Source organism: Nilaparvata lugens, chromosome 7, assembly GCF_014356525.2.
Source record: "Nilaparvata lugens isolate BPH chromosome 7, ASM1435652v1, whole genome shotgun sequence".
In the NCBI taxonomy this organism is placed as follows: Eukaryota; Metazoa; Arthropoda; class Insecta; order Hemiptera; family Delphacidae; genus Nilaparvata; species Nilaparvata lugens.
The window spans coordinates 18,910,590-18,971,537 of NC_052510.1; the positions used below are offsets into that span (position 1 = coordinate 18,910,590).

Below are 60,948 nucleotides of genomic sequence, written 5' to 3' on the forward strand. Positions count from 1 at the left end.
TGCCCTTCACTCAATTATTGAATTTCGATTCCTTCTAAATTTCTGTCTAAAAATTTCACGTTCTATACAAATAGAATGAGAATAAAGAGGTTTGTGTTTATTATTACTGAATTTGTGTTTAAGTGAGCTAGTGAGGATATTTTGCCTCCTGCAAGCGACCCTGTGAGGTAGAGAGAGAGAAAGAGAGTGAGAGTTTGTGAGTTTAGAGGCTGGGGCTCCACATCCATGACCTACCTCTCACTATTAAAGACCAGTGCTGCTCGTTTTTTATCACTCAAATTCCCCCTAATTTCATTCGCTCTGTCTCCATTCAACTGACTCACTCAGTGACATGCCTTAAACTGAAATTTATAGGGCTAGTACAGCTGGCATGGAATATGATAAAACATACGCTGGTCCCAATCAGAAGCTGTCTTCACTTCAAGGTTTTCGCTCTTTTTCTATTGAGCAGATTAAACCTTTTGAAGGGTCTAATCCCCTATTCAGCTGTTAACTCTTCCTGGTCATTGTTGATCTTTTTGAATAACTATTGAAAAGGAAATAATATAGGCTACTCTTATTACAAGATTAGCTAGTCTTGGAAGAAATCCAGTTCATTCATTGTTCGAACTAGATTGAAATGCATTCTTCATATTGAATCATTTAGCCTACTCCTTTCAAATAGTTCTAGTTTGTCATTCTTTGTGCGAAATTCGCTGTACTTGGAAAAGTAACACTTGATACAAATATACAACTGGATTAGGACGGATTTTTACCAAATCAATGTGTTATTTACTTTCTAATATCGAAATTTTCAGGGCTACTTGATTTGTTAGTTGAAAAATAATACCATAGTACCCTTTTTAACCTTTTGGTATTTTGTATTGAGTTTGAAGATTTTTGAAAGAAGGTACTATGGTAACATTTTTCAACTGTTACTTATTCATTCACTTCATTGAATTTCATTATACAGGAATTATACGAATATTGGGAAAGGAACAACAGGCACAACCAGAAACTTTTCCCCTTCTGGACTCTCATCTCCATTGAGGAAGCCAACGTATCAGTACAATTAAAAAAAAAATTAAAAAAGCACATATATCCGCTTCTACTGGATTGATACCTGTCCTTCAAGTGTCCAAATCGTCTTAAATAACTTATTATTTTACAAGTTTTTAGAGATTGAGAGCAAGTTTGAGTTTGACTTTTGATTGTGAGTTTGATTTTTGATTTTGAGTGCAATATTCTATTGATTCTAATTCAGGCTCTGAACCCACAAAAAATTTAAATATCCAGTTATCAGCAAATATATGAAATATATTCGAATGAACTTGGGAGAAAAACAGTTTTCAGCAGAGCTGATGTTCTCTCCCGATCATATTTTGTATTTTATGTTTCAATAAATAGAATTTCAATTTTCCTTACACGAAGAACCAGTAATTTTTATACTCTATTATAATGAGAAAAAGCTTTATCTGAGATACTGTACTAGTATTACATATATTATCTACCTATCAAGAAACAAAAATAAAAAATCCAAGTACCCTTTTAAAAAATTCTCACTCATAACATGCTTCAATGTCAATGTCATTTATTTATTCCATTGATATCATTAATTTATATCATTGATGTCATTTTCATGTGAGTCACTCAAGACAGCAAGACAATATGTGAGGAGTCACATGAAAATTAGATTAATGTTGAAACATGTGAGTAAAAATTACTAAAAAGGGTACTTGGATTTTTTACTTTTTATTTCTTGATAGTTAAGAGTAGCCCAAGAGGTTAATCAATCATCTACCCAATACAACCATTTTAGTATGCAAAACATAATTGTTCTATTGTTAGCCGTAGGTCTGTGCGAAAATCATGAGAAAACGAGTAGAAACGGAAACATCTGAGTAAAAAGTTTTTAGTCCAGATGTTTTTACCAAGGGTACTCGGAGGGCGTCTCAAGTTACTGATACATAGGCCTACGACAAGCATGAAATTGACAGTTTGATCGATACAAGCAATACAATACAATGCAATCTAATTGACAGAAAGTATCCTAAACTACAAAATACAGTATTCTAAACTACAGAATACTCAGTATTCTGGAACTGAGGTGAATAAACTAAACAAAAGTAGTCAAGTAAACTGAGTCTACAAAGTTTCTGTCAATTAGAGAACGTCTTTCGGCGAACAATACAGCAGAATTATCCGGAAACAAATATAAAGAAGGTGTAATTAGGGAAGTGAACCTCAACCATACAGAAAACTCCCAAAACACATTTTTGTAAAGGTAAGAAAAGAGTAATGAATGCTTCTTTTTTAAAGTCAAATTCGTGAATAGGGTGTATTAGATAACAAAACTGCGATGAATTCTCCATTATTAGAAGAAAAATTTGATAAAAGTGTGAATTTATTAGTGAGTGGTGGTGACACCCAGAGCTCACGGATGCAAGCTGCGCGGATGTCACCTCATATCGGATATTCAAAGTGTCAACAGTAGGTCTATACAGGTGAGCAGAATATGGGTCTCTGGTCTGATACCACCCACGTGGTCTGTGGTGTCTCATAGCTGCCTCAGGACAACACAACATCAGAATGAAGAAGCAGAAGGTGAAGGAGAGGAGAAGAGGAAGAAGGAGATAAGGAGGACCCCCGCTTTGTAAGTAATCCAGACGGTTAGCACGTGTTACTTCAAACTGATCCTAGCTCATACTAGCTGAAGCTACTTGTTTGTTTATTATCAACGTACTACCCTTTTGTACGTCATTGTCTTGTATCTCTCTCTTCTTTTCATACTGTTTCCCTTCCTCTACCACTTTATTTTCCGTTTTTCTCTGTCACTCGTCCTCTCTCACTCCGTTCGAGCTCTATACAAGAGTATATTTTAGTAACTGAAAAATCATTTCATAATTATTATTTCTTGTTCAATAACTCATCACGTCATACTTTGTGAAATTAATTGAATAGTTTCAATAGTAAGCTATGTTTTTAATTGAACTAGTATCCAAACTTAATTTGGTCTATCTTTTTCCTTTCTCTCATTCTCCGTTTCTGTCCGTGTCATTCAATCTTTCTTCGTTTCCCTCTTGTTCTCTTTCTCTTACTCCCCAATTTCCTTCTCCAACTGTGGACCTTCTCTCCCACTTGTCTCCTTTAGTTTTTCTTCAACCATGTCTCAAAACCTTTGCTTTCTCAATCACCTCCTCTTTCCAATCTCTCACTCGTTTTCATACTGTACTCTTACTTGACTCTCCATCTCTCACTTACTCTTTATTCCTTCTCATTTTCTCTTCATTTTCATCTAGTCCTCTCTCTTTCACTTTTTTCTACAACCCGAATACTACGAATTTAATATACCGCTGCCTTCAAAGACTCAAGCCGGTTATACATGTTTCTAGTGATGTTCATTCATTCATTTATTGTTGATATAAAGTAGTCCCACGTTTCATGGTTGCTTATTATTGTACAAATTGCCATCTGCGTTTCCAATTGAGAAAAAAAGAAAGGGGGAGGAAGAGGAGGAGAAAAATGAAAAGAGTCACCCTGCAGGGAGTAAGCATAGCTACTTCAAATTTATAGTTGTATGATGTGTGTTGAATATGACGGATGTTCATTTCAATTCAAACTATATTACACAACATAAGATGCAATTTCTTTCTATTAAAATATTTCATCTGTTTAGAACCCGTCTATTCAAATGTTTCAAGAGTACTTCATAATGAAGTACTTGTTGCTTAACCTTGATATTATCAAAGTATTGCCACTAGAAAACAGTAAGAACTTTTTCTGCTTTTGCCCTTCAATTTAATGGAATTGGTTGATCCCCTATTACATTGTACCATATATTATTCAACTTATCCAACCGTTCTCCCACTTTGCACTGGAAAACATGTGTATTGTATAACGCATCGACAACACGAATAACGTGATTGTATGAATGCATAGAATATCCCAACCCTTTTGAAACCTGAGTGCAAGTGCAATCCCTTTAGTGAAGGATATTATGTTCTATCAATTGCATTGTTATGAATTACCATCTGTATTGCATTGCTTTAGTTGCAAGACAAATTAAAGACACAAAGCTATGTGGGCCTACTCGTATAATTTATCGTTACAGTGTATTTTTCTGTAAGAGTGACAGTAAATTGAATAAAATCCAACTGAAAACACATGTGAACGAAATATTGGTGAACAGATCCAATTATATTGAATTTAATTCTTCAGAGACAACCGAATTACTTTGAATACAAGCAATTTTAGTAAATTCTAAACTCATACCTTTTCTATTTCTGAGTTCTTTCAACCTATTTTGGGCTAGAAAAAAAGTTTAGGCTGGACGCAGCATCTGTAGTAACGCTGAAAATAGTCAAAGAATCCCTCAATTTTCTAAAATAATCCAAACGACACACATACTTCCTCATACAATAATGCAAAGTGCCTATTTCGTCTTTTACAAGGACGCACGAGATGTTTTCTGTGCCCATTCATCTTCTGCTTTCATCAAATTCCCTTTAGAATACACATTTTTTAAATAAAAAGACAGTTTGAAGATCTATTTCCCGCAGTTCCTGTTTTTCCGCCATGTTTTTATTTCATTTCCTGAACGGATCTTTCATGTTTTCGCTCATCTGCTTCCGAGATATTCCCCCAATGCAAACTACTATTCACCTTTTTTTCTGGAGCCCGATAGTTTTTTAAAGTAGTTTTTTAGTTTCTTGTTCTGCTTTAGCCGGATGACCTGGGGACCTAGTACCACACTTTCAACGTCATTCAGTGTAAAAATACCTCAAACATAGTTTTCAGTTCGCCAGACCTACTTCCGTTTTCTTATTTATTTATTACTCTGAGCTGAATCTTCCCCCAGTAAGGAAAAAAACGAAACTGCATTTTTAGTTTGGCCTACTGTTTTAGGGTGGAGAAAACGAAAAATACTTTTTAGTCTGAAGTTTTAGGGTGGATAAGACATTCGTATGTCTTCACCCTACTGCTTTGGAATGGAGCTGTTGAATGAATGTGCATAATTATAATTTATTAGAATGAGAAAATGTATGTAGGCTACATAGTTATGTACTACCACAAATAAGTTGAACACTGGTACACTGAACAACTGATTTGTGTGGGGGGCGGGGGGGGGGGTTTCTTTGGAGATATATTGAGCAATTTTTTTAAATCTTTGAGATTTTCAAGGTGTTTCAATTTTTTTAAGAATTCCATCAATTATTTCAATTCTGCAACATATTAGTGGGAAATCGATGGATAGGCATAAACTAAATTGAATTTATCAATTTCATTGTTTTAATCCTCAAAGTAAACTCCCCCATTTGATCCCCATGGATTCTCCTCCAAACTGTTGCTCCTAACAGTGCAGCTATGTTGTCATACTCTATAAATAGAAATCATCAGATGAATCTATTGAATTCATGGTCCAAGTTCCCAAAATATATTCCCCTATTCGACCCCTCCACACAAACTGTTGCTCCCAACACTGTTGCTTCAAAGCACAGGCATTCATTCATACACAAATATGAGTGGTGGCACGATCATTGTTCTCAACAATCAAAACAACTGTTGAATCGAACAGCCACAATCAGAAGCAAGCCGCGAAAGAGCGGCAATGTTGGAGACTGAGTGATTCCTGCCAGGTGCTGCGATTGACAGATGCTACTCAAACTAGAAGTGTGTGAGGGGGATTCAGCTGCCCCTTCAACTCCACCGGATTTTGGTTCCTTCGACTAGTATGGCCCATATGAAAACATCCGTAATAAATTAATATAATGCGTTTAGAAAATGAATACTTCATTAATTATGATGTTAACTTATATGATATTTTTCGTTTGGATTGCGAAATCAAATACAATTTTTCATATAGTAGCTCGGCTAGTATTGTTGGAAACTTGTGCGCTAGCCAACATTTATTTTATTTATTATTTATGAACTTTAGGACGCAATCCAAGTGTAAATAACGGGCATTCGCCCAAAACTGCTCAGAACCTTAATTAAAAATGAACATTCATTAACACTAATTTCCTGGAAAGAAAAACTTTCTTCTTCGTCTATTAAGATTTCTATCATAAAAAATTTACTAAATCATTCGAAAGCCTTAATGACATAAGAAAACAGAGTCTGAAAAATATAAATTATAAAATGTCATAAACTCAATATGAACATAATCTTAAAAATTTCATTCCAATTTAAATGCTATCTTCCTGACTTTCAGCAATACTCTACGATAATATATCTCCAGAAACAATAACTCAAATGTAACGTAACTGAAAACTTTCTATACTTCTGTAGAAAAAAAATTTATAATTATCTTCCATCACTAATAAAATCAAAAGGATTATTCTCAATCAATATTATTAACTTGAAAAATAACAGGCTTAATTAATTCAATACTCTTATGGAAGTTTCAATCAATTTATAACACTTAAATTATTCCCTAAATTATATTTTAACCTTATTCTACGTACCTTAGCGGTTATTTGAAGAAACAATTATTCGTACATGAAGAAGAAACACAATTAAACCTTTCAGGACATGGCACTACTAGAAAATTTAAACTTTAATAAAAAATCAAACTAGCTCCTACATTAACTAATGAAATAAACTTGTAAACTTGCCCAAAAAGGGCGAAACATAATGACTACATCTTTACTCTCGTAGTGCTCCTAGCAAAGTGTCCTCCGAAACGTAATCTGGTCTTGCGCGGCTGGGGGAATCGCCCCACTACTGTATTTAGAAACAGGTCTCCTATTGGGCAAAGGGAATCAATTTGACCAATCGTCGCGTGGCTTCTAGAGCCTTTGGACCGAATAGTAACTGCAAAATCGGTAGTTTGTTATAATTTCAATGCTTGCTGTTTTCCAACTTATCGCATTTTATGTCGCGACAAGAAGGCTAAGTTTTAGAGATAATTCCATAATCTACATTCCTCGACGACTCGGAGCCACAATTTTTAAATATCTATCATGGGAAACTCGAAGTCATGGCCGTTCATAATAGAGAGAGAAAATAATTTATTTCGCTAACTCACTTACAATAATGGCTCTAGTCTATTGCGTATTAAATTTACTATTATAACTTGGGAAAAGGCCTGAATTAAAGACAGTGCCCGGCACACTCCCCTTCCTTCCGGTGTGAAACACGCAAAAAGAAATCTAATCAGGATATGTTACCATAGAGGCATTCTGTATGATTTGGAGAGTCGAATTTCTGGATTGATAGTAGGATCCAATTTGAAGCGGGCCCTCTTCAAAAGAAATCTCTTTAATCATTCCGAAATTCAGCAAAATGTATAACTAATTGAGATTTGTGGCAAGAGTCTTTAAAACTGTGGCAAGAGTCAGGACAAAACAATATGGACGTGTCCACCTTTCAAGTAGGTACTAAAGACGGACCGAGTATAATAATCTTGAATACTTCAATCACTTTATTGAGTCCCTGGTTATTTTCTTGGCAAACTCTAACAAGGGAAAACGTTTAAAAGACATCATAGTTTTAATTGGTTCTATGTTACTCTGCTGTTGTAAAATATGAAGTACGTTTGATCATAATAGTAAAGGATGAAACTTTTTCACTCAGCTGAATGTATTGAAATCTAACTATCATTACTATAGAGTTGAGAGTGCAACATATTTTTAACAATATAAAGCAATTCAATAGACAATACTATTCTACATAGACTGCGATTCAAAGATAATAATGGTTGAAACAGCATCATTGGATCAACGCGAGAGCTATATGACACAAGCGCGATTTTGCATTCCACAATCATGAGAAAAACACTTTTCATTATAATATTCCAGTAGGAAACCTCTACCACAGAACGCTAGTCAAAACAAAACTATGATCGAGTGCCAGGCTATTATTTATCGCAAACTCAAAGTACGTGACATTTTCTCTAAACAATGGAAGAATAATTCTCAAGGCATGATTCGATAATATGAAAATTCAACTGGAACAATAAATTATCTTAGCATTGGACTGCTACTGCTTGACTTCTGATCATCAACATTATTGAATTTACCAATACACTAACACATTAATAGACTACTATTACACTGTTACTGATTCTCAAGTTCACTGACATTTTCAACCTTACTGGAGCCTCACATAATTATTTCTCAACAATAAATTTCATATCCAACTAGTTTCAATTACTCTACTAGATCTCAAAATATCTCAACTTATTCACATGGAAAACTTGATTGCAATTTTACTATTCATCATTAAAAAATGTATCATTTCATTAAAGATTTTCCTATTTTTTTTTATTTATTAATTCTTTTTGACTACTTATCTCTAAAGGGTCCTACTACTGTTAATTACCTCAATTTAATTTTCCCAACAAAAATTCTATTTCCTTTTTGACACGAATTTTCCTACATATTTCTACTTTCATATCCCCAATTAACCTTTTAATCAACCTTTCAACTCTCAACTACAGAATAATTTAAACTCATGCTTAACTCAAGAGATTTTCCCTTTTCATTTCAAATTCAACTAGAAGAATTTCACTGTTAATTTTTTTTTAATTTAACCCGTTCATTAGTGTTCCAATATTTATTTCTACTTTCACTGATAACCATTTTAACATTACCTAGGTACTCGAAAAGTTTCTCTGTTATTTTATTTGTATACCTTAACTAATCACTTTAAATATTCATTGTCTAAAACCTTCAATTTTCGTTACCCTACCAAATTTCTAAGCAACTTTAAACTCAATAATACAACATTTTTTTTTTACCAATTATTACTTGTGTTTTTGCGGCTGACTTTCCTACCAAACATTAACGAACCTTTTGACTGGGCTTCCCTAAACTGCATTACGCTGATTGTTTTCCTTACAATCACTACGAAGACTCACTAAATATTCTAGATTTCGGTTTACGTTATTCTACTGACGAGCCCCATAACTCTCGAATGAACCAGACCGTTTACTAGATACAAAAAATCTTAGCTCACACCATCTTCGGTGCCTTTCGCTAAAATTATACAATTCCACCGTACAAATTTGCAAGGTTAGTCACAGCTAGATTCCTTGATTTGTTACATGGACAGCTTTCGGGCAGTGCTCCGTTCTCTCTGGACACGGGCCTACACTCGCGCCGATTACCTAAATTCAACAACAACACACACAGGCAGGACATCCCCTTGTCCTCCTCTAAATCTTGAGTCTCAACTAAACAAAAAAAATTCCCCACAGCCTACAGGAAACGTTACCAACACAACGGATCTTTACACTATCACTACGCATGCCTACCGCAAAAATCACACCTAAAAAAAAATATTTCCAATAATAAAACTGATTCACCTTTTCGAGAATAAACATTACTGATAAAGGGACTTAACAACCTCATCTCAATCAACTTATTTTTATACAAATTCCCAAGGATTTGATCATCGTTTCAACTTCATCTACAATATCTAATTATTTAGTTTAAACATCTCAAGGCCAAAACTACTCATCAACTTTTCAAAACTACATATCAACAATAACTAATAAAACAGTTTCCTATTTATTCTCTGATTACCTTCGATCTACCTAAACTTATCAAAAAAAAATTTCCTATTTTCCTCAAACATTCTACCATAATAATTTCCGAATTTTCCTAATTTACTTGGGTTGACCTTTAAAATCTCAATATTCCCTTTCACTACTACTATACTATGATGTTCAACTACCAGACGTGAGACCAGAATACGTACGTTGACATTACAATAATTTCTATCATCATTCACGGAATTACAGAATGCAAAAAATTTATTCAGCACTTAGAGTTTCTCACATATCCTAGTTTCTTCTACTCATTTTTATTCTAACTTTAAACCTTTAATTTCTTAATGATCAATTTCAATATTAGGTTTTAGAATACTTTCAACTTAAGCATCAATGATACTTGACTTTATCTTTAAGCACTTCAAAAGATTTTCATTTTAATGGTTTAACATAACTGAATAACTTTCCTGTTTCATCTACAATTATTTAAACTTCAGAAAAATTGGAGTAGCAACAATAAATTATTCATTCAACTCCAAACCTAAAATATTGACTGTTAACACGTTCACAGAATGAATTATTAAGTATAGACTCAGAAAAATTGATCTAGTATTATTAGAGTAAGTTATGAAAAATTTAATTTTTTAGAAAATTTGAATTCCAGAGATTTAAATATCTCTAGACAGCAGAGTGGCGCAGTTGTGTGCCTAATAAGATAATTTTGAATAAAATTTAGAATTTAGAAATAGGCCGCACATCTAGAAAATACCTGAGTCTATACCTAATTCATGCAGGTGAACGGGCTAGAGTCAAGAAAACTTCAATTAATCTTGCCATGCCTGATTTAATAGGTTTATACTATAGAATAACACTACAATTTGAAATAATAGAAAAATACAAACAGTTTCAATAAACATTGGCAGCTAAAATCGAACAACAGAAACAACAATATCATGTTACTTTGTTGACATTCTTCATCTGATTCGGGGGCGCATTACTATCCCCGTTTAGATAGCAATACGTCACAAAACCAAACAAGATCAGTCATAAAATAACCAATCAATTTCAACATGAAATTACTCAAGAAAGAAAAAAAAACCGTTGAACCCAAATTTCGTCGATAGTAACCCATATAACCCATTTCATAATAATTTTGAATCCCCACTTTTTATTGACATTCTCGAATGAACCTTTGTTTCACTACACTGCACTTTCGTTGGTTTGTACGTTGCTTTATCGTCGGGGTTACAGTACCTTGTTTTTGGCGGTGAGCTTTTACCGGTTGAATTTGGCTTGACGGCGACGTCCTCTTACGTCCCTAGACCTGTCGTCTGAACGGGTGTCTTGAAGCGGTTTTACATAAAGTTGCGGAACCAAAGGGGTGGTAGTACAAGAAGTTGGTTTGGGGACACACATGAACCGCTGTAAATAAATGTATTACAGCATTAATTTCTAACTCTTCCTACAATTCATCAAAAGCTAAAACAGGAGTTTATTCTGTTATTTAATTTAGATTTTATCTTGACGTACTGATTTCCTTCTCAAAATTTAACAGATTTAAAACAAATTTACTTGCCAGAGTGTCATTAATCTACAATGTAACCTTTATGAAAACATCCGTAATAAATTAATATAATGCGTTTAGAAAATGAATACTTCATTAATTATGATGTTAACTTATATGATATTTTTCGTTTGGATTGCGAAATCAAATACAATTTTTCATATAGTAGCTCGGCTAGTATGTTGGAAACTTGTGCGCTAGCCAACATTTATTTTATTTATTATTTATGAACTTTAGGACGCAATCCAAGTGTAAATAACGGGCATTCGCCCAAAACTGCTCAGAACCTTAATTAAAAATGAACATTCATTAACATTAATTTCCTGGAAAAGAAAAACTTTCTTCTTCGTCTATTAAGATTTCTATCATAAAAAATTTACTAAATCATTCGAAAGCCTTAATGACATAAGAAAACAGAGTCTGAAAAATATAAATTATAAAATGTCATAAACTCAATATGAACATAATCTTAAAAATTTCATTCCAATTTAAATGCTATCTTCCTGACTTTCAGCAATACTCTACGATAATATATCTCCAGAAACAAGTTTAGGCTGGACGCAGCATCTGTAGTAACGCTGAAAATAGTCAAAGAATCCCTCAATTTTCTAAAATAATCCAAACGACACACATACTTCCTCATACAATAATGCAAAGTGCCTATTTCGTCTTTTACAAGGACGCACGAGATGTTTTCTGTGCCCATTCATCTTCTGCTTTCATCAAATTCCCTTTAGAATACACATTTTTTAAATAAAAAGACAGTTTGAAGATCTATTTCCCGCAGTTCCTGTTTTTCCGTCATGTTTTTATTTCATTTCCTGAACGGATCTTTCATGTTTTCGCTCATCTGCTTCCGAGATATTCCCCCAATGCAAACTACTATTCACCTTTTTTTCTGGAGCCCGATAGTTTTTTAAAGTAGTTTTTTAGTTTCTTGTTCTGCTTTAGCCGGATGACCTGGGGACCTAGTACCACACTTTCAACGTCATTCAGTGTAAAAATACCTCAAACATAGTTTTCAGTTCGCCAGACCTACTTCCGTTTTCTTATTTATTTATTACTCCGAGCTGAATCTTCCCCCAGTAAGGAAAAAAACGAAACTGCATTTTTAGTTTGGCCTACTGTTTTAGGGTGGAGAAAACGAAAAATACTTTTTAGTCTGAAGTTTTAGGGTGGATAAAACATTCGTATGTCTTCACCCTACTGCTTTGGAATGGAGCTGTTGAATGAATGTGCATAATTATAATTTATTAGAATGAGAAAATGTATGTAGGCTACATAGTTATGTACTACCACAAATAAGTTGAACACTGGTACACTGAACAACTGATTTGTGTGGGGGGCGGGGGGGGGGTTTCTTTGGAGATATATTGAGCAATTTTTTAAATCTTTGAGATTTTCAAGGTGTTTCAATTTTTTTAAGAATTCCATCAATTATTTCAATTCTGCAACATATTAGTGGGAAATCGATGGATAGGCATAAACTAAATTGAATTTATCAATTTCATTGTTTTAATCCTCAAAGTAAACTCCCCCATTTGATCCCCATGGATTCTCCTCCAAACTGTTGCTCCTAACAGTGCAGCTATGTTGTCATACTCTATAAATAGAAATCATCAGATGAATCTATTGAATTCATGGTCCAAGTTCCCAAAATATATTCCCCTATTCGACCCCTCCACACAAACTGTTGCTTCAAAGCACAGGCATTCATTCATACACAAATATGAGTGGTGGCACGATCATTGTTCTCACAATCAAAACAACTGTTGAATCGAACAGCCACAATCAGAAGCAAGCCGCGAAAGAGCGGCAATGTTGGAGACTGAGTGATTCCTGCCAGGTGCTGCGATTGACAGATGCTACTCAAACTAGAAGTGTGTGAGGGGGATTCAGCTGCCCCTTCAACTCCACCGGATTTTGGTTCCTTCGACTAGTATGGCCCATCTAGGTACAATATCTGGCATTACCTGATGCATGTACAGCTGTTCCCTTTAGAGATAGTAGGTGTACTATCTTTGTGTGCATCCTCTTTTCCCCTTAATATATCAGTGATGTTTTTCCTTTCCAAACATATCACAATTGAGCTTCTATGTGTTTTCAGTTCTAGATCAAATATTTGGCCACTTTTAATCATCGACCGTAATAGCCAGCTGTTGGTGGTTTGCAGATGGAAGGTGACTAACTACTTGTTGAACTTGGCAATTTTTCGACAAAAATATGATATGGAGCTATGTTTCTGGTATTTTTCATCCGCTTCAACTGTTCTATAATAGATTAGTATAATATAATATATTATACTAATTAATTAATCAATTAATTAATAGCATTAATCTATTAGTTATAATAGAACAGTTGAAGCGGATGAAAAATACCAGAATCATAGCTCCATATCATATTTTTGTCGAAAAATTGCCAAGTTCAACAAGTAGTTAGTCACCTTCCATCTGCAAACCACCAACAGCTGGCTATTACGGTTAATAATGAAGCCGAAGTATGTTAATCCAAATTACATGCGTCATTACCAACTTACAAGCGTAGGCTACTTTATACAATAAAATACAATATTTTCTAACACTGACTATTATCAGATTCTCCGATGTGAACGTGGGTGGAATACCTTCTAACTATACTACCAAAAATATACAAGATAATAGCCTAGAGATATTCTTCACTCGTGCTCGTTAGCTAATGAAGACACCAAAATAGAAAATTGGAAATATCTCTTTGACATCTACACTGACAAATCATAGACATTCGAACAATAGCCTACAGAGCCTATCGCTCTCAAAATTGTGTGTGCTCAATCCGAACATCAACACTCCTCGAGAAGACACTAGAAGTTACTGCCATGTGTTTTCAAAAATAAATCAATGACATCAGACAATGTCATCCACGTTCCAAGTTCAAAGGTCTTATTTGGAAGTGCTGCATGAAAAAATATATAATTTCTTCCACTTGTTGATTCAGTTTGGCTGGAATAGCCTCAACGTCTCACTTGAAATACCCTTTAAAGGGTGCAAGAAATGGAGTATCTTTGTAGATTTATGAGTTCATCAAATTTCTTTTACGTGATAGCTCATTTCTTTTCGGTAAACGTAAACATGTGCCGAGCATATCGCGTATGTTTTCATATTAAAACTCTGCAGGATTGAACACGCTCTTGAGGAACGACACATATGTACGAATGTTTTACACATGGAGTGGGTCAAAATCGACTTTTTGGTATAAAGTAATAGATCTGCTCTCCTACGTTGAACTTTTTTCAAGTTATCTTCCAATGATTTATGGAATCACTGGATAGAGAAGACGTGACTATTTGTACTGCATTTCAGCTTGAATGTATAGCTGAAATTCTTTTCACATGTTATATGATAGTTATTAAGATGTACGTAATCGAATGTGAAATGTTATTGGATTTCCCATTTGAATGAATCATTCTTAGTGCATTCTACGCATCATAGGACGCGAAACACAGGTAGACGCATCATATCAATTTTTTTTCATACAGAATCAAAATCTATTGAGGGAAGAAAATATTAGAATTCGATAAAAACGATCATTTAAAAAAAAACTTCTAGACTACTGCTTATTCACATTATTCTCATCCTATTATTTAACTCTTAAGATAGTTTTAAGAGATTAAATCCTTCCACCCCTTGTTTATTGAAAGCTTCTCAGATAAGATTGAGTATTCAAAAATCAACCACTCAACGTTGAATTTGATTAATTCAAGTAGTAGCCAAATCCTCACAATATGAATCGTGAAATCCTTATGATGCAATATCTAATACATTTCCGATTGATCTGCAAAATTTTGAGGGAGAATCTTAGAGGTTGAAGCCATTTAGAAACCGTTCAAGCCATTATTCTAGTTTATACAACAGGATCTTCCTTACATAGAATATTGAAATTGAATAAAAATCTATCTGTGTCTTTTATATTAATTGCTAAGTAGATGAAATCTTTGAAAATTCGATGAAAACTTTTCACATTTATTTTTTTTTTCACAATGAATGAAGGAATTCAGAATCTTATTAGTGCTCAGGATAGAAGATGGAAGAGATCGGCAGAACCGTTGCCAATCTTTCTCATTCAGCCCAATTTTCTATCATATCAAGAAGTAAGTGGACTCATTGGAATGCAAAATAGCTGCCAATTTCAAACATAGTTCATTCAACACAATTTTCTTTCAACGAGTTCTTACAAAGCTCTGAAATGCTAAACCTCATCCGTCCTTTCTCACTCCCATAACAAAACCAAGTAGGCAGAATCTTTGAAATGCAAAACTATTTCAAGATACCTTCTCAAATCCGGCGAGCTTTTTCAGCACTATCTCCTACAACAAACAACTAGGTAGAATCTTTGAAATGTAAAACAATCTGAACAAAATCTTCACGAACTAGATCACTATTTCCGAACGGAAGATGTCTTCTAGCAGGCCTACAAACGATTTCCGACCCTTGAAGGAAGATTTCCGGCGTTCGATGCTCATTGATAACATACGACAAAACCATCTGTTGCTGAGTTGGAGTGGATGCCATGAGATAGGCGCCGCCGTGTGGAGATTTCCGAGGACGGATTAGTGGGTGTGGGAGGATGAGGATGAAAGAAAGAGAATGAAAGAAGGAGGATGGAGGAGTTTGGGACACGTGCTACTACGTTCCGGCCAGGTGCTTGCAAGTATTAAGAGAGAGAGAAAGAGAGAGAGAGAGAGAGAGAAAATAGTTGGAAAAATATAGTACCAAGTTTAGTGTAGGGATAAGAAGCAACAGATGACCGGGATATAGTCCAAGGTGCGTACCAGCTGTTCCGGAACTAGCTACTAGTTCACTAATCAGCCCGACCTACCCCAAGGTGCGACATTGTTGCAGCGAAATTTAAAGGTCCATCAAAGGGTTAGAATGGTGCGGGTGTAAGCAACCACCTTTCCAAAACATGCACCAGATTGGAGTCAAGGTGTCTGCCCTGCTCAGCCTGCTCTGCTCCCCATACGGCGTTCTGCTGCCAAAGGGTTTGTGAACACCGGCTGTTCCATTTAACAGCTGGTCGTAGAGCTTTTCATTTGTTGGAAACACCATATTTTCTATCAAAAATCAGGTAAAATTCAATGAAAAGAGTGGAAGGTGGTGCTTTGATTGTTGTTTACCTGTTGATTTAGTGGAGGTTGTTTGTTGCATTCGAGAGTCCGATGCATCAGGTAGGTATTGAAAACATTGGTGCCTTGAGATTGATGAGTGTTTGCTGTCAACTATTACTGCTCGATTAGCACCACGTGGTACTTATAGTTATAGTAATTGAATTATCATTAATAACATTAATATTCATTAGCGTGTTTTGCTAAGAGAGTCAATAAAATCATTTTTAATAAGACCTACCCTTACTCCAGGTTGCCCGATCATAACTATGATCAAGAGATAAAACTAATACAACGAAAACCAATAAGTAAAGGTGCATTTTCGTTTGTGCGTAAATTTCCGCAGTCGACAACGGCAAGCATTGCCGTTGACATTCATATTGTCCAAATTTCAAGTGTGCTAAAACAGCTGATCAAATAACTTTTTATTATTTGTCTTTATTATTAAAGGATTAAACATTTCTAATAATATCAACATATTGCCATTTAAAAGTTCAACCTGCTCCATTAAAACATAATTGAACATAATCTTTCAGGATATGTAGACAGATTGAAATCTACCCAATCTGAGATTCTCTCCCTGTCGTGGTCGACGACGGCATTATTACGCACAAACGAAAACCCAGCTTTAACGGTCGTCAATGCGATAACCTCATTAATCATCTTTCAATCACGGTTAAATTTAATTGACAAAGATGCAATTATCACGCTTACCTGAAATAATTTAGAACTGTATTTTGAATCTTCATATTTCTCTTGTAATTTCATTGAATAACATAAGAGCAGCCGAATTGAGACAGACCCTAGTTTTTCGAGTTTGAGAAATTAAAAAAACTAGGGTATATCTTAATCTGACATCTCTTAAGTTATTCAAGGAAACTGTGAGAGTAATGTAAAGATCCAAAAAACCGTACAGTTCCAAATTATTGGAACTAATAAATGTTTTATTATAATCTAATAAAAATAGTTATTTGTATATCTAGAGTGAAAAGTACGACTTTTTCTTCGTGTGGGAAAAAGTTTGAGCCCGAGGCGAAGCCGAGGGCAACAATAATTTTCCTGAGGGAGAAAAAGTATTTTTCGCTCGTGATGTACACAACATTTTTCCTTACGGTATCTACATTTTTTTATAAAAACTGCAAATAAAATCATTTTAATAACTTACGTATTGGTGACAATGTTTCCTAACAACATAACCTAAAATCTAAAACCTAAAAACCGGTCGGCTGATTGGCACTGCCGATTGCGCTATCTATCGGCAAAAGTTGTAACAATTATATCAGCTGAGCAGCTACCAAAAATGGCTGACTCCAGATCACGCGTTTCAGATTTGAATTGCAGATCAAAAATATTTGTTGGCTGGTATTTTGAATAGAATAGAATATTTTTAAAATTGTTTAAATTTTTATTGTCTACTAATATTAAGAATATAATATCATACAAACATATATTTCATGAGTTGATCAAATTTCTTGTTTTGGTATTGAATTCAGTTGACTCAATGACAGACACCTCTATTACGCTTTCTCATCTGAGCTTAGACCTTCTAACCTATTACAATGTAAGTTTTAAAATAGAGATGCTTCCCATGTAATTTAAATGGAGTCACTTTTCCTCCTTAGGGAGTTTTTCTGTTTTTTACTACCGAGAGCAAAAAAGTGACACTTTAGTATTATGTTTCAGGGAGTAAAGTAAGTACTTTAGACAGTAGGTGGAGGAAAAATAAATTATTTTAACTTATCAAACGATATTGAGAAAACTAGACTCTTAATTATTTCATCTTCTCATTTACAAGCTTAGTTGCACAATTATAGTAGTCTAGTAGGTAGTAGACATAAATATAGGTCTACTGTACTTGCAGATCCAAGTCGGTCATATAATCTGATATTTGATTTACTACCTATATGATTTCGGTGGAAGAAAATAAATGTAGTCAGTGAGAGATTTCCTACTTTTGGTCAATGGCCAAAACTGTTTCCCGTGTTGGTTTTTATGTTCTACAATAACTTTCGATCGCTTTGATCAATCAGCTTCAAATTTTAAACCCATATTCTTCCAACCTTCGTACAAATCAATTTTGTTGAACAACAAAAATTTACTGACTCCTTCCTTTTTTCGAATAGGCTCTCAATATAATTACATATTTTGTGTATGATATAGACTCAATAATCAAGCGAGGAAAAAATCATATGGAATACCTTATTGTAAATCATTTATTCCTACCAGAGATTTCAATAGAACAGTGTATTTTTTTAATTATTATGCGAAATTCTCTCAGCCAATAACTGGTATCTTAAGGTGCATACAGATATACGCGCCGCGAACATGAGCAATTCACTTTTATACAGCTGAATGTATCTGTATTTTTACAGAAACGGTAAGATACAGATATAAAAAACTTGGCATCAGCTGATTAAAAGTGAATTGCTTATGTTCATGGCGCGTATATCTGTACTCATCTTTAGCCGAAGCGTGTCGCAAGGCATTGGTTCTTATTGCACTCATCATCATTACATCAGATTTTGGTGCCGGCTGGTGTATCATTCGAGATACCAGCCAGGACACCGTTGTGTTTCACTGGTGTCCCAACTGGCTTTACACACAGAATCCACAGTTGTCCAAACCTGCTGCCCTAAAGGTGCGTCCAGATATATGCGCCTCCAACACGCTCCACACTCGCTCCACGTACACTCCGCACTCGCTCCACGTACACTCCGCACTCGCCCTGCAATCGCTCCGATCATGAACGTTACGGGAGATGTTAGCGCTTCTCGCGTTCGATCATCAATCGATCTGCTCGAGTGACGTTCGATTGCGGAGCAGAGCGAAAGTCTGTATGCACCTTAATATGATATTAACTTTACCTGAAGAGAAATGTTTGGACTCTCAAATCCATCAAATAATTTGTGAAATAATTAAAGGGGATTGCATAAATTATTGACAGGGAATGTGGAGCTGGAACGTTACCTGTGGCACGTACACACGTACACACCGAGCCCAATAGAATCTGGCCGCTTCTCGTGCCGCTCCAGGCATCAAAAATTGACCTACAGTCTTCAACTGGACGTCATTTCAAAGTTTATGGAATAGTCTTCAACACTGTGCCAATAATATTAGAATCTGGCCGCTTCTCGTGCCGCTCTAGGCATCAAAAATTGACCTACAGTCTTCAACTGGACGTCATTTCAAAGTCATTTCTCAAGATTGTTTGTTTCAACATGTTCAAAAACTTGAAAACTCTTATCGTTTATTGACTAAATTCCTATTTTATTATGTTTGTTTAACAGAGGAAAAGGACAAAGCAGATATGACGGTGAAGGGCAAATACTGTGAGAATACTGCGAAATATGAGTCGTATATCTACAACACACGTCGTATGCAGGTTACATTCGTCACAGACTATTTTGTTAACAAGACAGGGTTTTCGGCTATTGTCAATGCTGGTAAGAAATTCATTTATCTCATTCATTCAAGTTACCGTACACTTCTACCAAAGAAGAAAATGAAAATTATTCTTTTCAAGAAAATAAATTTAGTAAGAAAAACAACAGGATTCTATGAAATTCATAGAGTTATGAGATTACACAATTCCTTGCTGAAAATAATTCATTCAAAACAAGAGAGTTCCCTAACCCAAATTTGTTAAAAAATATAGCATTCTTCCTGTAAACGATCTTTTCAAATAAGGTATCTTATTGAATAATTAATTTCTAATTGACCGAGTGAAGTGAGGTCTAAGATTTAAGTCGACGGTTTGGCATTTCTCTTAATGTTTAAATGTTTATATGTTTTTATGTTGCGCATTTACGGCGAAACGCGGTAGTAGATTTTCATGAAATTTGACAGGTATGTTCCTTTTTAAATTGCGCGTCGACGTATATACAAGGTTTTTGGAAATTTTGCATTTAAATGATAATATAAAAGGAAAAGGAGCCTCCTTCATACGCCAATATTAGAGTAAAATCAGACTATAGAATTATTCATCATAAATCAGCTGTCTAGTTGACTGTATAATATAATAATAATAATAATAATAATAATAATAATAATAATAATAATAATAATATCGAGTGACCTGGCTGGCTCAGGTCTGGTGTCAGAGTTTTCAGGTCGCAACTGATCGATTTCAGGGCCTCTGACATGACCTAACGACTGCTTTTTAGGCAGCCGGGACCGACGGCTTAACGTGTCCATCCGAAACACGGGAGTGGCCCGAGATAGATGTCTGCCCGGGCCGGGTTTTGAACCCGGGCCTCTGAATCATAAAGCCAGCATCTGATCCACTCGACTACGGCCACTCCAGTTGACTATAATACTATAGTTGACTGTAATACTACCCGTTCAAAAACATCGAACATCTTGAAAGTGAATTGCTCATGTTCGCGGCGTGTATATCTGTACGCACCTTTAGCCGAAGCGTGTCGCAAGGCATTGGTTTTTATTGCGCACCTCCTCATTACACCAGATTTTGGTGCCGGCTGGTGGTGTATCATTCGAGATACCATCCGGGACACCGTTGTGTTTCACTGGTGTCCCAACTGGCTTTACACACGGAATCCAAACCTGCTGCCCTAAAGGTGCGTACAGATATACGCGCCTCCAACACGCCCCGCACTCGCTCCGATCATGAACGTTACGGGAGATGTTAGCTCTTCTCGCGTTCCACTCTTGCTCCCCGGTCGATCATCAATCCATCTGCTCGAGTGACGTTCGATTGCGGAGCAGAGCGAAAGTCTGTACGCACCTTAATATGATATTAACTTTACCTGGAGAGACATGTTTGGACTCTCAAATCCATCAAATAATTTGTGAAATAATTATGCAATTTTACATCTTTTATACACTTAAAGGGGATTATTGACAGGGAATGTGGAGCTGGAACGTTACCTGTGGCAAGTACACATTGAGCCCAATAGAATCTGGCCGCTTCTCGTGCCGCTCCAGGCATCAAATTCAGATTCAAAGTTTTATTTAAGTAATATCTTAAATGAAATGCGTAGTTTAAATGAGAAGACTCTCAAAAGTTGTTGTATGATTGATTTGAATACTACCAGATGGCGGAATTGATCTGATACCTCAATATCAATAGAATTACAAAAAATTTCTTGAAAATTTACAATTTTTCTGCCATCTTGTTTTTTCATGATGACAACTATTTTTATGATTGCCATCATGGATATTCTCTTTCTATACATGATAACGAAGAGATTGATACCATTTCCAAGACTATACCTTCAAGGATTATTGAGATACGGTACACGGTTTTCTAATTGTCAGGATTAGTTTAGCATAGGCCTAATATATGGAGGGAAAAATGTAGGTAACTTTGGTTGAAAATCATACTTTTTTCTCTTTTTCCAATGACGTGAAAAAAAGTGAAAATGGACTTACAGTCCTCAACTAGATGCCATTTTAAAGCTTTGGGAATATTCTACAAACAACACAGTCTCAGTAATAGTAGGCTATGTTCACTGTGAATACATTTACAAAGTGTAAGTGAAATTTCGTCCCCTGAAATTGTATGTTCCAAGTTTTTGAAACTAAATTAATCATGGAAAGAGTAACTAAAATGAAATTGATATCTAGAGCATTATATTTTGGGTAGTTATGAACACTGGTGGTAGAATCGATCCGATATCTCTCACTATAACTGAATAGAAATCGATATAAAAGAATTTATCAATATTATGACCGCCATCATGAATTAATCAATTATGAAAAATATATTCGATGCTTTCTCATCAATATTCTTAATTGGCTGGTTGTAACGAAGAGATTGAGACCATTTTCAAGTCTTTATCATGAAGTAGTCGTAAAAAAATAGATTTTAAAGTTCAGTTTTAATGATAGTTAACTGGCTCAGCGGCTAGAATGACATCATAAAAAATCATTAACTCCATAACAAAAGGTGATAAAAGCTTGAAACGGGAATAGATCATAAATTCTATTACAAAGAAGTTTTGATTGACACTTTATATCCAAAAATTGTCATTGAAAGAAGTTATTCAAACAAATTCTCGTGAAAAATTAAATGTCTTTGAAAAAGTGCATTTTTGTAGGTTAAAATCATGTTTTAGGTGGAAATATGTAATAACAAACTTGGTAGAATAGTTAATTGTGATTCGATTCGCGTTTACTCGAGGACTCTATCATGAATGGTAACCATTCTATTACCGTTTTAATTAATGCTGGATCCGCCTTTTTGAATCGGCCATTACGCGGCCCAGTCGCGACCCCCAAATGCGCATCAAGTGGTTCGGATATCCTGAGGTACTCTAGAATCGGAATATTTGGGTCTGTTTCCATCTTTACGAAGTGCCCACGAAATCCCTTAAGTAACCGTACTGATATTGGCAATTGTTTCGGTACGTTCTGAAAATGACAGGAATATGAAATCCAAAGTTATGAATTGTTATGGAATTAATAAAAAAGGGTACTGCACAGAATATTTTCATTTCTTTCAAACTTATTTTCTTTTTGCTTCAATTAAAACTAGCCAAACTAGACTAAACACAGATGCCTTAATGACTTTTACCTCCAGTTCTTATTTCAGTGAGTACCGCATGCAACTTGCCAGCTCTACTTTCCCTGTCAATAAGCCGCTTTATACATTATTTTATAAAATTGAAGATTTCAATGAGATTTTTTTGGACCGGTCAGCAGTTAACTTTAATAGCCTTAGAATTATTTATTAGTAATATTATGATGGAAGGGAAAGGGTATGAGGGATAAATGAATCACAATTCTCATCCAATTTGATTGAAAAACATCTATGATGGTTCAGTTTTATTAAAAATATTTTAATAAGAATATTAAAGAATTGTTCACTCATTTAGGCATACAGACACTCAAGTAATTTTGTACATTTTTTCAATATATCCTTGGTTTTCATAGTGATCATCTCTTGAAGTACCCTTATCTAATTCACAGCCTTGGGCACAACTCTGTCTTATCATTAACATTGGTACAATACAATAATTGATATTCCGAGATAAAGAGCTTCAAGGTAAAAGCGAATATTTTTGTACTTTACTAGCTCTATCACATAGCTTTCTAGGCATAGGCCTACTGTATTGCAATAGAAATTGTTATTATATTGATAATATAATCAAATATTGATAATATAATTGAATAAATAAGAACATTGAAAATGTAGGTGTTATTGAAAATTGGAAATATTCATCAAAATAACATATTACAGTAAAGTTTTTGCTTAAATGAATAAATAATATACGTGAGAGCAATTTCATAGAAAACCCCGATACCCAGATTACAAAATTGGGGATGATATCAAATACAGTATCTCCTTATTTGGATGAGGAGATAACAAACTTAAAATTTGATCGATGATTCATTTTAAAGCGTTTTATATTTACAATAAGAACCTAATTCAATGAATTTGCAGGATTCTTCAATTTTCAAATCTATTATACTTGAAGAATATTTCTTCATTAATCACTAGTTTATATCAATAAGTTGATGTCAAAACATAATTTATACTAATAACATTGAAATCTTGAATAGATTGAGCTGATGATTAATCAATCAACAATAAAAACTGACAAATTTTCAATCAAAGTGTTATGTACTTCTAGTATGAAAAATTCAATTATAATTCAAATGCTCTTCGTTTCAGATCAGAATAATAATAGTACACAGTTTTCTTTCTAAATTTAAACTATGATGATAAACTAGTAACATTAAAAATTATGATAAATGCTAGTTACTAATAGGGGAAATAATTTATACAAAATGAATGAGACGGTAACAGAAATGAAATAATTGACAAATAATTCAGTCAAATTTGTAGCTAGCTATTCAATATCATACAAAAGCTAACAAATTAAGTAGATATTAAGGGATACATTTTTAAAATATAATAAAATTATATTAGTCCTCCAGTTATTATCAATAAATATTTTTCCAAACCAATACATAATTAATAATAGAAAAGTTATATTTGCACACTACCACCTGAAACAGAGAAGAAACATTATTAATTTATTGGATGAACCCTATAATATATTATTTAAGGGTGTGTAAACATAGAGCGGTCAGAACGGTCCTGGGAGGATTTAGATGATATGGATATTCAAATATCTACACCCTTCCAATACAGCTGTAACTCGGAAAGCCTGACCAATCCGTGTTGCACACACCGTATAATTATAAATTATTGTAACAAATAAATAAATTGTTCATCATTTGCAATCACCACATCATGAAAAGCTAATTGCATATAAAAATTTATTGATTCTTAAATCAAGAATCAGTACAATAATTTGAGTGAACCAATAGGATTTTGGATTTTGTTTCATCTTAAAATCAAATTGGATTCATTCCAATAATTTTTCAATAGTTTCAATCGATTCATTAAAGAGTGGTGCACCTCTTCAATCAATTGACTGGATTTTCAACACAAAGCTTTGCATTGAAAGAGGGATTATAAAATTTATTATTTTTTTATTCTATCGAAGTAGGAGTTGAAAATATTGATTTGGTAACTTAATAGTTATTTGTAAATAAAGAGTGAAAAATTCCACTTTTTCTTCCAGAGGGGAAAGATTGATACCCGAGGCGAAGCCGAGTCAATTGATTGAAGAGGTGCACCACTCTTTAATGAATCGATTAAAACTATTGAAAATACTATTGGAATGAATCCAATTTGATTTTAGGATGAAACAAAATCCAAAATCCTGTTGGTTCACTCAAATTATTGTACTGATTCTTGATTTAAGAATTGATTGATTGAAACGGGATCATAGTTGTAGTTGTGGCGACCATTGTTGTTACAACTTTTGCCGACAGATAGCGCATAGCGCTGTCGGTGGAGCAAGGTCTATAAATACAGGTAATGACACTCGTGTTCCTTATGGAGCGGCCATTATGTGGGGTCTTTATGGCGGTACATTTCAAATTCCAAACTGCTCATAACAAAATCATGCATTATGCTTTTTAAAAACAATATTCTGGTTCAGATAATATGTAAATTCAGGTTTTCGATTTTTTAATAAAGTGATTTCAATAATAAATGGTTCAATAATTAATTTTTTATGATTGAAAATTGATCTTATTCTTGTAACTTGTTATGATTCATAAGGCATTGGGACAAAAGGCAAACCTCAAAAAGAGTTTGAAGTTCCTAATCTAAAAATCAACAATAATTCAGTTCCTAGTTGGAATCTAAATGTTATTCTGTGGGAAGAATTTATTTTACAATTCAAAGCCCATCAATAATCCTTGAACAATATAACAAAATAACACATCATGTTGTGAGCAAGTTTTGAATATTTCAAATGTACCGCCATAAAGACCCCACATAATGTCAATTTTGCAATGCATCACGGGACTGTGTCATGACCTGTATTTATAGACCTTGGGTGGAGAACTGTGATTACAAGCCAGCCCAACTTTTTAGATTATGTTGTAACACAATTATTTGCTCACGTAAGTTTTAAAAATTATTTTATATGCAGTTTTTATAAAAATGTAGGTGGAAGAAAAATGTTGTGTATATCACGATTGAAAAATGTTTTTTCTCCCTCAGGAAAATTGTTGCCCTCGGCTTCGCCTCGGGCTTCAAACTTTTCCCTCAGGGAGAAAAAACAGAACTTTTCACTCTAGATATACAAATAAATAACTATAAGAACTTACGTGACCAGTAACAATGTGTTACAACATAACCTAAAAAATAAACAGCTGGAAGTAAAAAAATTCACCGCCAACAGCGCTATGTCGGCAAAAGTTGTAACAACAATAGCCGACTCATAACTACATGTTCGTGTTCCAAATTAGTTGATGGGAAATATTTGTTAACTGGTATTTTGAATAACATGGAGTATTAACAAAATATTTCTAAATTTTTATAGTATACTATATGAAGTATGTAATAGGTAATTTTAGCATACAAACATATATTTCATATGTTAATAAAAATTCTGGTTACGTGACACTTTAGTATTATGTTCCAGGGAGTAAAGTAAGTACTTAAGACAGTAGGTGGAGGAAAAGAATATTAATTTGTTTTTAGATGTTTTCCTCAAGTTTATTATTTTCAAATCAAGGTATTGATTTTGTTTAATTTTATGTATGTTTTTAGACTTTTCATTTGACTCGAACGTACTAATAAGACGATTAATTATGAATGGGGAATTCTTCTTTGTCTCTCCCCAGTATGCCTTACAGCGTTGGGGTAGCCTCGGTCCACTTCCTCCATTTATCCCTATCCATCGCCATCCTCCTCATCTCCCGAACCGTCTTCCCTCTTCTTCTCCCTATCTCCTCAATGCGATCCTCATATGAATACCTCGGGCGCCCCACCGTTCTTCTTCCCTGTACTCTAACATTTACAAACTGTTTTGCCTTGCTTTCGTCCCTCATCCGTTGTACATGTCCATACCAACCAATTATGAATGGGGAAAACCGAAAATCTAGTGTTGTTTACATTTCACAAATATCAAAGAGAAAAGATAAGAAGATTGTATAGGGCGTTTATGTTCCTAATTTCACTATTAACTCAAGCCAATAGTTGATAGTTCTTTTACGTGAAGCTATGTGACGCTGTTAGTCTATCATACTGTGCCGTTCTTACTCTCTTATTCGACCAAAACAATCATAATAGACAGTAGTAGACAGTAATTGGCTCGATTTAACATGAAATCGGCTTCAATTTTAAACATTACAACCTATACCATGGGATATATTCTTATGCTATTTTCAGTAAAAGAAATGAATCGATGATCTATTATGAATCATAATAGACAGTAGAAGACAGTAATTGGCTCGATTTAACATGAAATCGGCATCAATTTGGAACATTAAAAACCTATACCATGGGATATATTCTTATGCTATATCTCTATGATATTCTATGGTATTCTATACTATCTCTATATGATATAATTTTCAATTATATCATGTTAACAGTAAAAGAAATGAATCGATGATCTCATTTCTTCATGTCAATCTACTTTATAGAGTGAATTTTCAGGTTGAATTGACAACTGACCAAGCTAGTGTCACGTGTCGTCAGTGTTGAGGGGAACGAGTTCGAGGTCCTGCGTGTAGTAGCCAAACGGCTTGATGGGCTCGGAGGAGGGCTGAGGAGGAACCAGCGACTGCAAGTTGGTGAGGCCAGCCATGAAGTGACCTCCTCCTCCTCCTACTCCTGCGCCTCGGGAGCCCTGATGTGCCGGTCCGCCCATTGGCTTGAGCCGCGGTCGCCCCGGGCCCCGTTTCACGGACGTGCCACGTGGTGACAGCTGGTAGTGCGCTGCCGTCAGGTCTGTAATTACAAATTAATACATGATACAATAGAATAAGTTTTTATTTCGCTGAAAAACAAATAAAATACATCAATAGTAGATAGTACTTATTTATAGAACTTAGCTCATAATAAAACGAAGTATACATACATAGTGCAACCCAACCAAGAACCATATACCATAAGAAGATATCCCATGGCATAGAGCGTTTATTTTCCAAATTTCACTGTCAACTCAAGCCGATAGTCTACGTAGTTCTTTTGGGTTGATAGAATTGGCTAACTCGGAACTCGCTGACTCCATGTTAAACTGCCATACGAATCAATACTACACCGATCAGAGCAGTTTTGATTCATACGGCAGTTTAACATGGAGTCAGCGAGTTCCGAGTTGGCCAATTCTATCAACCCGTTCTTTTTGGTGAAGCTATGAGACGCTGGTAGTCTCTTTAACTGTGCCGTTCTTACACTCTCACCCGGCCAAGACAGTACTAATAGACAATAGTCACCAGTAATCGGCTTGAGTTGACAAAAATCCCATTGTATAGGTAGTTTATCCTCCAATTTTCTGTTAATTCAAACCAATTACTGTAGACTACTGTCTATTATTACTGTTATGGCCGGATGAGAGTGTAAGAACGGCACAGAATGAGAGACAACCAGCGTCACATAGCTTCACGAAAAATTTACTAGGACTATCGGCTTGAGTTAGCATTGAAAATTGGAACATGAACGACCTATATCATGGGAATCTTGTGCTATCTTTTCTCTATGATATAATAACTAAGTAAAGACTAGCCATATTTATTATGTGTTACATTAAAATGTTAGGTCAGAAACTGTTGAAAGTACAAACAATAGAAAATAATATTATTTGAACAATTATTCGAAATTGTGCCAGAAAGAAATGCAATAGTAATAGTAATAAAATACGATAGTTATTCCATCTATCAATCTATAATCATTGTAGCCTACTATGTTGATAGAAATTAATACTGTATATTGTAATTGGAAATTATTACGGTATACACAAATGAAAATTGTTGTACATTTGAAATCAACTCTTCAATTATACAGAATAAAATGAATAAATGTAGGAAAATAGATTAAATAGAAAAATGTTGATTGATAAATGAAAAATAATGGCCCAAAAATAAGAGTAAGGTTGTAGTCATACCAATTCAATTTCACTACTAAATACATAAAATTATTTACTATCGATTTATTCTTCTACAAAACAATTGGTCTTATTTGTTCACATAGAAACACTAATCAGTGTTTTAGTACAAACTGCAAGTAAATTGATCTAAATTAGAGTATCAGTAGCTGTCAATAGTAATTTGTAAGATTATTTCATTATAAAATGATATTCCACTTATCAATGGAGGGGAATCTATTTCAGTGTTGTTCAAAATCAGATTTCAAAATCAGAAGTATTGATACTTCTACTTTAACAGATAATCAGTTTTCTCATCCGTGGTAATTGTTCAAAATATTAATAAAAGGTCGAGCAATGAATATTAATATTGCTAAAAGGTCAAGTGTAATTTCCTTAATGTAAAAAGGGTTACATTCGAAATGCTCTGTATTCAAACTTGATCTACATCTTCTAAATGATTGTAAGTTCTTTTTTTGAAGAAAATTAATGCTTTCCAAAAGTTGAAGAACTTGATGTTCAATTCACTGTTAAAGTTGAGAATATTGTAAAAAAGCATGTGCAAATGATAAATTGGTTGAAAACTCACTTGGTGAAGCTGGTGATCTCCCAGGCATCCCTCTTCTTGACCTGGGCCGTCCTCTGGTTTTCATACCAGGAGGCCGAACTGAAAACAATAATCAATAGCTCAGACGAAAGTGACAAAGCGTGAACAAATAATATAAAATAAATAATTATTGTTAGCTGTAAATAAAATCCAACTAAAGAAGTGATATTTCTACATTTATGTATCAGAACATGACAATCTATAGAATGTTACACCATAGTTACATTATAGATGGCCTTGATCAGACACGAGTAAAAGTAAACTATTAAAGTATAAAATCTATTGCTAATAGGCTATTGTTGTGAATAAATGAGTAATAGGTGGGGGCGAATCTAGAAGTTTGCTAACTCTAATAGCTTTGAACATCTTGCAAGAATAAAATACGAATTGTGAGTAATGACTGATCTAAAAAGTGTGTTAATAATCCCAGTCACAGTGTTCATTTTTAATAAAGTCATAACGTGATAGATAATGCATATTAAATTTTGCATAAATATAGGGATGAATTAGGATAAAAATGATCGATTAAGAGAAATAATATGATATAAATTACCTGGAGTGGTAACTGTCTCAGTGGCGTCAATATCAACCACCAGAGCATCACTGCTGGTATCATCTTGCATTGCACTTCCCTGTAAGCATGATAGCATTCATCTAATACAAATAGCTGAAGCTTATAAGTTGTATATATTATAGCATTAATAAACAATCTGCCTTTTTAAGGTGGGAGCTACGGTATCATGTGGTGAGCTGATTAAATTATATTGCCAATAAGTTACTAAATACAATTTATTCAATTGAAAGAGCTAAATTAATTTCTATGATAATTATTAATACTGGCTGATTCATACTACAGTATTAAATTGAATTACTAAGTCGCCAAATTGATAGATATGTTATCTTCAATTGATAGTAATGCCATTGGTTGTTATTGTCACATTTTTTTAATGTGTATGCCTTCAACTATTCTTCAAGATTTGGAATATTTCGATAATTTGTCATGACAAACGGTTTTGACGCAATTAATTGAAACTGTGTAAATTACACTAATAACTTGTCTCAACTACATAGATGTACAATAAAATATCACAGCCAATTTATTGTAAAAATTGAAATTTCTTGATTTTTACAAAAGGTAGAACACAATAAATTTATTCAACAGCTTCAGTTAACTTGTCTAAGTCGAATTACACAGAGTACCCACAAAAATATTTAAGTTAACTATAAAAAGAAGAAATTGCTTGACTTATAGTGCTTCGATGCAAAAGATAGATTACATCATTGAAGCAATTGTTGCAATTCATTATGTTACATTTTTTATCGTATATTCTTTAAGATTTTATGGTCAGTTGAGGCTTTAAAAGTGAAATCTTCCAAGAAATTAATACTGTATTTACATGAGCTACATTAGGACAATATATCAGATTAAAACTTTCACATTATTTTGACTGTTTCTTGCTTCCAATAGTGTTAATTCCATGAATCAATTAGCTGATATTATGTTATTAGCTCAAGTCAACTTGACCTAAATACATGCATTTACCTGAAAATATCAAAGACTTCATTTAGACTGAAATCTAAAACTATTATAAAAAGAGAGAAAATATCACTCACATCACTCTGAGCTGGACTAGCCGGTGCCGAATCGAATCCAAAGATGGCGGCGTCCTCAGTCACTGTTTCCTCTACTCGTGTATGCTTCACAGGCTCCTTGAACGCTCCCATATTCTTTCTCTTGCGCTCCTTCTCCCTCTCCTTGTATCCATCCTGTCGACTCTCCTCCAGTTGTCTCCTTTCCGCCTGCTTCTGTCTGTACTTCTGTTCAATCTCATCATCGTCCAAAAGCAACGAGACCACTTCTTTCGGTTTCAACGTGTCGGGTTTAAAATCGCCGCCACTAATCACCATTCGTTGTATCTCGCTTTTCTCCCTGGCTCGTTGTAGAATGCGCTCCTCGATTGTGTCTTTACAGATAAGTCGGTAAACCGTCACCTGTTTGGTTTGTCCCAGCCTGTGCGCCCGATCCATGGCCTGTTGGTCGACGGTGGGATTCCAGTCACTGTCGTAGAATATCACGGTGTCGGCCGCCGTCAGGTTGATACCCAACCCACCGGCACGCGTACTCAACAGAAACACAAAAATGTCGTCCCTCGACTGAAAGTCGGCCACCATATCCCGCCGGTCTGATATCTTTGACGAGCCGTCCAGCCTCATGTAGGTCAACTTCCTGTACCACATATACTCCTCCAACAAATCTATCATCCTTGTCATCTGCGAGTAAATCAACACCCTATGTCCTTGTTCTTTCAGTCTTTTAAGCAAATTATCCAAAACGTATAGCTTTCCAGCATCCGTGACCAAGGTTTGTTTGTCAGGTATGTTGATGTTGGACCACCCTTTGAGAGGTGACGAAGCACTTAGACCACCCACTGTGATGGGAGTGAAATACATGCTACTAGTCCGATACAACTGGGCAACCTCGGGGCTGCCATACCACATCACGTCTTGTCCGGTCTTAGTCGAGCACTGGTTGTGCTCCAGGAGCCACCAAGCCGCTTCACTGCAACTGGCGTACATGTCTCGCGAGCCAACTTGAATCTGAAATGAAAAACATGTTGGTCAAAAAACCATTGTAACTACATAAATAACAAGAATGGTGTAAGAATTCATTATATACTTCTAAATACATATTATTAGTATTTTCATGATTTAGTTCCATGAGTGAAAAATTTATATGAATGGAAGATTTCATCCATTTAATGGGCGAGGTGAATTGTTGCCTTTCCTGCCTTTAGTTATAATAGACTCATAAGAAAAACAAAGACTAACAAATTGAAATTTTTGGCAAACAAATAAATTCGTTAAAATAGTTATTTGTATATCTAGAGTGAAAAGTACAACTTTTTCTCCCTGTGGGAAAAAGTTTGAAGCCCGAGGCGAAGCCGAGGGCAACAATTTTCCTGAGGGAGAAAAGTATTTTTCGCTCGTGATGTACAGAACATTTTTCCTCCATCTACATTTTTTTATAGAAACTGCAAATCAAATCATTTTAATAACTTAGGCGGGATGCACACCGGAGAAACGCATTTCGTGAAGCCCTCTTTCATGAAACTTGTTTCATGCAATCCGTTTCACTCGCGCATGCATACAAAAGAAACGTATCAGTCGATTGCGAGCAACTTTCGTTTCACGTTTCCTGAAACTTTTTTCACGAAACGCGTTTCTCCGGTGTGCATCCCGCCTTACGTTATTGGTGACAATGTTTTCTAACAACATAACCTAAAATCTAAAACCTAAAAACCGGTCGTCTGATTGGCACTGCCGATTGCGCTATCTATCGGCAAAAGTTGTAACAATTATCAGCTGGGCGGCTATCAAAAATGGCTGACTCCAGATCACGCGTTTCAGATTAGAATTGCAGATGAAAAATATTTGTTGGCTGGTATTTTGAACAGAATAAAATATGTATAAATTTTTATCGTCTACTAATATTAAGTATGTAATATCCATACAGACATATATTTCATGAGTTGATCAAATTTCTGGTTGTGGTATTGAATTCAGTTGACTCACTGACAGACACCTCTTATGCTTCCTCATCTGAGCTTAGACCTTTTAACATATTTCAAATGTGAGTTACTAAAAATAGAGATGCTTCCCATGTTATTTAAATGAAGTTAATTTTACGCTCTAGGGAGTTTTTCTCTTTTTTCGTACCCGAGAGCGAAAAAGTGACACTTTGGTATTATGTTCCAGGGAGTAAAGTAAGCACTTTAGACAGTAACTGGAGGAAAAAGTATTTTTTATCCAGCCTCTATCCTTTCAAGCTATGTTTATTTGTATGAAAAATATCACAATATTTTGTATAGCTGTTATATGGAAGAAAAATCACAAATATGTTTCAACAAATACCTTTGGCTGTGTATTGTAGACAAATGAGGGCAGCACAGTGGGGTAGCATTCGAGTACCCTGGGTGAGCGAGGCACGTGTCTGAATTCAGGCAACAGCACCAGCTTGGTGGGAATTGTAGCCACGCCCCCTTCGGGCGAGGCGGCCACGGGACTGGTCGAGCTGGCCTTCGCCTGCTGCTCCTTCTTGGTCGGCGATTGGCTGCTGCTGCGTGTCACTGAGACGGGGGAGGAGCTTAGCGGCCACGATGACACCTCGGCCGACATTTTCGCCAACTGACCACACATAACAAGCAAAATTATGGAGATTTTAAAAAACTTAATTACATTTTTTTGTAAAAGATTTGCGATTAAGTGTGCCAATTTCTTAGCTATTAGTACTATTTGGTAGCTATATGAAGCTACCAAATTCTGGAAAAGAACCGTTTTGGGCTTAGCTTGTTGGTTCTTTCCTAATCATGCATATGATTTGTGAATCATAAAATGTATAATTAAATTCATAGGTAAGATGTTTGCCAACTGGCTGAACAATGGAAAAAGATACAAAGGAAAGAGCAATGGAAAGATAAAGGTAAATATTATTCTTGCTTATGGAGACTATGTAGCTAGATTCACATCCTACTGTCAGCATTGTTGAATGGTAATTTTTGATGTTATTTATAATGAAGTGAATATCACTCACTATCTATGATACCTTTTTTTGTTTACTGAACATGCAAAACTTACAAATTTTCTACTTCCATTGCTCTAAATGTTTGACATATTATTTTATGTCATATATATTATCATATATGTTATTTTATGTCAAATAAGACTTGTAAATGCCTAAAATTATTTTTTTCACCAATAATAACATTTGTGCAATTCATGGAAAAGACTAATTATTTCTTACCTTTGAGTAATTTTGGCCGTTTTAACGACCATATTATATTTCCATAACTATTAGTGAAAAAAATGTTTTGACACTTTCAAAAATCATAAAAAAATAATATAATTAGAGTACCAAATTTCAGATTTTTTCTACTTATACAAAAAAAAGCATGACCGAAAGGGATAAAGCAATATGTTTCCAGATGCATTAAGCAGCAGGTTGTATTATTGTGTATGTTGTGTTAATTTGAGTAATGTTTTGACTTGTTTTCAGTAATATCGTATTGTGAGTGTTGTGTTCTGTTGTATTTCTACTCGTGTATATTGCATTATGTGTGTTGAGTTGTTTCAAGTAAAATAAAGTATAGAAATTATTTGCTTTTGTATTTTCTGTTGTATTGTAAAGTGAGTGTTATAATAAGTTTCATTGTCTTGTGTTTTTCCTGAATTTAGTTTTACTGTTTTGAGTCATTTGAAATGTGTGTACTGAATAATTGAGAACAATATTACATTTTCTATGATAATCATTGTATATTTGGCAATAAATAATTTTTTTTTAATCGTATGCCTACAACTATCTTTTTCTGTCTGGGAACAATGGATCTATTTCTTTAAATTACTCCGTATAATATTTCAATATCTTTATAACTTGACAATCTGGGAAGTTTAGGTTCATGATAGTTAATTTGTTAACGCTAGATCTGACGATAAGAAATTAATTGCAGAATGAACATGAAATAATTATTTTCTACCTGTACAAGTTGAGCCTTCCTGCTTCGAAGCAGCCGATGTTCGATGGTTTCAGCACACGAGTAGTGCACATTGCGGACATGTGAGAATACACACGTGTGGCCCTCGTGCGCCGTGAACACAAGGCCTTGAGGATATCTCTTCTGAGGCATTATCAGTCGAATCTTCTCATTTTCCCACCAGTTGGTACAGTGATTGAATTTATTTTCGATCTCCATAATTTTCACCAAATGTAGCAACCTAAGCAAGATAAGTAGAATTTATGCATAAATGGACTAAACAATTTATGCATTTAGAATTTATGCATGAATGAACTATAGCAATTACCTCAATTGACAAAAACACCATTGGGGAAATTAAATTGAGATCGAATTAATTTTATAAAGAAAATGCTTCATGTACATTCTATTGATACAACGTAGTAAATTTCTCTTTTTGAGCTCCATTTTAAACAATCACCCGAAGAGCAAATGAGTGGAAAAGGAAATGTATGAAATATGTAGTTAAAATGAAACATTGACATACAAAAATTACAACTTTGAAAGAGCTATTAGAATAAAGTATCACGAAACAAAAAAAGTTGAATGATGCCAAAATTATAGTCAACACTCGCAGTCGACGTCAGTCCAGTGCCAGTATAATTCGTTGATCCACATCATAAATAAATTAATTTCACTACAAAATTCTTATTACCATTCTATTATTTCACAAGCTGAATGTTTCTTAGATACTTTACTTTCTTTATCCATGTATTTGTAATAATGAATTTATAAAATAATTATATTTCATTAAAATATGGATTAATAATTAAAATAATGAATATAACACCTTAGTAATCACAGAACAATATTATGTAAAAATATTATAGTTACAATGCACTAAATAATTCATGAAAGTATGAGTATATTAAAATATAAATTAGAAAGAATGTTGCAAATTAGCATATTGAAGACAAAAAGAATGGAATGTCTGTGCAATGTAATACAACATATTTGGGGATAATCAAATGCAAGCACAAATTACAAAATGATGGACCACGTCTAATCATGGACCACTCGACTAAATCATAGGAAATCCTTCGGAATTTGGAAGGGGAGAACCAGAAGATGTCCAAGTGCTCGAAACAACTATTGAAACTCAATTTTGAACTCTACTTGAAGGAGAGTTATAATGACTGTGCAATAACATAAGATTTTGATCATTTCAAGGTTTTCTAACAACTAACCTGTTGGTAAGTCCTCCAATCGTCAACCTGAACGTTTCTTCAGGAGATAAGTCAATAAATCGCGTGAAGGAGAATGCACTATCACAATTTGAAGATATTTCTATAAAAATAAAGAATATACTATTAGGATTATTACCACTCGAATGAGAAAAAATTCAACACAAAAAACACTTTTTGGAAATAATTAGATGAAAGAAAGTTTTCGAATTATCACTAATATCTGCAATCAATAAAGTACACGCCTTCAACTAGAAGGAAACATTGATTTTCAATCAATTCTATTTGTTCGATTCAACTCCAACTGCTTTCCATTGTCAACTAACCTTTATTAATTAAAACTATTGTTATCTAGGCCTATAGTGTTATATTGTTAACTAGTGTTCTAGCTATTACATAATTATTTATTTCAAGATTATAGAGAGATGAAAATTAATGGTTAGTCTCAGAGATTAATTACGATCATCATTCGAAAAAAATATTGATACAGGCACAAGATTGAAAAAAATGCAAGTCGATTTTCGTTCTATATGAATTAAATTAAATTTTTAGCAAACGATTCAATCTTAGCTATTTACTGAAAGCATGTTATTTTGTTCAATTCGTCACAAACCTGTTTTATCAGTTTGAGGAAACAACGTCCGATGCACATGATTTGGATTCATAATACTGAGATGATTGTAGAGCAGATGTCGAATGCTGGGAATTGCTCTATGTAAAAGACCTTCTTTAAACACTAGCTGTGGTATGACATAGTCTAAACATCGCATGAAAAATGGTGATTTTGCTTCTCTACGTTCAAACAATTCGGGATGATTGCAAACCTAGAAGAAATAAAAAATAACATTTACAAAATTTAAAAAATTGCAATTTCACAAAAATAGCATCGAATTTTTCATTGGATGAATGAGAAAAATTGTATCTTGGTATAAAATTGGAGAACTCTCAATTTTTGTTTGTCAATGCTGTTAAATGTGTGTATAATTCGGAAAAAGGATCATAGTTGTTCTTTTCCGCAAGAGTGATCTATTTGATTCTATGTGAATAAATTTATGGATAAATTGCATCGGCATCATGTAAGCTACACATTGAAATAATAAAATTGACATTTATTTGATGTAATATATGAATGAATGAATGAATGGATAAACACCCATTGGTAACATCTAAGCTACACGTTTAAAAAATGAAAATTGACATTGGTTGAAGAATAAGTATGTGACAATTCTTTCAAATCACTCATTTTTCTGTAACTTGTATTCAATTCCCGTAATGAATACTTGATTGTATTTTTTTGGTGAGATGATGCATTCTATCGTGTTCCTGGCAGTAAATAGAATTTCAACATCTGAACTGTTCGGACAGATTGAATAAAAACAGGACGAAATTTACCTCACGACGTGATTTTGGAGTTATGATCTTTACCTTTCTGAACTGCATAACCAGGTTCATCAAGTTGGATGTTATGCTTTGGGCCGACTGATACTGTCCGGAATAATGAAGCAGGTCTTCTATCCTGATTTTCTTTTTCAACGCAGCGTACAGCATTTTCTGTCTAGTTGTCAGTGGACAGTACACCATCACCTCTATTTTATCAGACAGCTCGTTCTCCACATCTTTCTTTATCCGCCTCAACATGAATGGCTTCAGTATCATGTGCAGTCTTGATAGATGCTCTGTAAAAAGCAAAAATCAAAATTATGACATGCTGTCCAAACTTTCAACTCGGAAAAAATCTCTGGTAAAAGAACAAATCAAAATAGTGAACTAGTCTAGAAATTAACGATCGATATTCTCAAAATTAAAAAGGAACTTGAATTGATAATTACAGTAGAATATTCAAATTGATAGTTGAAGATTCTAGAAAACTTTTTATTCGCATAAAATTAAATTTTCAATGTCAACTCTAGTAATCGAACAATTAGCATCCTCTAAGCGTAAGAAAAAACTTGTAATAGAGATGATATAATGAATTATTCGTGGGTGAAGTAAAGCAGTGATTACATTTTGATTGATGTACAGTATAATATAGCCTACATTTTTGTTTTACTGGGTGGTTCAGATTATGAGACACAATCTTAAAACTAAAAATAGTTATTGTCATTTCTCTAATTTCATATTAATATTCATTTTTGTTCAATTTATATGTATTTTTACATTGAACTTTTTGTATTGAAAATTTTCATTAATACAGCTAACCACCAGCATTTAAACTTTGGTTTTGCAGGCAGCGCATTTATATGTTATTTGGATTAACAAAGTTTCATTTCTCAGTATAAAAAAGGATTATCATTTTCCGTTACTTTGTATTGAGTATAATTTATCATGCATTATTTTTATTGTTGAGGCGAAATAGTTTGAATTTGAATTTATTCAAATATATTCTCATCTTCCAGAATAAACTAACTCATGAATTCATTAAATTGACTTGAAATTATTAATTCAACTTATTTATTTATTATCATTATTAATTCCTCTGAATCAAACCTCAAACACCTTCAATTTCTCTAAGTTTTATTGTTGCTGGTTTCACAGCTGTGATAAGTTCTTAATAGTGTTTGCCTTTTCGGTCTCAAAATTTTATAGTTTTTCAAATTTTGGAATTTTCTAATTAATTGTGATTGATTTAATTTAGTTTAGAAGTATTTTTTTAAATTTAAAAATGATTTTTGTGTGTTTTGAATTGTAAATTGAGTGTGCAATTGATGAATGTTGTGATAACCTAGCCTAGACCTAACCTAGCTACATTTGGACTGTTGTATAAATTAGAATTGGAACCGTTTTGGGCTTATAAGTCTGTGGTACTTTTCTGTAAGTTGTGTAATTATTCTGAATGATTAAATAAATAAGATAATATTTGTTGATTGTCATTAAAACTAGTCTCTGAGACTAACATTAATTTTCATTTCACTACAAATCTTGAAAACGATAAAATTTCAGTTCATCTATTGACGATCCAAGTAGTTCTGAGATTATAATTTGTGTGACAATAAGTTGTTGACTGACTCTCATCAATGCTAGTCTTGTTCTCGGCATGACTCTCGATGTCCTTGGAGAACCACTCGTTGAACTCGTCATGCGAGTCGAACATGGTGGGCATGATGAAGTGCAGCAGTGCCCACAGCTCGGCCATGCTGTTCTGGATGGGTGTGCCCGACAGCAGCAGTCGGTTGCGGCAGCTGAAGCCAAGCAGCAGTTTCCACCGCATACTGCACACAAATTAATCATACAATTATAATTATATGGTTGGCTTTTGCATAAAATCTGAGAAAAAAAACATATGTTCTCTCAAGAAAAGGGTGGCAACAAGACTCAAATATTTGTATTCAACATAAATTCTATTATCCATAATCTAATTATCATAATCCGTAACATAAATTTTATTACCCATAATCTAATTAACATAATATTACTATCTTAGTATACGATTTTCCATCACACTTCAATAAACTTCTGTTTATTTCTTAACAACTTACATATTTTCAAAACAACTTATTCATTTGAGTTCATTCCAGAAACTAATTGTTTATTCTAGTCAAATTCGTTATTTCAATTAATAATATTCAAAACACATGATAATAAAATATCACGCGAACCAATAACACATAAAATTACTCACAGAAGCATCAAGTTTATGTTTGCTTCTTTTGAGGCTCGGACGACATCTAAAAAATGTGGGTTCCATACAACATGGTTTGTGTAAATGCACAAAAACGTTCACTGTAGGCGATCTCGTTCATAGCGATGATGAGGCGTCGTTTCAGGTAAGCTGTAAAGTCAATCGACATAATAATGAATATGAGGAACCAAACCCCCCCCCCCCCCATAAAGAGTGGAGCATGAACGAGATTCAGCTAAGTAAACGTTTTTGTACATTTTCACAAATCATAGTGCATGGACCTTACTTTGTTGTACATGTAGTCCCAGTCTAAAAAGGATTTCACATAGATTAATACACTCAACATAAACTTTGATGCTTCTTTGAGTAATTTGATGTGAAATTGGTTATTGTGCATAGTCTTTTAAAATAAATATCGTTGTTTGAAATTGGGACATACATTTTGTCATATTAATATTACAATTTACCCAATTTACTAAATTACTTGTTTGATTAACTGACTTTGAATAGATACTAAGAGTGAATTTATTGAGGGCTTACAATATTTTCTCAACATACCTGTTGGTACTTTTGAGAGCCTGCGCTTCATCCAGTATCATGTACTGCCATTTGAACCGATTGAAATACTTGAAGTCAGTTACAACAAGCTGGTAGCTGGTGATCACAACGTGGAAGCTCGCTTCTTTCGTGTGCAGCCCTTTCACATCCCAGAACTGGCGCAGAATTTTTCTGTCCTGTATTAAAAAATGAGAGAATAATTAATGAAAATCATAGAATTATAATTAGTATGAATATTATTATATTAATCCTCAGCTAGTTCTTCGACAGTCTATGTATCTATATAATAAGAGAGAGTAGGGTTGTGTTTGTTCGCATGAAAACATGTCAACTTGTGGATTTCATATCCGAAAAACGGGAACGATTTAGATCTCCAAATTTTGCACATAGATTCTAAAAATATCACTCTCGTGCACCTTGAAGCCCAAATTTCAATTTTCTAGACTTTTCAGAATTTATGAACAAATTTCATTCATGGGACATGAATACATATTATATGCTGATATAGTACTTTAGGTAATCTAGAGAGACTACCTCTTCGAAACAGATGGTTGAAATTGGCAACTAAATTAATAACCAGTCCAATTTTGTCAGGTTGGCATCAAGTTGAGGAAGGTTTCTAAACAAGGTTTGAGTTTTGTCTCTTTATTAGGCTAGCACCAAGTTGAATAACTTATCTATACTATAATGAAGGAAAGAACTGGCTCATAAATGTACGGGTTAGGAAAATTATGTTTGACGCATCATCACGTCTCAACTTCTTAACTGATTAACTTGAAATTTTGCAAATAGATTCTTAATGAATCTATTCAAAAGAACTCTATTAGAGTTCTACATGAGGAAGATCAAGGCCAAGAAGGGAAAGTAGGTCACTGATGGCCACGTTTTGTTTTATTAAAAAAGATATGTTCCAATCGAATAAAGATCTGTTGTTTTATTAATTAACCGAGGATGGTTCTAGGCCTATTTGAAACTCTTCAAGATTCCACTCGGTCAAGTTTTCAGTTAGTCAAGTTTTAAAATAGACCCTTGCAGAGCACGGGTTACCTGCTAGTATAACATATTATGATAGTCTGGAATAACGTGTTAGATAAATGAATGAATATTCATCAACAATTTACATTATTCTACCATGAACATGTGATACTCGAGGAAATGTAAAAGTGGCTTTCGGTCAGATCTTCTCTCCTCTCAAATTATACTGCTCACATCTTCCCTTCTCTTAAATTATACAGTATTAGCATGTCCTATTCCACCCTCTAGGTTTCCTAATAATTGCGAAGTATTGCTACAACGCGGACTAGCTACAGTCGGATATGGGTCGGGGTCAGTAGCCGTACTGACAGGTGGAGTTACCGGACCTACACTTCTCCCTCTATCCTGATTCTTTACCCTCTGCTTCTTTCGCGAGATTTTTACATTCAGGGGGAAGAGTGTTTGCCCGTGCCGTTGCTGGCCGATTCGGCCCTCGGCCTTTGGAATACAGGGTGGGTGTTAAGGGAGATTAAGATAACCCTATACAAGGAGACGGATCTGACTATCAGATCCCTACCAATAATTCTATTTATAAAGGTAGTACGCAATCTGAACCAACTGCGAACTGACGGCGAGCAAGCTGTACCTGCAAGCCCGGGATGTGGTTTTTCTATGGGGTTTAAGGTGAGAGCTATGGGGTAAAGGTATGACGGAACTATGGAGTTATTAGTAGTATTTAAGATGTAGTTAAATAGGGCACGGTATAGGGTGTAAGCTATAGAGAATAGGGTGCAGGGTATGAGGTATACGGTATAGGGTATAGGGAACAGAGAATCAATAATAAGATTATTATTCTCTACAGCAAATAAATATCTGCTCAATAATCCGCAATCTGAGAATTGCGCTCTAGCTCTCAGCAAGCTGGACCTGCTAGCTAAATACAGTATATCAATTTCAATTACGTGGTAATTAAAGCTTAGAGGATAAGGTTTTAGGTGTAGGATTTCTGAATCGCGAGCCTGCAGCTGCGAAAGGATTTTCAGCAATTCTGAAACTGCTAAACAGGATTTCCGCGCTAATCTGATGACTGCGCGCCGGTTATTAAGGGTCAATCAGTGACTGCCCTTAAGGGTAGGGGAATCACTCTCAATCGTCCGAAACGCTTTTAAATTAATAGTCAGTATGTCGACTATTATGAGAGGATAGAAAAGATTTTTCACAGACACAGTCTGTAGAATAATATCGGGAAGACAACAGTCTGTCGTTGTCAGGGTAGGAAAGGATTTTTCCAGGATTTTCCACAAGGAAAATATCGAGTCAGAGACTCCTAATTCAGGAAAAGATTTCAATAGACTTTTCCAAGTAATTGCCAGTCTAAGGACTACCACAAGATCGATCTCTAATTTGCAACTGAGATCACGAGAAAATTCGTGAATTTTCCACAGGGAAAGCCAGCAAATAATATTTGCTATTAAAGAAGACAGGTTTCTAAGAATTTTAGAAAGGATTCGCGGGTCTGAAAACCCGCGACTAGGACGATCTCGAATCTGGAACTGAGATCAGGAAGGATTTTAACACAGGAAGAATTAAGAGAAAGAAAGAGAAAGGATGCCGCAGTCTAAAAACTTCGGCGAGGAAGTCCTCAAGCTGTACCTGAGAGCTAGAAGGACTTTAGTAAAGGGAAAGTTGAGAGAAAGAAAGAGAAAGGACGTCGCAGTCTACCAACTTCGACAAGGACGAACTCAAGCTGTACCTGAGTTCTCTAGGAAATGATTGGAATTTTCCTACTAGGTATTACAGCAAGTCAGAAACTGCTAAGAAAAGTTAAAATACTGGGCCACTCTATAGTATGAAAACCAAGCAAGGAAAACTTACTATAAATGATAATAATTTCTCTGCAGGGACAAAAATTAATCGAGAAAACTATTCTCAAAAGGAACAGGGATTTTCCCACAAGAATAAAAATTAATTGAGAAAAACTATTCTTAAAAAGGACAGGGATTTCCCTACAAGAATAAAAATTCAATGGAGAAAAATTACTCTTTAAACTAAAGGCCACCTTACTACAGAGAAGGAAAAATATACGGACTACCAGTCCTGACATACAATTACCTGAATCGACGTGGATACTGATACGGAGAATAGCGAACCGATTCCCACTTCCTGTATTATAAGTTAATTAAAAACGTCGTGAAAAGACAGAGTCGAGACTTATAAATTAAGTACTCAAAAATAACCCGCTATAAGAGCCTAGCTAGATTTCCCACTCAACTATTTGTAGCACAAACTTGAGATCCCTTACAGGTTTCAAAACCAAGGATAACTCGTTCACCCCCAGTGATACGAATTTAGGAAAAATAACCGACAAGAAAGAAAATCCCCCAGGAGAATCCACCTTCAAATACAGTCGGCAATTCGACATTCAATATTCCATTCACTAAAATACAGAATAGAATATTAACCCTCTAGTTCACCACTATTGGGAGCGCCGCTCGGAACGCAGCCGTACACAAACCCGTTCACCGAACAACTGCCTCTCTCCCAGGTCTTCTTGAAGCAGCACCCGGTCGCTGAAAATTAGGAGGCCGGGGGAAAAAAGATTGCCGACCAATGGGAGTCTGAAAAGACGATCACGCCACTGGTCATGTGACAGGGTTTGACTCAGCTGCTCCTGATGTTAAGGGTGCAGCTAATGATGACAATGATACTAATTGCTACACTAAATCAGGCCGGTAAACAATATTTCTCACCAGAAATTACAAGAAGAATGATACCGACTCAACTCGGTAGCCGCTTATCGTTCTGATGATACGGATGCTGCTAATGCAATACAAAATACGAGAACGCACAGAGTGGTAAACAAGATCTGGAAATTTCTGGTTAGATGAATCCGCTGCTGATGATTTAAAGGGGTTGACGGCGATGGTGATAATGCATATACACAACTACAAATCTAACAAAATATATCCGGCAGTCGATCCAATTCCTATTCTAAAACAGAATAAATTCGCTAATTTCACACTAGACGACGGCTCTCTATCCGTCACAAAAATTCACTTTGTGACAACAGAAAGTACAAATCTAGTTCATCCATTATTATTTGAAATGTAGAAGAGTCTAATTTTCAATGTTGAATTATTTTTTTAAATGTTTTGAATGTTTATTTGTTTAACCAACTCCATTATTGATATCGATTTTTATCCATTATTGATATAGAACTTATTCTGTGTTAACAATATAATTATTATAATAAGTAATAGTGATACTATTGAGCTGTTCGAGAAGAATCATTCAAGGATAGAAAATGTAAAGTTCAAAGAAGATAAGAATGATAATATTGATGAAGAGATTATACCTGGTGTTTCAAAAAGAATGACCCAATTTTAAACAGTTATATTCTACATCCCAAACCAAACCAATTGGTTTGTGTGTACTTTTTTTGAAATAATATAACAGTTTAAAATTGAGTCATTCTTTTTGAAACAGCCGGTATATAATGAATTGAAAAAAGTTGTACCTGAGGACTACCCCAATAAGGAACAACTTTGAAATCAGGAACAAATCGAGCCATTTCTTGTTGCCAATTATGAAGTGTCGAAGCGGGAGAAATAATCAGGAACGGGCCCCAGAAAGCTGCAACATACAAAAATATTTATGAATACTTCGAGAGAGACGAGAAGTAGAAAAAATTACAATCAACATGCTTAATTTTACCATCGCATTCCACAACCAGAATTTGTGGATAATTTATAATTAAAAATTGGCTTTAATCTATCAATATTTAGAGCAAATTAACAATATTGTGGCACAAATGAACGAATGAAAGCACGCTAGTATACAAACAAATTAATATTTGTTTGCTTTATCCAACAGTTGCAAAAAACTCGGGCTTATCATTCTAAATATGTTCCTAATAATTAAAAACAATGATTCAAAAAACATACAATAAAAATAATAAATTATTCATCATTATTATTACTAGTAGTTCTGTGAACAGTAGACCTCGCGCTCAGTGAGTTACATTGACCAGTTGTTATGTTTTCTCAAAAATTAATAAATAATTTATCAATTAAAAATGTCTAGAAAAAATCCTAAATAAGCATAGAGCTTTCTGTCCTATATCGTACCGTGACTTGTCGTCCCGGAATGTGAGTGTGAGCGCTGTTATCAGGTCTGGCTGCAACTTTCTACAACGTTGATGGAAAGATACAATTTCCAAGATGTTCGATGTTTTTGAACGGGCAGTATTATAGTCAACTGTCTACTAACGTTAATGGAAAGATACATTTTCAAGATGTTCGATGTTTTTGAACGGGTAGTATTATAGTCCACTAGATAGCTGATTTATGATGAATAATTCTATAGTCTGATTTTTACGGTAATATTGGCGTATGAAGGAGGCTCCTTTTTCCTTTTATATTATTCTTGAAATGCAACATTTCCAAAAACCTTGTATATACGTCGACGCGCAATTTAAAAAGGAACATACCTGTCAAATTTCATGAAAATCTATTACCGCGTTTCGCCGTAAATGCGCAACATAAAAACATATAAACATTTAAACATCAAGAGAAATACCAAACCGTCGACTTGAATCTTAGACCTCAATTCGCTCGGTTAATTATCCTTATCAAGTGATCAAACTCGCTACTGAAAACCATAAACCAAGTATGGTCATGCTAAAGCTTCAATCTGTTTTATGAGAAATGATCACAATTCATAAATCTAATTGAGTTTTAATGAGAAATAAATTTATGATTAAATAAAATCATTTTTTGCTACTTACAATATTTTTCAGCTATATGACAGAGAAATGCAATTGATTGAACTGTTTTTCCAAGACCCATCTCATCCGCCAGTATTCCATTTATTCCCTGAAATAAATAACGAAATGAGAAAAATTACTTGTAAAATTATTTTACCAACTATATTGGATGAAGATTGATTCAATCAATTTAATCGAGATTACTAATCAATCATCTTATCTACGAAGTCACAAGAAGAAATATCAACAGTTTTATTGGACAAAGCAGTTTTTTCAAAATTTAAGTGAGAGATAAGTTATTTTTGTTTATTTATAAAAACATACAAGCAAACAGGATTCTTCTCAAAAATTAGTTCACACTAGTTCCATTGACTCGGGAATTGCTTCTCTTAATAAAAGTGTATTTCCCTAGCAATCGTATCACTTTCATTTTCCAAAAAAATCAACTTTCAAATAACATCTGCAACTTTGGTTCTTGGCAATCTTTGTGTCACACATAGACTTATTCACTGTAAAAGAAGAAGACGGCAGAGGACAAGCACACGTATTCACTAAATTTTAGACGTTTTTCACTTAATTTCACATTCAATGATCAAGTTTACGGTAAAATTTGCTGATAGGTGTTAGTATTGGGTATCCTGGCTTCTTCATGATTCCCCACTGTCTACTTCTATGCCAATTATATTCAAGGATTTGAGCAGATTGAAATAATTTGGTTTATTTTGAATACCTGATCATAGAGATTGGCCAGCCAGTTCATTCCTTTCAGTTGATAGCCTTTTAGAGACCCTTTGAATAAGGAAGGTTGGGGTCTTTCCTCATCAGGTCGATCCATTCCAATGTCCTCCAATTTTTCTCCATGAAACTCCTTATTGAATGCACTCTGCACGTTTTTTCTAACAGTTTCTTTAACTGTCTCACTGAAACACAAAAATAAAACATAATTTTATATTTCCTTTATCCATATAATTTATTCATGTAAGCGTACTATATTCAAGTCCAAACATCCGAAAATATTTCTCTGCCAATAAAAGCCATCCGCATGAATGAAATTCTAGTCCAAGTGCACCCATCGTACAAAATTAATAAACCAATTTAAATAATGATTGATTTCCAAGTATTTTAATACTTTACTTTTCGAACTAATTTTTTTCAAGTCCTACACTTGTGCATAAAAATAATTAGATTTAGGTAGATTCCGGAACAACGTATTTTATAAAGCTATTGTTTGAAGGAATAGCGTGAAAGAATGCAAAATATATAATACATAATACAGCCTAATAAATTTTTTTCTGCTTTAGCAAAAATAAACAAATGAGATGTACATCTGAACATATAAGTACAATTAGGCCTATTGTATAAGACGTAAAACGTTTTTCATTTCATTTAATAATACGACAATACTTTATAGGCTTTAGCCTATACTTGATAATACATACAATTTTCCCAAGTAGGCTACAGCTCATGAGAAAGAGTTTCAAAATTTTCAAGAAATCGAGCGATCTATTATCTTAATGTGATTCCATCTCGATGAAAAACTGAATTTATAATACATTCAACTATAAATATATTATTATATGGTATAATTTATCATCAAATATTGTAATATTTCTCGTACAAACCTATCATAATCATCGATGGCAGCAAGTCTGGGATTTTTCTCCTCTTCAAGTTGACTGAGAATTCTCAATTGTTCTTCGGCACTCGCTCCACCCAATTTACGAGACATAAAATGAGCATACAGCTCCGTTTGTGTTATCAAAAAGTTCAATTTTCGCTGCTGTCTTTTTGCCTACAACAGAAGTCAAAAATTGATTGAAAAACTGAAGTTTTACTGATGAATAGCAGAAAGTCGAAATAAGAACTCTATCGATCAATCAAGAAATGAATATTGCGTATTAATGTACATTACACAATAAAAAGTAGCACCTTATAAAAAACAGGTTTGAACATTAGAACATGTTGAAATACCGACCTCCATCAATTCCACGTCCATTTTCCTTTGTTCTTCTGCTTCTTTCTCCATTCGTTTTCGTGTTTCTCTTTCCACACGGTCACAACGCTTCCAGTAGGTCTGCATTTCTCTCGTCAATCGCTTCGCGCGCCAAACAGTTTCTTTCATGTTTCTCTGCGACTGGATAACAAAACAATATTATGTTTTAAAATAAACAATAATTAACTGTGAAACATTCTATTTGAATCAATCAAATATTATTCTCAATCAACTTTTTCACCATAAACATTATTTGTTATCAATTAATAACTTGTCTATAAATGTCTTTATTTCATTTCGTTATAGGCAGTATGGATGAAGCTAAAGGTAGATGTAAAAGCTACAGTATCTTTAACCAGAGACAAACGAATATCCGTAACAAGTATTCAGTTTCTATATGCTTTAGCCTAGCTGTAAATAGATTTTTTGTCATAGTCATTCAATTCCAGCTGTTTTACATCCATGAAATCAAGCCGGTAAACAGCTGATTGTAGAACAAATAAACATATGATTCTCTTTACAGCATACTGTACTGTAATAAAATCATATATGTTTTCTTTACAGTCGAGTATGTTTCCTAGTTCCAAATTTGGAACAGCAAAACTGGTACGAAAACCGCCTTTTAGCGCTCCAGGTGGAAATTTTGTCAACTACAGTCAAGAAATTCTTGATTCGAAACTTGTAAACTAGGTTATGTTTATAGAATGCATGTAGTAATGTCAGCACAAGCAGGTAATGTTTTCTGTTTCTCAAATATTCTTTTCTGGATTATTATGACAAAAAATAGTGTAAGTTACTTGGACGTGAATGTCTTTTGCAGAGCTCGAATGAAATTCTAGTCTAGGCTGACGCCTCGACTGGAAACATCATTCTCGCCTGCAAAAGGGCCCTTCCCGTCCTTGTGACTTAAAATACTATTGAATAAAGGATAAGTATCAGTCAAAAGCCTCAAAACTCTCCATATTATAGAACGTTTTTGTGAAATTCGAGACGTAAATTCTACCTTTTTGTCTAGTACCATGAATCCTAGAATATTTTTTTACTTTCCTTGCCCTATTACCATAGGTAAGGAAAGTATTGCTTTCCAAAAAAATTAAGGTACCCTAATTTCAAGTTTTCTATACGTTTCAAGGTCCCCTGAGTCCAAAAACATGATTTTTGGGTGTTGGTCTGTCTGTGTGTGTGTGTGTGTGTGTGTGGTGTGTGTGTGTGTGTGTGTGTGTATGTCTGTGAACACGATAACTCCATTCCTAATGAACCGATTGACTTGAAATTTTAAACTTAAGGTCCTTATACCATGAGGATCTGACAATAAGAAATTCAATAAAATTGAATTCAAAATGGCGGATAATTACTAAAAAACCATGTTTTTCACGATTTTCTCGAAAACGGCTCTAACGATTTTCTTAAAATTTATACCATGGATAGCTATTCATAAGCCCTATCAACTGAAGTGAGTCTCATTTCTGGGAAAATTTCAGAAGCTCCGTAATATTATTGGGAAAAATGGCGGATAATCATAAAAAAACATGTTTTTCACGATTTTCTCAAAAATGACGACCGATTTTTTTCAAATTCATACCCTGTATAGTTATTTATCGGCTCTATTAACTGGAATGAGTCTCCTTTCTGGGAAACTAATGGGGGATCCACCCCATCCTTGGGAAATGGACTTTGTAGCCTCCTTCTCGTGCATGAGGTAGGTAGGTAGAGCAGTTCATAAAAAGAACACATAGTCGAGATATTTCATCTGTAGAACAGCTGTTTTGACGACTTTTAAAAAATATCGAAATTCACAATTCACACAAAGGAAAAAGTACTCTGAAAACAAATATACACATATACAGAAGTCTGATCGTAGTTTCAAATATGTTGCCGCCAATCGTCATTATGTTATTCCCCTAAATCATTCTCGTTTAAGAATGAGGCTTATAGTTCAATGAGCAAGGAAAGTTGTGTGAGTGTACCACACCCGATTTTAAAAATAAAACATGACTAGCTTTCGTGTAAGAATAACCTTGCTCAAGGTTGCTCTAAGAGCATTGATCAAGTTGTTTTGAATAAATACAAAATTTTATCGTAAAATTGCCAAGCTAGAAGTTTTTAGCGATTGATTCTAGTTCTTTTTATTATTTGTTGCCGGACCCAGTAAATGGATGAGTGAATGAATCTGTTCTGGCAAAATCTTCATTAGGAAACAAACTTCAAGGATAAATATGTCTGTATCAAACTTATGAGTGATTTTTAAGAAATATGACATATTATAAATAGGACCTAAAGCATAAGTTAACAATAGCTAGGCTACTATACTTACAGGAAAAGTACAACATTAACATAAGAATTCCAAGGGAAGTTATCAGATGTATCAAGTATGAATATATGTCACTTAATTACGGTATGGTTTGTGAAAGATATACCTGCATAGCCTTCTGACGCCAGTAGCGCATACAATACTGAGCAACTCTCCGACAACTGGTGAGAACTTCTTTGTGGTTAGTTGTTCTTGATCTTTGTACCTGAAAAAAAATATTCAAACAATTTTATTACACAGAATTGTAGACAAAAAATTGTAAACAGTATCAATTAAAATTATTTCTACTAGTTTCATCAACTTGAACCCTCATGAAGAAACAAGAAACTTCAAACATTTCATTCATTTCAAAAAATAATCCAGTTTTTTAATTTACTTTTCAACAACTGATGCTGAATTCATGAGTAATTATTTTCTAGAATACAAAAATTTCCGAAAATGTTGCAAAACGATGCTTTATACGGATATCTTACCTTGCCTACTTCTTTCTTGGCCATAACTGACCAGATTTTCCGTCTCCTATAAGCCATAACTTCAGGATCTTTGTTTTGAGACTTTTTCTTCGATTTACTTCTACCACCCATTCCACTTTTGCCAGACATTGAGGGTTTTGCATCATGTAGGTAGAAGTCACGGCTGCCATCCATATCCTGAAATAATATATAAACAAATTAATTGATTTGCACACTTTACAAATTTCAAGTGCTGTAGGTCATCAAGTGGAAGTATCCAAGATCCAACTCTAATGTTGATTCAGCATATCAATAATTTTATCATGCATTGTTTCAAGACTTATTTTCCAGGTTAAAAATTTTTTTATTAATTGGAAACATCAAGACAATTCTGATTAGGATACAGGGTACAATTACCATAAAAGACCAGACTTTTCAAAACACAACATAATCTTGGAACTTATGCTCTCACTAGGAATGAATTGATAAAATTCATCACGTCAATAAAATAGAAGTACTATTATTCATTTAAGAAACGATAAAGAACAGTTTTTTTCGAAATGGCGAATTCCAGCATTTTTTTAAAAGCCGGAAAAAATTAATTTGATATTCAAAACGACATGAATGTTGTTCAGAACAAATTGGAATTTATGATAGTTCAAAAGCAGTTGATATGAATGAATAATACAGAGATTTACTATCTCCGTATTTAATAACCTGTTTATGGATTAAAATTGGAGCATTGCTTAGGGTTCAAAAATGTGAATTAGATAAAGGTTTTTCCAAGACAATTTTTTCATGGGACAATATGAAGTTTAAAAATCAAAAATCTTTAAAGCCCGCTCCATCCATCTCTTGATTGGCATTGGCTCTTACTAAAGTGAAAAAATCGTTGTTAGCCATCTTCATTTTCAATAATGCTCCATAAAAATAATATTTTGAATTATTAAAAAAAATGTATTGCTGCTGTAACTGTTGGAATGTATATGTATTCCAAATTTTGTGATAAGAGCTATTGGATATTGATAAAATCAACGCTTGGGAACGCATTTTTGGACTCAAGAATAAAACAAATGTTACTTACAAAAATAAATATATTGCTTTGATATCTTTAAAAAATGAAAGTGATAAAGTAATTTCAGTATGGAAATCACCTCTTTCATAATCTTCAAATGCCTTAGAGTTTGAAAATTATTTGGCATTTCAATAATTAGGACTATTGTTACAAGATATGGGAATTTATAAAGCAGCAATTTAGAAGGAATTTGGAAGTCCCGTTTCTTGTAGTCTCATCAATAAGATTTAATGAGCCCAAACAAGGCGTTTGGGTGATAAAAACTACGTAATTCGGCATTTTCTAAATTAATTCATTTTTATTAACTTCTACACTAATTGAGCAATTAGTATACGGTAACTGAGCATCACAGCACTGAGTGAATATTTCCTATGACATCAATATAATATATTTATTTTAAGGAGAATTTATTTGAAACCTATCTCACATGGCTCTCAAGACTGTGTGAGTTCACTTTTTCTTCTTTGATTTCCTTTTTAATTCTATCCCGTTTAGACGCGCCAGCTTTCCTTTTCTTTCTGCTTCCAACGACTGACATTTGGTGCTCTGGGAATTTGTCATAGTTGGAAAGCAAGCCGGCACCGTAATACTGATATTGACGATTCTGAAACAAAAATTAAAATATTACGATTGCATTTCATCGAGTCCGAATACAATTTGAATAAATAAACAAATACTTACACAGGGTTAAATACTGACTTGTGCGATCTCTAGACTGTTCAAAACTGGTGACATAATGTACTGAGTTACATGCGATTTGTACAAGAACAAAGGTTAGAGGCCCTTTATGAACAGGTTCCACATTATGTATATTGAAACTAATTATTTTAATTTGACAAATGTTATAATTGGGCAAATACACGTGGCACCATCTAACACCAGTTTTAGAACTGTTTGACCAAGCTGACAGCCATCTTCAAAGGTCAGGTACCACGATTTTCTAACTAAATAGTCAGCAGCACTTTGCGTTAAATGGCAATGAAATAAAAATATTCTTTATTAGACGGAGATAGGTCTTCTTAGTACTCTCTTATATTCAATCTTGATGAAATGGACAGCTTCATCAATGCATGAAATAAATGAATGAATCAATCGGTACAATTCATGAAAACACAGTATTGAAGTATGTTCCACCATTAAATAAAACTTGAAGTTGTAGTTCTTCAAAATTCACCAAACAGCTTGAAACAATCCATGTTTGAATATTATTTTTTGTTCAAAGCAAATTATAGCTTGAAAATTAGAAAAAATAACTAAAGCTTGCAAATTATAGTAAGGTTTAATCTTACATCAGTCACGAATATTGAAGTGACATGCATTAAAATTCATTTTTTTTTTAATTTCAACTTTTTGACAGTTTCAAAAAATTTAAAAATCTTTCGGTAATATTCATCATCATTTGAGCAAATTGCTGATTTCATCTTTGACCTACATCAGTATCAGGGTATGTTGTATTTCAGTATTTACTCTTGTGAAAGTTCATTTTATGAAATAATTTGTTACATCGTAGCTAGCTGATTCTGACACAAACACTGTATTGTTCTTAATAGTTATTAGTAAATTTAATACTGATTTCTGACCCAAGCACTGCATTTTTCTTAATAGTTATTAGTATTTTCATTCAGTCTGTTGCCAGATCTAACGAATAACTCTTCGCTACTTTTATTGCAAATAATTTATTTATGTTTTTAATGGTAGAGCAAATTGTTGATAGCAACTTACCTCAGGATTGGTGTAGAATTTGCTCTGGTATTTCTTGTTGTACAAGTGCATTTTGAGCATGGTTTGCAAGTCTTCTTCGGTGATGGGAGTGTCGTCATCCTTGTCGTCTGACGAGTCGGATGAATCATCAACAAGGAGATCTTGTAGCCACGCCCGGTCCTCATTTACTTGCGCGAAATTGTACAGTCTCATGCGGTCGGACCGAAGATCTGAAATGATATCAATTATACAAACATTAAAATTTAGTAATAAATGTATATCAAGTTGAGTTACTTATAAATTATAGAAAATATTAATAAAAAGAATCAACAAATAAAATAAATACTGATAGTTGGGAGACATTATTCAAAGATGAGATAAAGTCAAGTCAATGTACAGGTTTTACTGTACCGTACGTTATAAGATGAAAACATTTAACTCACGTGGGCTACTTTTTAACAAATTAATAAAAACAATATACAAATCTTGAAGTACCCTTAATTTTTCAAAAACTTTAAAATAGTTCAACAACTAGTTTCGACCCTAACTTAGGTCATTTTCAAGTTGAAGTCATTTATTTTTAAATAAGTTTTTTTCAACTTGAAAATGACCTAAGCTAGGGTTGAAGATAGTTGTTGAACTATTTTAAAGTTTTTAAAAAATAAAGGGTACTTCAAGATTTGTATATTGTTTTTATCAATTTGTCATAAGATACTATATTTACTTGTCTGCATATCGGATGACACACAAAGTTCACTTAATACATCTTCTACATCACTACTATAGTCGAAAAACTTCTTTTAATTCTCAATTATGCCTTGAAAATATTTTGGAAAGCCGTTGGTTCGGTGTCTTTATCTCTTCTATTATATTTCTCAAATAAGCTATGCGTCTGCTACTAGATAATATGCTTTTGCTACTAGTTTATGCTTCTACTACTAGGTAATATGCGTTTGCTACTAGGTAATGTCAGTGTTGGACAGGTATCCAGTTGAGGAGCCGACTCTACTAAATTTCATTTGTGGAAAAATGTATTCCCGGTGGTTCGGAGCCTCCATAAAGCTCTGGTCCACTTATCTCTTATCATCCTTCAAACACTGTTCCACTGTTCACCGAGCAGTTCTTGAATGATATGTACAGGGAAACGATATAGATATATGTAAAAAAAAGATTTTGGTTGGTAAAATTATCAGCTGGAAGTATGAATAAGGTATTCAAATATGGCTTTTTCGATCAATATTCAATTTCAGCTATTATTTTAGAATAGAATAGAATAGGTTTTATTGTAACCGCTTCTGAGGTTTTCAGAAGCATTACCTCCGTCACAATGTACAGCAAATGTCACACATACAATACTATAATTGAAAAGATTAGTTCTGAAAGAACTACAATATCATGAAATATTAATATCCAATTATGGGAATGTCAAAATAAATAACAAAGAGGAAGATTAAAAAAATATATATTCAACTATGAGATATTCTGACCTTGAGATACAATGCAGTCTCTTTTTCAAGATATAGAACAAGTGTGAATCAACCTCAAGTATTTTCAACTCATAACTTTGCAAAAAATTTTTTTTACATATCAATCAGTTGTTTTGCTGAGCAGACTGTAGCCAGTAGTTTGTGAGTGGTTAACACTCTCCCAAGCCCCCTGTGGATGTTGAGTGGAACATCGTACTCAAGAATGTGCTAAAAACCAGAATTCACCCAAAGTATCCCTGCTTGTCGTAGAAGGCGACTAAAAGGGTACCCAAGGCAACTCCAGAAGTTGCCTTGCCTTCAAACCCATGGGATCTGCCCCATCAGGGCAGTTTCGGAGGGGCAAAAAGAGAAGACCCAAGAGACCAAAGATGGGTGAAACTCCAGGCACAAATGTGGGTCAAGAGGCTGAGTCAAGAGTGGCAGGCGCCCTTGAAGCAATTTGGCCGTCCCTTCCTCAGCGGAAGGACCTTCAAAGAAGGCCAGGAGTGGAACTCACGTAGGTCACGAGGACTAATCAGTCTGAAGAGACAGCCAAGTATATCACACTGGATTGCGACAAGCAACCAGGTGATGAATGGGATGTTAGCATAGGGAAAACTCCTGGTTCTTTTAAAGGACACAGGTATTGGTTTGCCTAGCTAACATACTACTTGGAAACACATTGGGCCATATGAATAAAATTGAGCATTTGCTTATACTTCTAAAATATGGAGCATTTGCTTCATTTTCTATGAATAAACGTGAGCAAAACCTTTTGCTCATGCTCATCAAAAAATAGTTTGAGCATTTGCTCAAAAGTAGAAGCTTCAGCTCAAAATTGTATGAATAAACTAGAACATTTGCTCAACTTTTGAAGCAAATGCTTCAAAAAAGGTAAGTCTAGTCTAGAGCAGCTTATCACCTTTTGCTCATAGTGAAATGGCTCAACTAATTCGTATGAGGAAGAGGAAACTATACCAGATACGATCACAACTAATAGTTGAGAACTATAAAACTCCTTTTAGATTCAACCATGATATATATCACCATTATCCCTACAAAAGAATAAATACAAAAGATAGCTACCTGATATAAAGATAGCCATCACAAAATAGGAAATAGGCATTTAAGAAGATGAGAGTGTAGACGATTATAAGAAGGCTATTGATATTATAAGAATATGCTGAAGATTATTATAGAGATGACATTTTTTCGAAGCATGGCCTAAAGCAAGGAGATGGAATTGCACCAATGCTCTTCAACTTGGCACTAGAGCATGCAATAAGGAGGACTTCAGTGGATAGGTGTGGAACACTGATGATGAAGTCAGTCCAAATACTAGGCTATGCAGATGATATTGGCATACTTGGTAGATCTATGATGGCTATGAAGAATGTAGCAATGGAGTTGGAGGAGGGTGCATCGGATGTTGGGCTGGAGATAAACACTGGAAAAACAAAAGTATTGCTCCAGAGTAGACAGCATCGGAATAGACTCGGACAACGTATGGAATGTGGAGGGAAGCACTATGAAGTAGTTGACAATTTCACTTACCTAGGGAGTTGCATAACGGATACTAATGAGGAACTCAAAGAAGTTCAAAAACGTATCACTGCAGCCAACCGCACATTTTTCTCCCTTGTATGCATATTCAAAGCTAGGAATGTACACCGTGAATGCAAGATAAAACTATATAAAAGCATTATAAGGACAGTGGTGTGTTACGGAAGTGAGACATGGACAATGACAGCCAGAACAGCAGACCTGTTGAATGTATTTGAGAGAAAGATGCTGCGAAGAATATATGGACCGGTGTGTGAGGCAGGACAGCGGCGTATCCGTACTAATGCAGAGTTAGCAACACTCTACAGAGAACCCCCACTATCGGCCCACATAAGATTGATGCGGCTCCGATGGGCAGGACATTTGCAACGGATGCCAGATATACGTGTGCCAAGGAAAGTATTCGTGGGACAGCCTGGAGGAAGGAGACCTGTTGGAAGACCAAGAGAGCGATGGGAGGATAGAGTGGCAAAGGACGCTAGGGAAATGCTACGTTTGAGGAGATGGAAAGGTGCAGCAATGAATAGAGATGGCTGGAGGCAAAGTTTAATTGAGGCCAAAGCCCGATTTGGGCTGTAGCGCCATTGGAGAGAGAGAGAGTGACATTTTTTCACGTTATTATTTCAAAATTCTAAACTCAAATAACCTGAAACTCTATTCATAAATAGAAAAGAGAGAAGACGACGCAAACACAAGCGGTGCCCCCTACTTGCATATTTAGCGCTTCCGTGAGCTATAAAAAGAAAGTAAGGCTACAAAAGCGAATCAGCTGATGAAAAATCTTTGAAATACGTGAGCATTTGCTCCAGAGTTCAGGAGCATAAGGTAAGAGTATAAGGTAAAGCTTATTCATATAAAAATGAGCAAATGCTTTTGATTCTACCTTTTGCTCATGAGCAGAACCTTATGCTCCATGCTCTTGCTCATGAGCATTTGCTCTGATTTTATTCATATGGGCAAATAAGCTTCGGTTGACGTGTGGGGTTCTTTGAACCTTTGGATCCTTGAATCCGTCCCTTCAAAAATAATAATAACACATAAAAATCCTAATTTTAATAAACAATTTAATTTTAAAAACTATCAAATTTTATTTTAAAATACAAACACTTCACCAAACAATTTATAAAAATAGTTTTCTTACCATGTTTGGAAGAGACGATTCCATTCAAAGCACCTTTACTATCGAGAAACTTCAGCACTTCGCTGTCAGAATCACTACTAAGGTCGTCGTTGCTGAAAGCAAAATAACACTTTGGTAATTAATTAGAACACCAATTTCAAAGTGAGTTGATACAAAATCAACAGAAATGATTGAATAGATTATTAATGTAGGCTATAGAATTCCAAAATCATCCTACAGATCAGTATCTAGAGTATCATCCCACAATGAAGTAAGACAGGGATAACTGTATAACAATTCATCATCTAGCAGTAGTTAAAGTTTCTTCAAAGTTTGGACATTTTTAATTTAATATTTTGTAATTGATCTAATATAATTGAAAAGTATTTTTTAATTTAATAATGTTTTTTATTGGATTGTAAAATTTAGAGTGTCATTCAAAAATGTGAAAGTGACACAACCTGCATACATTTGAACTAATGTATAAAATAGAATTGGTATGGAACCGTTTTGGGCTCAAGCCTGTGGTACTTTTCTGGAAGTTGTGTTATGTTAAATGATTGAATAAATAAAAAGCTTAAATAAAACGGCAGTAAGCATGGTTTGTTTAATGAATTGCGCTTCTACATATCTGCACATTGATGAATGAGCTCTGAAACCTTTTATTAGCCTAATGAGAGACGAGAGACATGCAAGCGACTATAGTCCATACAAAATTACTTTTGACTTGGAGGAATATGCGGCGCAGAGAAATGGAGGGAGATAAGCCAGTTACAGTGATGCATAGTGATAGGTAGAAGCGCAGTTACCAATTTGACTCAGTCAACTCACTGCTTTCGGAGAGGAAACATCCTTATGCGTATCATGAGCAGTTGAACACTCATTGGAAATTAGAGAACGCTGGTCGGTTTATATATCACGCCGCTGTACATTTCTCTGCTACGCATGTTCCTCCAAGTCAAAAGTAATTTTGTACTGACTATAGATGTTTTGATCAATTAATAATTGCGCAGTTTACCAATAATTCACAGCGTTGGTTTTTACAAAAAACAATAGCAATCATTTTTAGTTTTTGTTTCTAAGATAAACAAGCATACATGATTACATATATGAGAAATTATTGAACTATGGTTTCTATTTGTTAGTGGGTATAGTTTGTATCTATCGTTGAAAACACTGCAAAATTAAACATGGTTATGTTAACAACCAAAGTCATTGATAACGTGCATGCACAGATTTCAATACTTTGAATGATAGCCTACCGAATAACAAGTAGCCTACTGGTAAGATCATGAGCTCATATAATTGGATTTTAGTTTGAATCATTCCATTTCATATCAACGAGATTCTTCTTGTTATAATCATTGCTCAGTAATATAAATACATGAATAGCTTGCTATATATTGTCAAGAAAGATCATACAGGAATATGACTTCCTGAACCTTGGTAAACAAACGATTATACCTTTCTTCATTCGGTTTTGGTACTCACTTATTATCATTTCCGTAGAGCAAACTCTCACAAGACGACAAAGCTGGTTGCAAATTGAGACTTCTTTCCAGTTGTTGATAGTAAAGTGGTTTGGCAATTTCAGAAGATTTTGCTATCTTTGAATGACTGTCATTTGCCGGCAAAGGCTTCTTGACGTCGCTTGCGTGCACCATTTTAGGTAACTCTTCATTCATGTTAAACTCCCAAATCTGAAACCAAATTAGAATTAAGTAGCTTATAGTTACATTTCAGTAGCATATAAAATGTTCAATGCAGAGCAGGATGCTGTGATTCTGATTAGATTGTTAGCAAGAATTCAGTTTAGCTTTATCCTTCAGTTCAGTGCAGATTGGTGTTTTCACGGAAACACCCAGCCATATGACTTGTATTCCATTCAGCCACCAGTCTCGACAACTAGTGGGTTGATAGGTGTCCGAGGAAGTCTCAGGATTTTTGTTCTTATTGTGCTCATTTCACTATGATCGTCAGATTTTGGTGGTCGGCCATCAATTTTGACTGGCGCGACAACCAATGTTTCACTGGTGTCCCAGCGAGCTAAACAGTCAGCTACCAATAGTAAATCTTTCTTTGGCGACCAACTGGAGGCTGAATATAATACAAGCATAATCAATAATAAACATTATAACAGTCTTTAAAAATTGGCCATAATGAGGTACTAAGGTGCGTACAGATATTCGCGGCGCGAACATGAGCAATTCACTTTTAATCAACTGATTATATCTGTATTTTTACAGAAACGGTAAGATACAGATATAAAAAGCTTGGCATCAGCTGATTAAAAGTGAATTGCTTATGTTCGCGGCGCGTAAATCTGTACGCACCTCTAGAACCAACATAACCTAAACATGCACCACATTTTTACTTCATGACTTAAATTCCCACAGCAAAGTGGTCCCATTCAAAAAATGTGACCTAAGATCTGAAGTTTTGGTCTAGCATCCCAGATTTGTTTTCAACAGGATGAAACAAAAAACATAGATTTTCAATGAAATTCAAAAACTAATACAACCAAACATTGAATAATTAAAGTTAGGTTGGTTGTTGCAAGCGCTTGTTGTTCTAGAAGCAATAAGCTATAGATCAAGCATATTTTTGAATGTGATGGTATGTTCAATAAGTGTAATTAGATAGTGTCTATTTCATTTTATTGAAATCGCAAGTTTAATAAATGAAATGGATGAATGACTAGAACTAGTCATTCAAACAGAACATAACATAGTAAATCGGCTATTTGTCTGTTTACCTTCAATTGCTATCTCTCAGATACGCTATTCTGTTTTCATGGTTAAAAGTGCGACACAGTTGTTAAGACTTGTAGATTATTGATATAACAGCAATAAGAGAGTAACTCTTAGAACTAAATGTAAATTGGCAATTCGTTACAAACTTTGATAACTTACACACTATTCAAGTAATTTACTAAGAAAATATTGAGAGTACGTTGTTTACAAGAAATGAAACATCACGTTGATGCAATCATTGGGGATAATAATATTTTTAGTTATCCCACTTCACGTTTGTTGAAATATGGATAAGGGAACAAGAGTATTTGAAACGATGACATGATTTTCTTAGCAAATGGCAACAGCTGATACATTTTATATCTTGCTCTGGGATCCATACTTTGAGCATCGGCCATTTCGTAGCCTCGAACCCAAAACACGGAAACATCAAAGCTTCCTTCTTCCTTCAGATTCCGATAGATCACGCTCACACTGAAAGATATAATTCATAACTTTTATAATTGATCATTTTATAAATTTTTTTACAAAATAACAGAAAATATTGATGATGATTCTTTTTTTAAAAATCTTGGCGATCAAGACAATGAGATTAACTAATATTCTTTATTCTCTTCTCAAAAATCCAAGTCAACTCGGAATTC

General features: G+C 34.4%; 1 protein-coding gene across 2 annotated transcripts; it reads right to left on the reverse strand.

Moving 5' to 3' along the window:
• Window positions 1-22,925: 22,925 nt before the first annotated feature.
• Window positions 22,926-60,735, reverse strand: LOC111053409 (chromatin-remodeling ATPase INO80). 2 transcript variants are annotated; one of them, XM_039432252.1, is made up of 24 exons: window positions 60,307-60,735; window positions 59,043-59,251; window positions 57,573-57,664; window positions 53,424-53,632; window positions 52,129-52,305; window positions 50,648-50,824; window positions 50,281-50,379; window positions 47,846-48,004; window positions 47,493-47,662; window positions 46,601-46,790; window positions 45,892-45,979; window positions 44,623-44,738; window positions 40,131-40,306; window positions 38,960-39,162; window positions 37,379-37,629; window positions 36,567-36,777; window positions 35,957-36,056; window positions 34,734-34,971; window positions 33,115-33,387; window positions 30,817-31,800; window positions 29,756-29,834; window positions 29,185-29,262; window positions 27,185-27,460; window positions 22,926-24,150 (listed from the first exon to the last, which is right to left on the reverse strand). In XM_039432252.1, the coding sequence occupies exons 2-23, from the start codon at window positions 59,234-59,236 to the stop codon at window positions 27,195-27,197; spliced, it is 4,530 nt and encodes a 1,509-aa protein (XP_039288186.1). In that variant the 5' UTR covers window positions 59,237-59,251; window positions 60,307-60,735; the 3' UTR covers window positions 22,926-24,150; window positions 27,185-27,194. The 2 variants fall into 2 exon arrangements, with proteins under 2 accessions (XP_039288186.1, XP_039288184.1); XM_039432250.1 differs by having other exon boundaries at window positions 60,464-60,715.
• Window positions 60,736-60,948: the final 213 nt, after the last annotated feature.

Bases quoted from the DNA above. Each gene is read 5' to 3' on its own strand.
- LOC111053409 (XM_039432252.1), bottom strand. From the start codon at position 59,236: ATGAATGAAGAGTTACCTAAAATGGTGCACGCAAGCGACGTCAAGAAG. The intron at 39,163-40,130 runs GTATGTTGAGAA...ATTTGTGTGCAG, and splicing joins GCTCTCAAAAGTACCAACAG to TATGCGGTGGAAACTGCTGC. The intron at 31,801-33,114 runs GTATTTGTTGAA...TTTTCATTTCAG, and splicing joins TCTACAATACACAGCCAAAG to ATTCAAGTTGGCTCGCGAGA.